This window comes from Lampetra fluviatilis, chromosome 15 (genome assembly GCF_964198595.1).
Source record: "Lampetra fluviatilis chromosome 15, kcLamFluv1.1, whole genome shotgun sequence".
Lineage (NCBI taxonomy): Eukaryota > Metazoa > Chordata > Hyperoartia > Petromyzontiformes > Petromyzontidae > Lampetra > Lampetra fluviatilis.
In genome coordinates, this window is record NC_136289.1 from 9,503,360 (window position 1) to 9,565,514 (window position 62,155).

At 44.2% G+C, this 62,155-nt stretch overlaps 3 protein-coding genes across 5 annotated transcripts; 1 reads left to right on the forward strand and 2 right to left on the reverse strand.

Annotated features, from left to right (window-relative positions):
- Positions 1-1,302: 1,302 nt before the first annotated feature.
- POLR1D (RNA polymerase I and III subunit D) lies at positions 1,303-8,422 on the reverse strand. Its single transcript, XM_078863170.1, has 5 exons — positions 8,352-8,422; positions 6,738-6,835; positions 5,601-5,677; positions 4,955-5,034; positions 1,303-4,366 (listed from the first exon to the last, which is right to left on the reverse strand). Exons 1-5 carry the CDS (start codon positions 8,391-8,393, stop codon positions 4,307-4,309), a joined length of 357 nt encoding a protein of 118 aa, XP_078719296.1. The 5' UTR covers positions 8,394-8,422; the 3' UTR covers positions 1,303-4,306.
- Positions 8,423-11,102: 2,680 nt separating this feature from the next.
- Positions 11,103-29,046, reverse strand: LOC144936198 (uncharacterized). 2 transcript variants are annotated; one of them, XM_078863171.1, is made up of 10 exons: positions 27,712-29,046; positions 26,343-26,491; positions 21,407-21,553; positions 20,098-20,316; positions 18,699-19,223; positions 17,248-17,409; positions 16,655-16,894; positions 15,614-15,754; positions 14,304-14,691; positions 11,103-13,420 (listed from the first exon to the last, which is right to left on the reverse strand). In XM_078863171.1, the coding sequence occupies exons 1-10, from the start codon at positions 28,728-28,730 to the stop codon at positions 13,357-13,359; spliced, it is 3,054 nt and encodes a 1,017-aa protein (XP_078719297.1). In that variant the 5' UTR covers positions 28,731-29,046; the 3' UTR covers positions 11,103-13,356. The 2 variants fall into 2 exon arrangements, with proteins under 2 accessions (XP_078719297.1, XP_078719298.1); XM_078863172.1 differs by lacking the exon at positions 15,614-15,754.
- A 7,681-nt stretch (positions 29,047-36,727) lies between these two features.
- LOC144936199 (folate receptor gamma-like) lies at positions 36,728-51,279 on the forward strand. 2 transcript variants are annotated; one of them, XM_078863174.1, is made up of 5 exons: positions 36,728-36,855; positions 41,839-42,044; positions 44,477-44,680; positions 47,042-47,177; positions 48,719-51,279. In XM_078863174.1, the coding sequence occupies exons 2-5, from the start codon at positions 41,910-41,912 to the stop codon at positions 49,006-49,008; spliced, it is 765 nt and encodes a 254-aa protein (XP_078719300.1). In that variant the 5' UTR covers positions 36,728-36,855; positions 41,839-41,909; the 3' UTR covers positions 49,009-51,279. The 2 variants fall into 2 exon arrangements, with proteins under 2 accessions (XP_078719300.1, XP_078719301.1); XM_078863175.1 differs by having other exon boundaries at positions 36,785-36,855; positions 41,848-42,044.
- The last annotated feature ends 10,876 nt before the right edge of the window (positions 51,280-62,155 follow it).

A 62,155-nucleotide genomic window follows, 5' to 3' on the forward strand; every position in this document is an offset into this window, starting at 1 on the left:
GGAGCGGCGGCGGGGGTGCATGCGGTGCCACGAAAATGATCGGGTTCCTCTGGTCAGTTACTCAGCCAGGGTGAAATTGGACACGTGGAGCGGTGGTGATCCAAGCTTGATTCGGCACGTTTGGTGGCTGCGGTGGGGTTGGCCGGAATAAAGCGGCGCAATCAGCACCGACAAACTGCAAGTTCACGTGCGTCCAAGGGGCATAAACACGCGTGACCAACTTGGGCAGATCCGAAACAGATTGTGGGGTTGAAATGCGGCCTCGCGAGTAATAATATCGGCTCGTCTTCGCCGACGAGCGAAGCACACGGTGTTGTACATGCACTCGTCTCCCCTTCATTTGAAACCACCGTGAAATGTAAACAGAAAGCAAAGCCAAAACAGGACCACACACGCACACCTTCAATGATTGTGTTGGGGTTTTTCGTTGTTGTTGTCGTTGTTTCTACGCACAAAAAGCAACTGCGAGATGCACGCTATGGGCGACCACAATCTGAAGGCGTCGAGGAGGATTGTGTTTCGCCCAGGCAGACAGGAAGGGCATAAGCCAAACATCTCTCGACATACACTTGGACGTTGAGACCGCGAGAGGGCCTGACTGAGAGCAGCACCTCACAGCGAGCGCACGCTTCAAAGCCTACGGGGTTATTTTGTATGCTTGATCGGAGCTCTTAAATGTACGATAAGCACTGAACATGAAATGCTCAGGGACGAAAGGCAAAACGTGAAAGTGTCAAACGACGCAAAAAAAAGAAATCACTTGTCGCTGCGTGCATTAATGGTCCATAAGTGTGCAGTGCATAAAAAGTATTTTCTTATTGAAAAAGTTATTCGACCTTAAAAAAATGTTTAAACTATTCAACAGTACTGCTCTTAAATTGGAAATGTATAAAATGGTTATAAAACCAAAATTAGGAAGTACAGTACCATACTTTAAAATGGTGCATTCGGACAGTTTTCCGGAGCAAAACTAAATATGCGTGCTCGTGTAAATTACACCAGGCTGAAAACATTGGTCATTACAAGATCCAGTAGAGATGATGATAAGTAAAAACTAACAAAAAATAATAACGTAGTTTAGCATTCCATTACACGACACAAATAAACAAACAAGAATCAACCCAAACAATAAGTGCCAAAAAAACCCACCCACCCCCACGGAAACACACCGCGCGCTACGCCAAAGAAAATTTGACCGGGCGTTTGTGATTGTGAACAAACGACGGCTTCCAAGGGCTTTCACGGACTGCTCGAGTCGCTCGGCCGAGCCAGTGTCCATGTGGACCCCATGTGCGATCGCACCTGCCATCATCGCTGGGGAAAAGCGCGCACCCACACCGCGGCTCCGGAGATGGAGCCGGCAGGGGCGCAGGAGGGAGGGCTGCGAGCAGGAGGCCACCACAAACAGCAGCTCTTTATAATATTCAACTTAAAATGCATGGGGGGGGGGGGAGGACAAGCAAGCGCGTGTAGTTCAAACAAAGGGTAGCCATTCATGGCGGGGGTCCCTTGCCCCCTTCCTGCACGCACTCACTCACACACCCACCCAACCAACCACCGTCCAAATGTTGGTTGGGGTGTTTTCCGTTCTTCTCCCCCCCCCTACTTCAGTTCTGCAGCAATCCTTACAAGGGTTACCCGCAATCACGGCTCGTGCAGTCACCGTTACGTTTGCAGATTGGTAAAAAAAAATGTATTTATCGGTGTGCGCGCTGTACGCGGCATGTTTTCATTTAAGTTCGTTTGGGCAACAACGCACCGTGACGGCCAAACACAAGGGCCCATTCAGCGACCGCACGGGAACGTGACGGTCGGGGTGTTTTTTTTATTGACTCCATGAAAACCAAGTCGAAACATCAAAACGTACGAAGAGGAATCTGCCAGCGCAGTAGGGCGCTGAAGATAAAACACTCTCTTACACCAAGAGGCTATTATTGCTTAAGCTCTTGACTCTTTGATACCTGTAAGATTGTAAAACACTTGGGAGAAACCGGCTGGCTATTTCCCGCACCTCCGATTAGCATGGTTGGCTATGTAAGATGCAAAAGAAGTTCAACATACGTACACTGCAGACTTCTCTGCTGCCTTATGCGAGCTCATCTGCAGCTCTGCCATTAACTTGCTGTGCTGAAATGCAGATAATTGGAGGCAGATGGCTACACGATACCTACCAGAAAGACGCATCCTATTGCCACATCGCAACGTTTTTACAAACTGCAGCACAGCTAAATTGTCTTAATTTAATTGGGCTTCATTAGCTACCTTAAATTGTTTGCAGCACGTTGAAACAAATTATGCAACACACGTTTTATCACTTAATGAACACCGGCGCACGTGGCTGCTGTTATCTGTACAATTTGAGGAAATATTTATTCAGGCCCAAAGTTGGCCGTCTAGTAGCAGAGAAAGACATGGGATCCCCCCCTCCCGACTGTCACAACCCATCAGCGTCCAACTACAGCACCCGCGTCAGCACTGACAGAACGTCCACACAAGACAAAAACAACCCTCAAAGGCGTTAGCCGGAGGCAAACTGTGACGCAATGCTTCATTAAGTGCAAGCCGGCCCCGTGGAACTTATCAATATTATTCCACGGTGGTGTACCGAGCAAGCTTTCTTGGCTTGACAAGCAGCAAGCTGATCAGCCAATAAAAGTAAGGCCTTCATTACGTTCACTCATGTTTTCCTTACAAATGAAACGCAGCTCCCCATGTGGTAATGCTTTTCGTCCACGTTAGCTAGAACGCTGCCATCTGCTCAAGACCCAAAGACCATCGTTGCTGGAGGGTGGCCAGATTGAGCATTTACCCACTGCAGCCCCCGCTGAGTTCCAGACATGGAGCAACACCGAGGCATCTCTCAACACTGGTCACCTTCATGTGTCCTTTTCAATCAAATGCAAATCACGTGTTTTCCAACTGTGCTTAAACTCATCTGAATTCCAGTCTCCATGTCATCTGCTAATAAAAAAAAGACAATCGCACGGTAAGAGACTCTGTGTTCTCACCTACAAGGTTCTTGGCGATTGGTTGGTAACTAAGGGATTAGGTTGTGGGTGGGGAGTAAAATGGTCTTATAAGTTGAACTAGACCACATGGGATCATTACTAGTGGAGGCCTACATCACAAAAAAGCAACTTGGCAACAAGACACAAATTAACAAATAAGTTTTGGCTGATTTAAGGTATTTATTTATTGCTGTTTACACTGCATCTAAGTTACAGGTTATTTCCTCGGGCTATAAGATGGGGCCCTGCTGCCATGCAGTGGCTGCTTGGACCTCACACAGACGCTCGCGGTCGCCACCCATGCAGACTTGGCAGCGCACCGGAGTGGTCTTGGTGTCATTAACCATCACATGCGGAGTTGTTTTTCTCACAATGAGCTGCACAGCAGCCATACTACATACCAGAATCATCCAAGAAAAATGGTTCGAATTAAATAAAGTCCTGCACCAGGACATTCATTCTTTGCAACTGCAGTCAGTGAAATGCTGAATGCCCATGGATAATGCATCAACATTTTTTAACAAAAGCTTTGCAGGTCAGTATTACAGCCTCAATGCTCACCCAGTTTATCAACATTTATTTGAAATTCTCTTGCGAAGTTGCAGCCAATGCTGCAAACAGAACACTCATAAGTAGCTGCGTTATGTAGCTTTAATTACCCCTAGAACATAAAAAAAACTAAGAGCACATTCAGCTTGTGTCCTGGCTTGGCTAAATAGGCCTTGAAGGTAAATTACGTGCTTACAAACATCACTCGTTTTCCCCATGATTTAAGGCCCCACAGTCACGCAACGCTAAAGTGCCAAAGGAAGGTTTTACAGAGCTTCATTCAGCGTTAGGTGACTGGGAAAAAGACATCAAAGATGTTAATTTGCTATCCTGGAACTGCATTAAAAAAATTGATGTGGTAATTTAACTGCATTTGCCATATCTGATGTGCATTGAAAACACTGTACTGCTACCCTTGGTCATTTTAATTTTGACATGTTTATAAGAGATATTTGTGCTTAACAGATTGTGAGTGAGATGTTACTGGTATAGAGGGGTCAACCAGCCTCAAACGGAGAAGACTTTATTTTGTAAATGTTTGGAATAAAACTGTTGGCGATGGTTAGCTTTGTACTTCACACAGCATCTGCTAAAATAAATATCTTTGCTCGTACTTTATTTTAGGAGAACATTTTAAAAGTGTCTTGCATAAAAAATTTATTTTGAACAATTCAACAACGTACGAAAAGTAGATGTGAACACAGAGCAACACTACATGTGACACAATAACAGCTTGATGTACATTATCATTACGAATCATCCATGGGGTCTGCAATGCCGTGACTTGCGTTGTAGGTTTTCACGCTCGCCTGTGGAGCACAGAAAACCCAGAGCATTTCCATACAGCTTGTAAAACACACACTGTGCCGAGGGTTTATTATTGCACCACACAGAATTATAAACATGATCATGTGTATGTTTGCACAATTTCCCTTTTTACCAAATTACCAGTACAGCCCCTTTGATAATTTACTTACTGGATTTAGGTTTTCCCGTGTCAATGTCAGTTATGGGGTTGTTTGACCATACCTCACCACCCTGGTTAGTGTGGGTGCTCAGGACTGATTCTGATATCACTCAACGATGTTAGCTGTGGCCAAGAATTGAACTCAGGTTACGGTGTTTGAATTGCAGTACTCGAAGCACTAAGCCACTGCTCCACCCCTTCCCACTATTTATTAAATGTAAATTGATATGAACATTTTAATTAAGAGTTCAGTATCGAAATTGTTTTTAACCATCCCCTATCGAGTAACATCATGTAATTATGGTCACAAATCTATTGCACATTAAGAAAATTATATCTTGTAAAACCGCAAATGGATTTTCACAACACGCATCACAAACTCCCAAGTATTTAAACTTCCATAAAGTACACTTACAAAGGCAGGCCTTACCTCAAACGTGGCAAGTATGTGCTCACAAACTGTCGTCAGTTCACACAAGCCCCTTCGGAACGTATCGACAGCTGGGATTCCTGCCAAGCACATAAGAGCACACTCACATTTCAGCGCAGCACTGTAATTCAACCACAACTGTGTGCCTGTGTGGTGCGTGCTTTCGTATCTGCCTTGACCATTATTACTGTGCGGTCTGCGGACATGAAATAACACGCTCCAATTATTTAGTTGCTGCAATTTTAATTTAATAGACAACATATTAAGCATCCACCCGCGATGTTAATGTTACCGTAAACGAGGGGTAAAACGATGCATGACATGTGATTGAAATTGATTCTAACTCACTATTCGTGCGTATAGGAAATATTTTTTTCAGATTTGTACTCCTTAAATTAATAGGTTTACATGACATCTGCTACCACTAGAGACTGATGAATTCGCTGGAGAAATGTTTTTCTTTAATCGAATTACAATCCCGAACCATGGCAATTAATCGCATCAACTCAGACACATGAAAGCAAACGGTGACAAAATGTGAAGGACAGTTAGTGCTCAGTGCTTGCACTGGCAGCATCCAAAATAGGCTTGCCTCCAAAACGTGAATGTCCATAGGACACAATTGCAAACACAATAAACGACTTACCTCGTGTCTGAATTCGAAAGTTGATTTTATCCTCCGACGGATGTGTCACGCTATAACCGCAGAAGTCCACGTCAGGGCTGGAAACAAATTAGATTTGTTTACTGTACTTCTGTGCTGGCTTGCACGACTGCAACTATGGCCTGAAATCTCCTCAAATATGTTGCTTATTTATCCGGACATCCATGTGTAACCAATTTATATATATATATTTTAAACATCTCTTTTTCATTATAACAATATGTACCAGTTCTATCTACGCAGATGCATCAATGTCCACAAATGTATGACTTCACATTAATAAATCACAAACGATGAAGATGGGTTAGGTTTAGGGATAACAGAAAGAAAAAAGCAAGGCACAACCACTGGCAATGCTCCAGGCATAAGAGTAGCGGAAGTTGGAGCATATTCAATCAAAAAGTCATATATCCTCACAACGTTTGTTGACAAATTAAACGACATTCGCGTCATTTCATTGTTTTCAGCCCTCTTGTCAATCCGCTGCTGAACGAAGACCTTCCCCGTGTCAATAACGGGGATGTTTAACCACACTCTGTCTCACTGATCAGTGCGAGTTGGTGACCAGTGGATGAAAGGGGGATCCAGAACTGCTTTAGCGAAAACTCCCCACCGATGTTAAAAGGTCGCAACGTTCAGAGCCCTAACCACGGAGCCGTGATCTCTCCCCACAAGTCGATATCTTACAGCGTAAACAAACACACACACCAAATGATGCCGCCTCTCTTCACGTGCCATATTTACACCACGCAAATGTGGATGATTTTGTCTCCAGGTTTGCAGAACAGTGCCAGCTTCACAGAACCACTACGTCAGCACACCAAATGGGCTGAGCTGTAACGAAACACACAAAAAAGAGTGGCTCTTTTTCGATTTAAAGCTTTCGTGACTGCAGGGATTCATCATCTTGGTTCTTTCGATAAAGTCACGTAGAAGGGAAATAATAAAAAATAAAGTTATTTTATTATATTATTTTATTATTTCCCTTCTACGTGACTTTACCGAAAGAACCAAGAAGAAGAGTGGCTCTGCAGCGTTGCCTTGCGCGAAAGCCGTTTTGAGAAACCCGGGCGCGTTCACCGCTCGCCCTCTGGTGGCGGCGGTGGTGGCGGTGCTCACTTCTTCATAACCATGTAGCGCAGCGGGTTGCCCAGAGTGTGGTCCTCGCCATTCAACACGAACGTGACGCACGTGTCGTCGTCCACATCCGAATGTATCTGCACACGGGGGTGAGTTACAGAGCACGCGTGTCACCTCTCCCTGTGACTGACGACAGCCATGCACAGTGAGCAGCTAACGCGCACCGAGGGGGGCAATTGCGATATAAAATCCAGCAACGCTGCATTAGCGGCCACACTATACCCATCACGTGTCCGGGACCTAGTGTGGATATCACAAGCCGAGTGGTAATGAGCCTGGGTATTGCTTGAATGGGAGGGTCCTTGGGAATCGGGAGATGCTGTGGACTTGGCTACGGGGTAGCCAGATGGCAGTAGAGCACTGCTTTGAGTGTTTTGCCGGTGTGGTACCCTCAGCAGAGGTCGCAACCGGGTACCCGATACCCGTACCCTACCCGATACCCGGCTACCCGTACCCGGCCGGGTACGGGTAGCCGTTTGCGACCCTGGTGCGGCCGGGTACGGGTAGGCCGTGAGTCACTGGTGAATAGCCGTTTGTCACTCATTTCGGGTAGGGTACTGGTAGGGAACGGGTACCCGGCCGGGTACGGGTACCCATTTGCGACCCTGGTGCGGCCGGGTACGGGTAAGGAATCAAAACCCGTTTGCGACCTCTGACCCTCAGAATTTCCAAACACGCGTTTATTGAATGGTCCAAATATTTCCATACGGGATCCTGCTGACTAAAAAAAATAATGTTCAGACGGAGACTTTTTTCAATGAATGTAAACAACTGCCTTAGGCAGAGCCCATACACGTGATGTAAATCTGAGTTAATCCACCCCGGCAGACGAGCTAAACTACTCGGCAAAACCACGTGTATTATCGTAGACCCGTGTTTATGTCGATGCGTGTGACCCCCGTTTGTATCTGTACATCTGCATCTTGTCTGTATCCGTGTCTTTGTAGTGCATGTATCTGCGTAACACTTTGTATGCGTGTTTGTCTCTTCGTATGCGTGTGTCCCCCCTATGTCTCGTGCTCCTTCCCCGTGGGTCTGCCTCTCCATCAACTCCTGATGCGGCCCGTGGTCCCTGGCAGCACTTGCCCCAAATCCGCGGGTGAAATCGCTTGTGGCCATGCGACTCGGACGCGCTGCAGTGGACGTGTGGCAATCCGTCTCGTCGCAATCGGTTTTTAACAGCAGCAAAAATGTACCGGTAATCGCTTCGTGTAAAACCGGTTTTGCCGCAATAAACGCAGCATTGCTATTTTTTCCATCAACTCTCTCGCGCTCTCTCTCTCTCCCAGTGTCTCTTTATCGGCGATGCCGCACACAACTTGAACCCGTTTCGTACGAGTCTCACGCCTTTCCATGCTGAACCATAAGAATCGCGACAGTTGCCATGGCGACACTTTTTTCAACCCACGTGTGCCAAGACGCGGCCATTTAAGTGCGCGCCGCTCACCCTGCGGCCCTCGTTATACAACGCTATATATTATAAACACGAGGGTTCAGCGGCGACGTTTACGAGGCGCGCTGTGTTCCAATTGCTTACGGTGTTTAGGTTGCGTTGAGAGCGAGAGAGAGAGAGCGCGACATTTGTGCCCTTACCGCTGAGAGGCACCGCGGCCTTCCCTCCACGCCACCCTCCATGCTAGCTCGCTCGCGCACGGGATTGTGGGGGCTCGCGCCGGTGACGTCACGGCACGCGGTGACGTGTTGATCTGCGATGACGTCATCTCGCCGGTTGACAGGTTTTTTTGGGGGGAGGGGGGGTTTGAAATGAGACTTTCTGTAAAGTGACGTAGGTAGAAAAATAATAGCTCACGGCGTTTCCATAGCAACACAAGCCGTCGTCCTCAGGTGAAACAATACAGCAGGCGGACTGCTGAGGCAAGAGGACATGTGAGGATATTTCCTGCGTGTGGATTAAGAGCCGTCCATAAATGACGTCACGCACCTAGGGGGGGGGGGGGTGGGGTCAGACATTTGTGACGATGTGTGACGAGGGGGGGGGGGTGTTTGAGATATGTGACGTCACATCAAAATGTGCAACTTTAAATATAGACAACACGTTCTACTTCATTAAATACTTTTTAATAAATATTTTCTATTACAACATCAGAGTGCAGCGCCACATTAAATACGCGCTACAATGACAATAGTTTAAAGCGATTTGAAGCATGTTTTATTCTATTTTTTGGGGGGGGGGCAGAGCTTTGTGACGTCATATTTGAGGGGGGGGGGGGTCTGACTTTTTGTGACGTGTGACGAAGGGGGGGGGGTAAATAATCGTCCAAACTCGCGTGACGTCATTTATGGACGGCCCCTTAATGGAATTACGCGGCTTTTTCCTTCCATAATTTGCAGCACACCGCGTCTGCGCGAAAACCACCACAGTGCGCCACATGTTCCGGGATCTGCGAGTCCCATCTTATCGACGCGGATTATTGGAGTTGCGTTGTAGTGCCAGCTGTCCACTTGCCAGAGAGCCCTTTATGTATGTTGAACTTCTTTCCCTTATGTCTCACTAGCTTCACTACCCGGCTTCGCCCGGGACTTGGATTCTTGTCTTGGATTAATACACGGATGGTGGGGGGGTGACGTCAGCAGGCACACTGTGTGACGCTGCCGCATGCGGGTGACGTGCAGATATGTGACGTCATCGCTCACTTGCCGTGCAAAATATAACCATTATTTCGCCCCTCCCCCCAAAAAAGTCTATTTTTATAATTTTTGCATGGTGTACAGTCTGGAAAGTACCCACATGCCAAATTTAAAGTTTGTTGCATGTCGGGAAGTACGCTAAACATTTTGAACAGACACACTTATTTACACATTTCCCTTTCATATATATAGATGAAGACCTTGCAGAATAAAATGACTTAAACGAGCAGCCTTGATAGGCTCTTATGTTACCTCTCACGGCATGGATACTAGAGTACCGTTGACGTTTACAAGGCTAGCCTGACTATACACAACTGCCACGCCTTGCACAGTATAGCCACACACTTGTATGCAGTGGCAAGTATCGACATGCAGTTAACATTCTTGCACTTTGAAATTTTTACCTACCTGTGTGGATACCACCCAATATACACGGTGCAGTGCTGTTAGTTACAGTGGTCATATGACAAACAAAAACTAAGCATACGTTGAGGTGTAGCAGTGGTTAACGCACTGCACTATGAATCCAGGAAACAGTAGCGACTGATATTCGAACCTATCCTGTCCTGCCTTCACTTCATCAACCTGTACTGACGAGCATGGAGAAGTCTCGTCGAATTGTAACGGAGGCCTTCTGGGAGAAGTGGATTGACAGAGGACTGTAAATTATTATACAGGTACTTCTACATTTCATGAATTGCATTGAATCATTTTAATTGCGGTCTAGTCAATAATTGCCCTTTCTGGCAATAAAACAGGCGTTATGATGTTCAAACACCAAATAGATATCTATTTCAAGACATCAAAGTCTACATTAATCACACATACTTGTGATAAAATATGCAAATAGGCTCTGATATTGTATGCATCGTCTTTGAAACTGATTGGCCTACACCAAAGACAGCCTTCTTGATGGCCTTGTCTCACCAGTGTTAGACCAGAGAACGCCAAAAGGCAATGCAAGTCTAATGACAGGGTGACACCTATCGGCCTGAAGGGGTAATTGCGGTTACGGGGGTATTATGTAATGCCTTATTATAAGGGGGGCGTATCTGGGTGAAAGGCGGAGTTAGTCCAGAGGCTCCAGGAACCTGCTCGAAGGTTCTGGAAGGGGGCGTGGCCAGAGGCGGGGCTTGGCCACGCCGGGGCGCATATCAGGGTTGCCGAACCAGAGGTTCGGGTGCTGTTGCGGGTCCTGGCTGCGTCGCTGCTTGTTGTCATCTCTTCGTCCCCGACCACGTGGCTGTTCTTCCTTAAGACCCTCTCAATCGCCATCGCTGCGCTAGTTGGACAGCTAGCGTAGCGTATGCCGGAGATGGGCTAATGTGTTAGGATCGCCTATGTGTAGCTGCGTTACGTAATGTATCGCCCAGTGTGCTCTTAATAAACAAGAAGCCTTCTTTCTACTCGATGTTTCTCGGAAGTCGCTCACGACACAAGTATCAAAGTATGAATAGCTCGAGTTGAGCAGTTACATCAATGGGACCTTTTTGCCAGTATCAAGACGTTGAAAAGAACTGACGCAAAATATATGGATCATATTGACATAAGTAAAACGGGATTGGGAAGGACACATTGCGAGAAGACATGGATGGCCGCAGCCTTCATACAGCAGTGGATAAAGCATTGCTGCTGCGGATATTAACATTAGGAATCAAGAGCATATAAATGGTCAGTTGAATAAATGTATTGTAAGTTTAAACTCAAAATGTTTATTAAACAAAGGACAACATAAACAACGAACAATACCCCCCAGGTTGGTCAAGCGATTTTGTCACGCCCAAAATAAAAAATATAAACATGAATCTCAAATGCATTTAATGTATTGTTCATAAAATGGCATATATAAATATCGCTAGATACGCCAACTTTTTCATTAAATGGCATTAACAATATCACCAGAACCATGATGAACCCGACAGCATTCAAAGCTCAGATTACGTTAACACAAAACACGTGCATAGACAATTCTCCCTGCCAGCCATGCTGCTCAAATAAACGAACTAAAATTTAGTTAAAGAGCATGACTACTGTTCAATAATTAAGGCAACATCTGAAATATTCCTTTGTAAAAATGCAAACTATGGTTTTTATCAGCAGGATACCTACTAGGCATGTTAGGATTCATCTCCCGAGTGGTTCAATACATCGTCACGATTCAGGCAGGGTTTGGGGTTTGATTCAAGAATGGTTCCTCCTTTGCTCCATTAGCCTAAAAGTAACATTACTCGTATCATTTACATATAATTTGCATACATTTCAATGGATTCAGACAAGTGCAATTTTATGCATGCATCATGGGCAAAATAACTCACTTTAATTGATATACTATATTGATGAATCATTGCATGCCAAGTTCCTACCAAGTCCACCATACCTCTGTATTTGATTGTCTTGGAAAGTGACCAAAGAACCTAAGACAAGCACAACTTTGGTGAACAATTGGCCTGAGAAAGTTCAGCAAGTCAAAAAAAATTGTACAGACGACCCTTCAAGGCTGCCATATAGTAAGTAGTAAGTGCTGCATTCGGGGCTTTTGGGTGCATTCATGCTATGCAATGTTTATCATTTGTAAAATATACGTACAAAACATATGCCACAAGTGCTTACAGCAGAACTTAAACATTCCCCTCTGTAACAGGATTTAGTAACAGTCTTTCTAAAGAAGTCAGTTAAGCATAACATTATGGCATGCAATGGGATTTGCTGGTACTGAATGCTATGTAGTGCAATATTAGTAGTATCATTGTGTAAACACCAGTGAAGGTTGTACCTTGTTGAAGCCACAGACCACTGCATTTAACACACAAAGTTCCAACGGTAGGGCTGCAAATTCATGAACATTAACATGACAAATATGATTATCCTCTTCGCAGAGCTGGTAAAAATTTTACTCTGTACCCATGTACTTGCAAAGCAAATGTTAACTAGCACAAATGATTGGGCAACCGTACCAGTGAGCCACTTAAAATCGTTTTTTCCTAGCTGTCTGTCTTATATGACAATCCGTAACCCTTCCATTTTCCTTCCAAATTACTCCAGTCCCATTTCAACAGCCACACAACACGTCCCCCATACCCTCAACAAACACATCCCACTTCTTCTACGAAAGCGTATCTGTAATGCCATCATTGGTTTATAACGGAAATATTAACCTATCCTCTACACATTTAACAACAAGACCTGCGTGCCCAGAATTTATTCGGGAACATTTATATATACTCCTGGCTTTAGTTTACAATAAATAGACCTGAATAATATTAATCGGGAGAAAAAAAACTAAGCTTATAAAATTGAAAAAATGTGACCTCTTTTCACAAGGTAGCTTATGTAAATTATACTTTGGATATGTGCATATATTAAATTACTAAACCTGCTACGATATCCAGTTCCATTAGTATATATAGTCAAAAAAACAATTACCACGTACACGCGAAGACTGAATAAAGGTTAGCGTACTGAGTTTAGGCACAATAAAGGTTAGCAAGTTACAAGAAGAAAACACAAAGTACAACAGCATTATTAAAATCCCTCCGAGTGCCACTTTGCAGGTGTGATTGCAAAATACACCGCACATACATTTAAAATCATTTTAAGCACGTGTGCAAAAGCACGCAAAGAAACTATGAAGGTCTTCTTTGCAAAGCAAGGTGATTAATAAATGAATGCTTAAGTAGTGTACGTGCATGTCAGTAAATTATGCACATCTACAGTGGTTCAAAAAAGTCAAAAACCTATCAACTTGAATAACATTTGTTTTTTATAAAACAAGTCAAAACCCAATTATGTATGGGCATCCACATATTTAAGAGGTATATAATCTGAATATGGTGGCTGTAATTTGAGAAAGGTATGATGAATGGCACTAGTTAACACTCATAATCTCACATGCAGACCTCCTATAAGTCAATAGATATCTGTATATGCTGGGATTGCTACATATCCTTCATTAGTAGTTGACTCTGCATGAAGCATCCTTTAACACCCCGAAAGACCTTTGCATTTGTAGGGACCTGTGGGGGAAAAAACAATGTCCAAAATTTACATATCAAATTAATGATGCTTGACATTACTTTTGTCAACATCTACAAATTGAAGCTCCGGACGTCTAATAGTTTTGAAAGATGGAAATGTAAATTACCAGCACGTGTAGCATTTACAAAATAGCAATTAAAAATGTTGACTTAAAACTTTCGTGACTGCAGGAATTCATATTCTTGGTTCTTTCGGTAAAGTCACGTAGATAGAAAACAAAAAATAAAAATAATAAAATAAAATTTAAATACATCATTAAAGTAAGAATAATAAAACACACAATAAAAATAGTAAAATTAAGTTTAAAAAATTAAATTAAAATATAAATTTTAACTGCATTGTATTATTTTTATCGCGTTTTTTATTATTATTAAATGTATTTATTTATTTAAAAAAAAATTTAGTTTTAGTTTTCTATCTACGTGACTTTACCGAAACTAAGAATATAGCAATTTAAAAGTCCCATGATTTGTAGCGAGTAAAAAGGGTTCTGCCATTAAGTCCATGAATGATAAAAAAAAAACCTTCACAACCAATGCATTTCGGAACTGTGTGTCACAACAAGTTTCCTATGTCACATCAAACTATGTTTATGATTTTTACAATTCATTGTAAACGCAAGACTCCAAGTAGCATGAGACATCGCAAGCAGCATAAAGCACTTGCACAGCTCCCTTGTTCCTCTATGTAAATTTTTGTTTGCAATGTAATAAAGGCCATTTTATTATAATTTGCATAAAGCTTAATTCTAATACCCACAATTCACCGCAAGTAACATGACCCACAGAATGGCTGTTCATCGATGCAACGTTAACTGTGCAATTAAACAGCATAACATTTAAGTACATGGTACATATTCACCTCTGAGTTGGCTGTGCCAGCTTGCTGCGAGGCACCGCAGTACACGGCTGGGTGTTAGGGCTGGTCTTGCTTGCCGCCGGCTTCGGCAGCGCACTCTTGCCCAACGAGCTGGTGCTTGCCGCCCGGGTGCCACCAATCCTGTCGCCGGCTCCTACTCCCGACGACGGGGACCCGCTCGGAACTACCAGGCGGGAACGGGGTTTCGGGGTTCCAGGCGAGGGCACTTTGTGCGTGGTGGTACAACCGGTTTGGCCGCCCTGAGTAGTGCCGGGACTGCTCGACTGGGAGGTCGTCCGATAGCTCGCTCCGGACGCGGCGGGAGGTGGCGTCGTTTTGCACGGCAGCCTCGACTGGGAAGTCGACGTCGGCAGACGCAGCCTCGACGAGCCTGTGAAAAAATTATTACGGCACAAAGATGTCACTTCAACAAAACGTCGTCCTTAACCCTTTCCGAGACATCTGCAAGTTGCAGGGTGGGTTCTAGTTCACCAATGAATCTCGAAACATGCAAGCGGCAAGCGGCCCAGCGTTAATTTAATTTAGAGAGGCATATCGTTGTTGTTTTTACAGGCAATGCACTCACCGCATATAACTGTAGGCACACGACCGCACTCTACGATAGCTGACGCCAAACTGTGCCACACGCCCTCCCCGCATGGCCTTGTGGGAGCCTCGGTACCGATAAAGTTACGTTATTTTTTCTTCCAGTTTCATTTTGACGATGTACACTTACGTCATCGGAACGGAATCGGAAGAAAAACCGATGACGTAAACGTATGTCATCGGAACGGGAAGGGGTAAAGCAGCAGAGTATGAAAGCTTATTACGATATTTTGCAACAATGTTCATTTGAGATACAACCCACAAAAATCAAATAGCTGTGTGCACTGGGCTGTCCCATGAGTTTGAATCTTTGTTAATGAGAAAATAAAGACTTTAACATCGGTCGGGGGTTCAAAAATAGCACCATGGTGATGTCACTGCACTGACAATAAAATGCATGACAGTGATATCACTCATGTTCCAAAATGACTTGCCTGACAGTAACTTTAAAGTGTTTTTATCTCTTTAAATAAGCCCCAAGTTTCTGTCAGACGTTTAAATTAAGGACACAGCCTGGGAACGTTTCTTCAACTACTATTAGGTACATTTTTTGGGTTGCATGTTCCTCCAGTTTCTAGGCAATGTTTTAAATTTAGAACTATCCGATTTCACAAACAGCTATCATTGTTTCATGAGAAACAATGCCAAATGTGTCATAACATGGGAGGATTCAACGTCAAAAGCTGCAAAACACGATGGGATGATACCTGTTTTGGTTTTACAGCGAAGAGACGCATCTGTAGCTGGATCCTGAAGATTGGACTCCAGGCTGAGGCTGTTTTTTACAACTGCAAGAGCCGGCCGCACGATAGTGCTGTTCAGGTTTGGCATGCTCACATGCGTATCATCTATAAGGTGACATAGAATGGGAAAGGACAAATATAAAAAAACTGAAAAAGAAAACTAATCTTATGCAGTTTTTGCATTAAATGAAAATCCTTTTTCTCTTTTGGGTTCAAATAATGTGTTGGCCTAGGCAGGCTCAAAGCTTTCAACAAGATACAAAAGTGACCTCTGAACTATCACCTTTTTAAAAGGTTCCCTACCCAAAGAAAAATGCAGTATAGCACATTTCATGTTTTCATGCCTGCAGGCATGTACATGTAACCTTTACATTGTATAACCCCACTTAAAATGCATCAACAAGCCAGAGCACTGTGCAACAGAGAGCAGACAAGTCAAGTTACCACACTCTTCCTTATGCAAAATAGCCAAAGCAGCTGCGATGGTGGGCAAACACAAGCCTATTTAAACTAACCAGATACCATATGGGCCAAAAAAGCAGTGTATAGAGCAGCACATTCGAAATTGGTGCCCAGGAGAATGCAGAGATTGCGTGTTGTGTCACGAGCTCCCTGGGTGGTTCAGAGATCAGAGCGTTGAGCTGGCACCGCTGAGATCCTGGGTTCGAATCCAAGCATCTGCCTGATCTCAAGTGTAATGAGTTGACAGTCTCCGCCTGGTCACCAAAGACTGTACAACCATCACGGTAAATTTGTTTCTATAATATTTTAGAGATTTGTTTGACTGCCATGCAACGAACATTAATCTATGTCGCAGGTCAGGTAGGAAGAAAGTTCTGCCTCATGCTGTGTAGAGCAAAGGTCACTTGAATGGCTCTCGCAAGTACTTTTCGAACAAAGATGTTCACTGCCATGGGCTCCAACATGGAGGGCTGCACCACTTTGTGAGATCTGAATGATACAATGATGGTAAAGACCAACATTTGAAGAGTGAGCATTGCATACTTGGGCTGGCATTGATTTGGCCGTGTCTAGGCGATCCCACTTTCGGCCTCTGTCCCTGCATGAGGCGCGACCGAGCAGGTGTGGTGGGACCGCTCGCTGCCCTTGGCTGCGGCGCCGGCTGCTTGTTCGTCGCAACAGTGCGGGGCCTCGTTTCCGCTGCGCGACCCACGTTCGTGTTCGCCAGCCGGACATTTTGGCCTGGGCTAGTGACCGCTGGCAGCCCATTGGAGGACGAAGGTGCTGGAAACACAAAACAATTACTATCTGAGAACGGTGTATTCACTGATGTCGTGATATTTAACAGAGTTCAAAATTGTAAGCATGCCCATACCTGGCTTTGGTTAATGGCACAGATACTATTAGGGGTTAAGATAAGGCCATGGGTTATAGCTAGGAATATGTTCAGGACAAGTAGTTTGATTTACAACTCGTATGCAGGTTAGTTTCTAGCTTCAGATTGTTTTAAGACCACTGTTTGATTAGGATTAAATGGAATGTGAAGGCATATTTACTATGCCACTGATATATATATGTAGTAGAGAATATATCACTTTTTAAAAGCATGTAAAGATGGTGCCAACGACCTCACGTACCCGTCGCCAGGCCTTTGGCTTGTCCCGCACCAGGCACATCTACTCGACGCTGCTGAGAGCCTTGGGGTACCGCTGTACCCCGCACCACCGCCTGGGGCTGAGAGAGACCGGAAGCCACCCTCCCTGGCTCCACCATTAAATGTCTGCTCCTCTGCTGCAAGCCTACAAACCATACACATGTAATAATGCAGATAAAAAATTTCAATAACGCTTTAATTGTACAAGATTGTATACAGGGTGGAACGATGCATCGATTTACATTCTTTAGCTCGCGATATATTAACTGTATAGAGTGCATAAAAGTTGATGTTTTTGCATGTGAATGTTATATGAATTGAACTCGCGTCATCATCTGCAGCCAAGAGGCACCAACATTCACCACAATCGAATCATGACCCTAAATTGCAATAATTATACATCATCCTGAGATGAAATTGTATTGTGTCTGGTGCATAGTATACAGGGGAGCATGACACAAGTGGTTCACGCACTGCAGTATGAACCGGGTAATCTGAAATGAATTCCTGGCCACAGCTAAACATCAATGGAAAGTGATATCTGAACCGGTTTTGGGCACTACATCTTAAGCAAATCCTCACTGACCAGCATGAAGTACGGTCAAATAACTAGCATGACAGGAGTGAGAGGCGGCCTTCATTCAGCAACGTATTGAAAAAGCACTGTAAATTATTATTATTTATACAATGCTTTTTTTTTTAAACGTGTTTTTTTCTTCAAATATTGCTTTCACGTCAATGTTGTACGTTTTTGATGCTGTACACTGTAGCATGAAGATGCATCCTGAACATGTATAAGTGAACACTTTAAAACATTATTCAACACTGCTTCCTTGATGCATACTATGCCAGTTGCCAGGAGATTGTTTATCCACTTTGACTGCAAGCACTCATTAATGTCAGCTGTGATTTTCAGGATTCAACTTGCCCCAGATAAATTAATGCAAACAATGCATACATGTACTTAAATCCAAGTTAAATACATGTTTGTAATGCACAGCTTGTTCTATGCATATATATTTTTTTCGCACTCCTAATATATGTATACTTTCTTTTTTGACAATTATATACATTCACGGTACAGTAAGTATACAATGAAAGGAAAAGGCACACCGTATTGCAATGCATCATTTTATTCGTGAAAGTGACTCACAAGGCTAGTGGCAAAAATTCCACATTTGGTCTGGGATCAGTCTCCATAAGGAAACAACTGCTTGACAATTAAAGGCTGCTAATTTTTCTCAACCCAGATATACGGTGGGTTGAGTGATCACTTGCTACAATATAAACTCATGGGCAACTGCTCTACTCTCTGATCTGTATTGCATGTTTCCATGATCTTTAGTTGTGAACATTCAAATTAGCCGCACTCGACCTTTGCGTTCTGTCAACATTACATCACTGGGTAAGCAAACCAAACTCGGCTTATGTTACCGTCTGTCCGGAGGCTTTGCGGTGCACGCAGACGTAAGGGCGGCTGAAGCCGGGACGCTTTGCTCGGGAGGTGGTCACTTGGGGATTCTCGCCGGCTTCCTCTCGAAGAATCGACATCGTCCGTGCAAGGTGAGAAAGGACCGCAGGTGTCCTCTTCCTCCTCCTGGTCGCTGAAGGGGGTGAGGTCGTGAAGAAGTGGTGCTCGGAGTCGCCCCGGCGAATCTGCGGGCCCCGACACAGACGAGCCGTCCCCGTCCTGACGCTCATCCGCCACACGAGGCCCACATGGCAGCGGCGGCGAAGCGGGCGGGTCTCCTGTTCGAGGATCGGCGGTCGCCTCCGACTGGAGGAAACCCTGGCACGAGGAAAGGTCTGCGGCAGTCTCTGCGAGCATGGTTGTCTCCAAACTGCAGATGCATGTTGTGTCAAAGCCGCACACCTGGATGCACTGCTTGAGAATGTCGGGAGAGTACATGGGCGGGGACATCTCATTGAGCGAGGACCCAAATTCTTGCTGTTGCAGCTCTGCAAGCAAAAGATAAGATGCATTTAATTCATAGTCAGATAGGAATCCAATGGGACCAGGTGTCTCTTTTTTAAGGGTCACCTGTGTTTAAAGAAATACAGCAACAACATGAAACAGATTGTAAGAAAATAATGCAGAAATACATAAAATACATATGGAACAGTTACAAATTAAAGATAATTAAACTTGTTTAAAAAACTACTGTTAACAAAAACAGGAAATTCCAATTAGTACAAAATAATATGCAAAAACACCATGTTAACATGTTTTCGAGGGTGGATGGAGGGCAGGTGTGACATAGCACGCATGACCCCGGCTGAACGCAGTGGGACGTGGGTCACGTGAGCCCTGTACACTTGACCACCCACATGCCAGCCAAAAAAACTTTGTATGACTTCCAAATAATGATGACATTACATATTTAACAAAAGAAAATGACTATCTCGCCTGTTTAATCAATTACACAGATTTAGAACTTAATGTTGTGACATGAAAAGACAAAGTTTCACTATATTTTTATGCACGACATGGGTAATTCAATGTTGCACACTTCCACGACAGCAAATCGATCAACGTGCCTTACTGTTTAAGTTCAGGGCACACCCTCCATACACGCCTGAATAAAACAAACATTTTTGTTCAAACCATTGAGCTCCAGATAATTTTATAACTTGAAATTTATATAGTTACACTGCCACACAATGATACTCTTGTGACATACCACAGGAATTTCAACATCTATTTTTCTAAAAAGGACATGCTTAAATTATCAAACAATAAGCCATCGACCATGTACATACTGGCCCAGTGGTAAAAGCGTTGACTGCTGGATAACAGTTGCTCAAAATAGACGTAGAATCTCAAAGTACTCACTCTGCTCCTTAAGCCAGATCATTAGTCGGAGTTCAGAGATGTTACTTGGGCGGGAATCCATACAAGAGTCATCACCATCCAGAATCTGGGTTCCGTTCATAAGCTGCATCATTTTCAAAGGTGTTTCATAGTCTGGCCCCTTTGAGCTTTTAATCTCAGGGCTTCCGAATGTATTTAGCGGAGTGCTGTACCGCCTTGTCACATGGTCCAAGTCACAATCTGTGAAAGAAAAAGATAATGTCAGCTCCACTGAAAGCCATTTTGCCATAAATAAAACGTACCTGAAGCGTTGTTTTATATTTTTATTATTTTATTATTTCCCTTCTACGTGACTTACCGAAAGAACCAAGAATATACCCGAAGCAGTCTATATTCTTTAGTGATAACCAAGTGGAGAAGAAAATATCTCAAAGATAAGCATATTGCAAAGTTGAGCTACAAGCAGAATCGAGGTTAAAAACAAGATGACAAGGTGTTCTCACACGTTTCATTGCGATGTGATTATTTACGTTGTTTATTATCCTCAGCTGCTCGCACTGTCTGGAACTCCCTTTCTTTATCTCCTGTACCTCCGACTCCATAACTATTATAGTTCAAACTATAGGTCTTCATTTCCTCGACAAGCTATCACTCATCAGTTTTATCAGCTGCTTTCCCATTTGTACTGTTTAAGACTTTTATACCAATAAATATGTATGCAAAATGCAAACCATTCACTCCTGTCACCAAATGAGCGATTAATATTGCCTGATATTCTTGAATATACTTACTTTCTTATTCAAATGTAACCTTTACAAACCTATACATTACATTTAAACAGTAAATGCATAGGCCACAATTACAAACTGCATTGTGACTTATAATAAACACTGGAATAGCAACAATAAATCAGCCAACCTCTGGTTGGAGTGACGGCATCATGCATCACCACCAGGTGCGGTGGTGCAAACTTAATCTGGAACTTTAGATTTATAAAACTTCGAAACCTGCTATACTGCAAGGTGGCCATGGAACAGCAATACCATCTCAGACACGTACAATTCCTCAGGGTAATCAATTTCCTTCTGTATGAACATAAATGCTAAAAAAAACATTTAGCAAAACACCCCAAAGTAGAACCCTCCTGAGAAGCATTATGAGCCTCATTGCAGCTTTCCTGGATAAATAACATTCTTATTGAAACTCAAGATCGATCTAAATGCAGACTGCAAAGACAAGCAGCTGCATCCCACAGTGTTCTCTGAAACTCGACGCCACTTTAGCCTCAGTCAATACTGCAAAGCCATCAGCACACGTATGACCCCATTACCATCCACAGCGGCTCGCCGATGTCGCCCCAGTTGCGGCGCGGAAGATGGCAAGGTGAGGTTAGCTCCTTTGGGGCTCTCGCCCCCGCAGCCCACCATGGTGTACTGCCGATTACAGCCGCTCACTCGGTGCATCCTATTTCTGCTCCCTGCAAAACATGGTCAGGAAACAAAACAACACCGTTACGGCCGTGAAACCCACGTGTCGTTCCATTGCTTATCCGGCGTGTTCCCAATAAGTGCACGCCTTACGCCATCGGGCAAAAATGTTTTTAACCAAAATACCCAAGGCGGCACACGTTGGGGACAATTTACATCCTTTTGTTTACGTTTCTCAACGGACAGCTGGACTGCTCCATTTTGTATAAATATACAGAGCAAAGCCCGAGGGAAGAAAGAGGAAAAAAAACGTAGGCACGCGAGCGTAAATTATACAGCAGGCAAAAACGTGTTATGGAACTTTCAGCATCGCTCGCTTCTCTTGCAAGCACAGGAAACACACCGTGAAATTATAGGAAAAGCACAACCAACTTAAAAACAACACGCAACTTATTTGTTATAATCTATCATTCTGGCACCAATTCTTTTCACTATTAATCTAAATTGTGCATGTAGTGTATTAGCTACAACAAAAACCACACATATAAAGCACAATTCAAGTTGGGGGGGGGTGGGGCTGGAGGGGGGTGAAAAAAAACATTGCCTAAAAATCCCTGAACTCGCAAACTGATCGTGCCGGTTCCTGTCTGAGCGCTTTGTGATATGGCTGTAGGGTTTTGAAATGCAGGTGTATGGGCTTGGCAGGTAGCCTGCGATTTAGCTAAATCCCCTGCAGGAAATCTATGAGTGTCCCGTCGTGGATGAATCCGAGTTGGGCGTATCGCGTGTCACTCCCCTTTTGTACGTGTGTCGTACAGTAGACACAAACTGGTCGAACCAAAAGACACGATTACAAACAATACATTATGTATAGCCATTTGTAAACACCAGGTTTAGTACTTAAGACTCCACTGGACACATTTGTATTGTTTGACTAATCACACACGATGTGTAGGATTCCATGTACGTAGCTGTGAAAGCCTCAAGGTGTATCAAGACTTGTGGATTTTCAGGAGAGTCCTGCATTGAAATATTTGGCCTATTCCTTTATGAGAAGCGTTTTAGCATGTCAGAACAAACCAGAGTACCCAAAGAAAACCCACACAACTAAGGGAATGAAGCTGAAAGATTTACACCAACAGGTGCACAAACATATCTCTACTGCCATCTTATCACACAGCTCAGCAGGTTTTAGAGTTTACAAAATCTATAGGATGCACTGACCCCTGCTTCCAATGTACTGGATAAGGGTCATGCACCACCCTGCACACCCGGTAAATATTTCAGATAATAGGATTTTCAAATAATGTTGCACGCACTGACACCAAGGCAATATTTATAAGGAGTAGGTTTTTTTTGGGCAATATTATATCACGTAATAGTTTGTAGTGTCTATGTGGCTTCAGACACTTATTAGCCATTATAGAAATTACAATCTTGGTGTGCACTCGCACACAAAGCTTGTTGACAAGAATTTACATTAGATAATGCTCATCATCTCAGCAGCTCTTCGACAGACTACTCTATTGGATTCCAGTTCTGAGCAAATCCACACATCCGTCCGGAGAATGCCACTGGCGAGCTACTGGAGAAGATTTGCGCCAACCTAAGTCTTCCGCTGACATCAAACATCTTTTGCCCGCCTACTCTCCGTCTGTCATCACGGCACCCACTGTGGGCCAATATGCCATGCAAGGATGTGTCAGCAGAGTCATTGTGGTGTGAGGAGTGGCTCATCATCAACAAGGAACCAATTCCCCGTGGTGGACGACGCTACGGTCCGCCCACCGTGACTGGGCCCTGCTCAACAGGTTCTGAACTGGCCAAGGCCTGTGTGCATCAAGCCTGCACAGGTGGGGCCGATACGACAACCTGAACTGCAGCTGTGGTACAAGACAAGAGGATGACGCATTGTTTAAGAACTGTCCGCTAACCAAGCTTAGCGGGTTTGAGGACACTGCATTCTGCAAATGATGCATCTGTGGCCTGGCTCGGCACAAATGCGCACGCGAAATTAATATGAATGACCACCAAACTTGTCAGAGCCTGCCCAAGCTCGTAGCCATAGCTCAGACAAGTAAAAAAAGATGCAGCTCTACAATTGCTTGCTCATGCCACTTCTGGGGAAAGGGCCTCCACTAGAGGGAGCTCTCGGGAGCCCCTCAAGAGGGGATTTGGCGTACTCTTTCACACTGGCCAGACATCTTGGAAAAGGTGGCAGTACCCACTTTACCCCACCACACGTGACCTGCCGATTGACTGGTGTACTCATTTTTGCACTGCCATCTCCTGGTCAACATGAAGCCCAAGCCTACAACACCTGGTATTTCCAGGGAGTCTCCAATTCAAGTACTAATCAGGCTGAACTCTGATTAGTTTCCACGTTTTGACATGATCGGGTGCATTCAGGGTGATTTCAGGGTGATTTCACCATACACGAAAGTGGATCAAATTGAATGCATTCAGCTTCAGTTGCTGCATGCACGAGGTAGATGTTGATTTCATGGAAATATTAACGCTGCATGCCAGAACTTCAAAGCTGTGCAAGATGCTATGTACCCACATCTGCCAATAACTGAAAAGTTGGCATTAACATATCTTCATAAACATACAAGGTTATTACTAGGGCTACCGCGATATAATAGTTCATTGTACATGATAATATCCATAATAATTCTATTTTCTGTTTAGTTAAATATTGCTAAATCCTGATTACCGTTGCTCATCGTGTTTCTTAAATATTCTGCGATTGAAAAAATATTAAATCACAAAATAAACTATTCAAATTGTAAATAACAGATATCCATTTAATGACCACCTTGTAAAATGTTTTCTGGAGTCATTGACAGCATGGCAGTTAACGTGATATCGTCATCTCCATAATTTAATTAACTACTCAACTGTTCCTTGCATGGCTGACGGCACTGCCCTGTAAGCATTATAGATTGTAAGTTTCCAACGTTTAGAAGACTTATGGCAGGTTGTACTGAACTGCAGTTAAATAACATAAGTAATTCATATGTGTCCTGGAAATGCAGAAAAGCATACATATTATCGAATAAAAAGTTAAATTACAATTACAAAGTAGTGGGATATTGATACGGCAATAATCATTATGAAATTTTATATCATATCTGTCATATCGGGAAAAACGTTATTGCTGTATCGTGCAAGCATATTTATGACTTTCAATCACGCAATGCCACAAAGTGGCATGCATAACTGCTGTCACTGACCTTCCACAGTTTAGGCCAAGCTGTACATAAAAGGAACACTGTGGAACTGCCTACAGGACAGCAAGAACATGGGACGGGGCCACGGACCTAATCGGTCAAGGCACAATGGGGCTCTACTGCGCTTCCACTATGGCTGCCAAATTCCAGAAACTGCTCGCATCCCGTGGCCCCTTTTGACCATTTGGCTGAAACAAGAGTTTTGTGTCGCGTGTTTGTGCCAGCACAAAACACTGCCTTTTATGATCATGCTATAGCAGTGATGGCCACAATATCTATTCACCAGTGTTCCCTTCTGTGCCACACTGGCAGTTTCGTACCATATAAAAGGCACTGTATATTGTGGGTGAAATGTAAAATAAGGTGAAATTGCGGGAGAAACAAATGGGAAATTGTGTGATGTGTATATAATGTGTGCAAACATACAGCCATGTTGTATGGTTGAGAGTCCTTTGTCAATCCACTGCTGGAAGAAAGGTCATCCTACGCCGTGTCAGTTACGTGGGTTATGTGACCAAATTTCCCCACGTAGGTGAGTGCGAATGGTGAAGGGAAGGCCCAGTACTATTTCAGGTATCCCTTTCCACTGATGTCAGCTTTGGCTGGAAATCAAATCTAGGTTCCCGGGCTTGTAGCACAATGCACTAACCACTGCATCACCACGCTACCCACCCCACAGTCCTGCTACCGTTTTAAACTATCATATATCCTGCAATTCCCCTTATGTGGCTAAGAGTGGGTCCCAAATGTGCTAAACGAATCTCAAAACCATACAGCACACTAAAGTGGTATCCCAGTGCTGATATCAAAATTCACATTGATTCTTGGCCATATTTGCAACAGGACATTTCACTTGATTGACATGCTTAAGAGATTGATAATGACATTATGCAAGAAAACGATATGCTCGTATCATCTGTCAATACGCTTTTCCTTAAAGCTAAGAACACCGACTATAGGGGAAGAGCAGAGTAAGCAGGGATAAAAATCTTATGAGTGCTGCGGGTAGAGGTGGCGGAGTAAATTTGATCACAGGCAGGTACCCCTGAAGATTATTTGAGTCATGGCAGATTAAACCGACATCTATAGTCCGTCTTTAATCACCAGCCAAGCCTGTAGACTAGATTCTTGGCGCACTACCCTCCGTATCCACTTGCTCATAGCTGCAGGTGCCCTCTTAAATTATTTGAGCAATGGCACTTGCCACCTTAATTTAGGGGTTATAAAAAGAATGTTATTTTTAATTTAGTCTATTTATAATCACCAGACAACCCAGAAGACTTACATATTCACGTCGCAGCAGCTCCTGCATCTTCTTGCTCTTTAAATCTGCAAGTGATCCCTATAATAACTTCAGCCACGGTTCTGCGACCTTAAACCTAGAGGCTATGAAATGTATTTTTGTAATATACGTACAGCCAAGTCTTCTTCTTAATCTTCTGCTATTAATCCATATGAAAGAAGAATATATAGCCGAGTCTGTATGATGGTGTGATATGAATCTTAAGACTAAAGACTCATACCACACGACCATAGGCATCTCCTTGCCCTTAGTTCGAGGGTTGCTCGCTTTGCGGGCCAAGTGGGTAAGTGCTGCACCCCATACCAAGCATTGTGCTGCTGAGGCGCGACATGAGGGAGCGGCGAGCCGCCTCCATCTCGGGGCTCGGGTTGTCCAGGACTTGACGGCTCCACTCGTACCAGCTCGGCGTCGTCCCGTCAGAGGTGCTGCATTGGCGAGAAGACGTGTACAGCCTGCGGGCAGGAAGGAGCGCACCCCAGGGGAAGGGGGGGAAAGAAATCAATGAGCTTGGGGTGGGATTGTGGTGGGCGCTGGAAGGTTATCTGGAGACATAAAAACTAAACAGTTTATTCTTTCCCTGGCAGCATTAAACAAACCTGCTAATGCATTCTGCAAACTCAAAAAGGCCTGAAAGGATGACGGATGGGAGAGTGCCAACGGCTAAGTGGATAAGAAAAAAAGAATAGCTATTGATGTAAAAAGTGCACTAATGACCCCAGATTAGTGCAGGTTGAAGGAAATTACTTGATAAACTTTGCATCATTGATGGTACTGATATTACTTAATGATAGCACCAAGGCTTAAATATACTGGCTCACTTAACCTAAAATTATCTGTGTGGAAAATGGGCTCTGTTAATACTTAACAGTTGCTTTAATAGTCACATTCCCGAGTAAGGAAAACAGCTATACCTAAGCAGCTTGCTTAGACATGTTTTCATTATTATTAAACTGCTACACGTGTTATTGTTAGCCTGAAAATGTACCGCGTAAAAGTTGAGTCGGATAATTTCGCAGCAGCGAAGCGGACGGGAGACAGGCATGGATCAGCAAAGTGCAGGCAAACCAAGAAATGTAAATCTGATAAAGATGAAACCTCGTTCTAAATCCATGATTCACAGACGTTCTGAGTGGAGGTAACATTACAGAAAGTACAGTAAAAAATAAACATGCATAACAATACAGTATAGTATTCTTGATTCTTTCGGTAAAGTCACGTGGAAGAGAAATAATAAAATAATATAAATATAAAACAATAAAAATTCTCACGTTTCGACTGCAACACAAGCAATCATCATCAGATTTCACACCAGTCGAAACGTCGTGAGAATTTTTATTTTATATTATTTTATTATTTCCCTTCTACGTGACTTTACCGAAAGAAACAATAATACGAATCCCTGCAGTCACGAAAGCTTTAAATCGAAACTATACTGTATTTCGATTTAAAGCTTTCGTGACTGCAGGGATTCATATTCTTGGTTCTTTCGGTAAAGTCACGTAGAAGATACAGTATAGTGTTACAGTGTAACTTTAAAATGAAAAGTACTGGATAAAGTCACGTAGAAGATACAGTATAGTGTTACACAGTGTAACTTTCAAACGAAAAGTACTGGATGACCATGTTGTTACACGAGTGAAGCAGCCAGAAGAGACGAGCAATTTGCACTTGCCAGCTCTCATCTTGCCAGCGTGCGCACTCTTCAAGATCAACTAAGGCCACGGTATTCAGGGTTCCGTCTCGGTGTCCTCCCGGCCCCACCAAGGTCTCCTCCACTCGAACTGAACTTGGTGGCTGTGGGTCTGCGAAAGTGGCGTGGCCATCCGACGAGACGGCATGGACTTGCCGGTGAGAAGAAACCTGGAGGTCTGAGGACACACGAAGATCAGTGGGAACGGATTGATGGCGCAAAGACACGTGGGGGTGCGAGGGCATGGGATGAAGGTCCAAGGACATGGGATGCAGATTCGGGGACACTTGGCGATCTGAGGGCACATGGAGATCCGGCGAAATGGGATGAAGATCCGAAGACAACTGCAGATCCGAGGCCACCTGAAAGTTTGAAGACACGGGATAATGGTCCGAAGGCCCAAATTGTTGTTGTTGCTGTTGCTGACGGTGTCGACGGTGGTGACGTTGGTGGTGATGACGGTGGTGGAGACGTCCCGATCCTGCATCAGGCATCACGGTGGTCTGGAGGTCTGAAGTGGGACTTTGGAGGCCCGAGGACATCGGCGACGTGGGCGACGTGGGTGACAGTGGCTGAAAGTCCGCGCAACCACGGCACGGCGGCCCTAGCAACGGAGAAGTTAATCCGGCGGCGGCGGGGTCCATCCAACCTCTGTGCTCTTCAGCATTTGGTTGTCGCTGCTGGTGGATGAGCTGGAAGTCGAGGAGTTGGCGGTGATCGTCGCTCATCTGCCGCCTTTTCGCGCCCGTCCTTCTCGCCCGGCGCAGCTGCTCGTTCTGCCGCTCGAGTTTCTTTACGAGCTCCTGGAGCTGAGCTACTTCGGGCGAGTCTCCTCTGCGCTGCGCAGATGCCGCAAGCCGCTGCCGACGGCCGCCGTGACCGTCGTCACCGTCGTCACCGCCAACATCACCGTCGACGCTGTTGCCGTTCACCACCATCACCGTCGTCATCGTCGAGGCATCCTCCGTCTCCTCCCCCGTCATCACCACCACGTCCACCATGGCGAGCAAACTAAAAACCGCCTGGTCCACCCAGTGCGCGGTCGACTAGCGCGCTCGGGTTAGTTAGGAATCACGCAGAGCGAAGTGCTCGTCCGTATTTGTGTGCGTACAGAAAAATGCCAGTTGCGGCGAGAGAAATTGGCGCGGCGACAATGTGCGGCGGTCGTAGAAAACTTTTTATCGCACAGACCGACTCCGAAGCCGCCGCCGAAGCAGCGCCTCATCCTCCACCCTAAATCAGTGGCGCGCCTCGAGCCTTGACGTCAGCGCGCGCCGTGACGCTCGTGCGCGGTGACGTCACGACGCACACGTCGCCCCCAACATACAGCGACACGCCCCCAACGCGCAGCGACACGCCCCCAACACACAGCGAAACGCCCCCAACGCACAGCGACACGCCCCCCAACACACAGGGACACGCCCCAACGCACAGCGACACGCCCCCAACGCACAGCGACACGCCCCCAACGCACAGCGACACGCCCCCAACACAGCGACACGCCCCCCCGTGTTGTTGCCGGTTGCTAGGCGACGCGGAACGCTGCTGGGGTTGATTTAATTTTTCCGCTTGCAACATCAATGACGATTTCGATTCACAATTTCTCGCACAGATGTGACGGATGTACGTACTGGTGTTGTCCGACCAAATATTTGTTTTATTGGGTCGGACAACAATTTCACAGCATTCGTCGATGACATCGTGGTCTAAAAAGAACAAAAATACATATGATAAGCGACGTTTCGGGCAACGGCCCTTGTAGCATGTTGATGTTTTTTTGTTAACTGCGTGTGCGCCACTGCCAACGCAGCAGCACAAAATGCTTGTCAATAACCCTCCACCACCCGACACAGATTGTCAAGTTCACACAAATTATTATTCAAACGTGCCAATCAATGTACAGTATTGATCAAATCCTGACCAATAACACTTCTCACCGGTGGCTTAAGACTTTCGTGACAAATTTGTTTGCAAAGTGACAATCCAATTGTTGGGTGATGCGAGGGTTAATGTCAAGAACGTTGTCATAAAACTATCGCGTGGCTTAACCCAGCAAATATTAATCGTATTGGTTACGAAAAGCCACGTTTGATGTTGTACAGTACTCTCTGGCTCTTCACAAAATTCATTGTCATCAACAACCATGTACGATCCACTGCTGGGTGAATGCCTTCCCGTGCTCCGGCCACCTCTCTCGATGTTGCGATGTAACATTCCACCTTGCACCGTCACATGAGCTGTTTTCATCGCTCCATCTACTAGGTCACGAGCTCTCAGACGATTTCAATTCCTTGGCTGCAACTCTTATTTTTCTTGGCCATCTGCCATCATAGCCGTGACATGTCCTGCCCAAGCCCACTTTTTAAAAGTTTGACTTGTAATTGACGTCCCCATGCCCTCTAATCCACGTGTTTTTCCTCTTTTTGTCTCTAGATGAAATTCCAGGAAACAGATCTATGCTACTTTACGCCCTGTTCAGTCTTGTTGCTAACGATGGTGTTTCTGAGTATATCTCATAGCAGGCAGTATGCACTGATTTTGGTATTCTGATTCCTCTTTTTGGCTCTCGATGTAATTCCAGGAAGCACACACACGCGCACACACACACGCACATACGCGCACACACGCACATACACGTACACACGCACACACACACACACGTACACACACATGCACGCACGCACACGCACACACACGTAATTGAAGTTGTGTTGCTACGCTTCCAGTTCGCCGTGAATAACGATCCGAAGCCCAATAGCGCCCATTCATCACGCCGCTCGAGTGGGCCGGACACGCACGCACGCACACACACGCACACAGTCACACATATACCCACACGCACGCACACACGCACACACACGCGCATACACACGCACACGCACGCACGCACACACACGCACACACACGCACGCACACAGTCACACATATACATACACACACGCACGCACACACGCACACACACGCGCATACACACGCACACACACGCGCATACACACGCACACACACGCACGCAAACACACACGCACACACACACGCACCTCTCACCTGCAAGGCAGCGGTCGCCGCTTCTCCTCCCACATCTCTCGTCGCGGCAGCTGTAACGATGGTGCAAGTTTGTTTTTTATCATCAATTCCTCCTCCACCCCTCCCCGCCACTGTTCACCCACCAGAATAAATGAGTTCGCCCATAGTCAGTCGATCAAAAAGTTTCGCCGTGAGGCGCCGGAAGCGACGGCCATCTTCTTTAATTCACAGATCGCAGGGGGAGCGGGCGGCCATCTTGTCGGACGGACGGACGGACGGACAAACGGACGCAGACGGACGGACGGACGATATAATCTATTGGTGGTCTGGTCCACTTCGTTCCTACCAGTAACAGGACCCTGCGGGGTGGGCTGGTAGGAACGAATAACCAAAGAATATAAACATAATGTATTATTACACTTGTTAAGCCAGGAAAGCCCCACTGAGTCAAAAGGTTTTTGTAGGGTCCTGCCAAGTGTTTGCAGTAGGGGGCGATGTTGATACACGGACGGACGGACGGACGATATAATCTATTGGTGGTCTGGTCCACTTCGTTCCTACCAGTATAACCATGTTTCCTATTCACATCTCATGGGTAGTACGCACTGATTTCGGTATTATAATGCCTTGTGTGCTCATGTGGGCACATCGGAATGTAACTTCTCATTGTAAAATTCAGCTTTCCAAAAGGACTCTAACCTGCCCTTGTCTGCTTATTTATGTCATTATTCTTACTTCGGTCCACCAGCAATAGCTGGTGGACAGAAGTTTTGTTACTCTGGAAGACAATTCAAATAGTGTAGAGAATTGTTCCGTGAATATTTTTGTATATGCCCTTTGCTTCGCTCGTATTTATTACATTTATCTGGAGCCCAACTGTAAAGTAGTGCATTGTCCATCAGATCATTAATATTTGTTTAAGAATGTCAAATCTGGACCAATTTCACCTTCATAGTCTCATCAGTAGAGGTTTGCCTGTTAAATCAATGCTGCTTGGTTATTATGTACAGTACAACCATTTGGCAATTCACTGCTGGATGAAGATCTCCCCACGCTGGGGTTGTTTGACCATACTTCACCACGCTTGTCAGTGCAATGTTGGTGAAAAAGGTGGGGGAGGGGGGGTGTGGTTGTCCCAGTCCAGATCAAATATCACTCGCCACAAATGCAAGCCATGGCAGTGTGAAATGAACTCTAACACAATGGGGCCCGCGGTGCCTTGTACCAGTAAAGCCCCCTGCTGGGTTGCTTTGTAATAACAGGAAACAATCATGAGATAGGAGAGACTTAACGATTTGAATAAAGCTGTCAAATGTGTATTTATTATTTATTCGGTGATGCCACTGCGTTGGCAGCGGTACAGAAACACAAAAAACAAACCAACTCAACACATTCGTCAATAACACTGTGGCCTTAAAATGGAAAAAAATGTAAATGACCCTTCTGCATAGCACGTCCTCTGAATAGTCATGTAAATGGCCTCCTCTACTTACGAACACTCGACTTATTGACTTTTAGAGATACGAACAAACCTGTCCGTATGCCCAGTTTACCTGTTCGGATGGAGAGTCGTAAGTTCAATTGCAGCGCAATCGATGGAGGGAGTGGCATCTACATCTGTGTAACAGGAAGAACCAGTGACATCTACATCTACAGGAGATTATACAAATTTAAAGCCATTCCCCGTGTTTAGTGTACATGCCGTACAACATGTTTGGAATCGACAGGCGTAAAGTTAGACTTACGAACAAATCCACTTGTGGATAGACCTCTGGAACTTATAAGGTGATAACTCAAGACCAGGGTTGTCTAATTTGCAAGGGATCTGGGTGCTCACACGAAGCAGTGCTGCTGATCTATAAAGATGATGAAACTGGTACACGGCTGAAAGTCACGCGATCACTACTAATATATGTACGTGACTGAATAGATAGCAGCTGCTGGAGATGATGAAGTGATGAAGATACTGATGCCAATTGACAGTAATAATGACGATGATACATACACATCATGATAATGACTCGTGATACAGTCATGATAATGACAGATCCACATGAAATAAAACTTTGATTAGCTTTCATGATGGTGGTGGTGATGATGATTATGAATAACTAGACGTGCCAAAATAACAGGACGCATGGCTTGGTCAGCAAGTCGAGACATGCCTCCGAGATATTCAGGTGGCATATTGGTGACTAACATCTTGACGCATTGCCATGTTAATTTCATATCCTTGGGCTATAACGTACAGTATTTGCCAACACTATAGACAGGTAAGTTGGTGTTATGTATACATTCCAAATTCTCAACTGGGTTACATATAGCAACATGACTCCCTATTCGCAGACAATATCCCTCTGTAGAACATAGCATCCTCATGATAACCCTGCGCTATAAAAACGGTAGGAATACCCCATGTCTTCTTGGTTCTTTCGGTAAAGTCACGTAGAAGGGAAGTAATCAAATAATAGAAATAAAATATAATAAAATAATTCTCACGTGAAAGTCTAGTGAAATAGATTAATCTCTTTGATTAGCTTTCACGTGAGAATTATTTTATTATGTTTTATTTTTATTATTTTATTACTTCCCTTCTACGTGACTTTACCGAAAGAACCAATAAGATGAATCCCTGCAGTCACGAAAGCTTTAAATCGAAAAATACCCAATGTGGTAAATTATTATTGCGACCACTCATCGATTGCAAGACTATTGTGTAATGGGTGCCAGAGTGGCGCATTAGTAACAGTTGTGTCTCAACAGCAAAAAGTACTTAAGTTTCATTCCCGCCTTTCTGCGTGGAGTGTGTATGCTCTCCCCCTGTTCTACATGGGTTTCCTCCTGGTTCTCTGGTTTCCTTCCAATGCTCAAGCATTTCTCGCAAACATACTTACTTGAGATTATACATAGTAATATCCCCCTCTACTGAAAAAAACTTGGCAGGACCCTCCTGAGAAAAAGCCTTGAGATTAAGTTAGGCCTTCCTGGACAGACAAGCATAATAACGGTAAAGCCACCAAACATTCCAGTTTTGTCAGGACAGTCCCGGTTTCATTACGAGGTTCTCGGTGTCCTAAAAAAGTCAGAATTTTGACTCTGGTTTAAATGTCTGGCATGACTCAAGAGAAGGCCAAATAAGGTTCTGGTGGTTGAATGGGCATGGCTATATGCAAAAGTTGGCTGATGAGATGTAGAGGGGGCTGCTAGCTCACACGTATCCTGGTGGAGCTCAACAGAAACGTTGGAATATTTACTCTCAGTCATCACTGGCAGGGAGATTTCCCGTGAAACTTTTCTTTTTACAGCGGTGGATGGGGTCATGCAGAGATGTCTGACATTCCATGGTCACTGTATACCTAGAGCGTGGAGGTTTTTTTTTAAGTGGGTTAATGATTAAAACGAAAATACATGTCCAACTATTATGTAACATGCACATTCACCGTTAAAACAACTGATATAGTAGTTAGATAATACATCGGTATATAACGTACGTGAATACAGGAATAATAAAGAAAGGCTAAGGCACATATTTGAAACTTTCAATAGCATTGATTGTGTAGCCTATACAAGAATAGTTGTGAAACAGGAAAATCACAGCAACAGCATCCTCATAAAAAGCGAGAATAAAAACGGACATTTTTGCATTTCCCTGGAGTCCTGTAGTTTCATCCAGATGGTGTACTTCTAACTTAGCAAAGGCACAAGCATTGCTGTATATATATGCAAAGTTTCGAGTTAGCACGTGGAGCTGTAGTCTTGTTTACTGTTCTGAGAAAGTGGTGGACATTCCACATTCCCAAGATGGGGACCAGTCCATACATAGGGTATGTGTGTGTGTGTGTGTTTTTAACGTTATCAATCCCCCGCAGAATGGCCTCTCCACCTCTGTGTCCGTCATATGGGTTGTCTGAGTATACTTAGCAAAACTGTCAACCCATTCTCAGTGCCCTACCTTATTACAGACCAATACAGACCTTATTGATCACCTCGTGCCCCTGATAAATCTCAACGTTCATCTTACAAAGTTCCATCAGAAGGGAGAAACACAAAAACAATGTTTTTTTAACTAAATTCCTCTATACAAGAATACGGGTAACCGGTATGACTTAGGAAGGACGTACCGTACCGTATTAATTTGATTTACATGCAGCAAACAATTTACATGGCACTATTACGACTATATTCTTGGTTATTTCGGTAAAGTCACGTAGCAGGGAAATAATAAAATAATATAAAACATATAAATTCTCACGATGTTTCGACTGCAACACAAGCAATCATCATCAGGTGTGAAATCCCCAGCATGTGTGAAATCAACAGCAAGAAAATTTTCTTCTGATGATGATTGCTTGTGTTGCAGTCGAAACGTCGTGAGAATTTTTATTGTTTTATATTTATATTATTTTATTATTTCCCTTCTACGTGACTTTACCGAAAGAACCAAGAATATGAATCCCTGCAGTCACGAAAGCTTTAAATCACTATTACGACTGTTCACATCTCTCGACATGCAATGCTTAAGAGCAGCCAGCGAGTGGCGTGCGTTTGCTGGAAATCGGCGTGAGACCTGCAGAGGGATGGGATGATTCATAATCAACGTTTTTGGGTTAGATCGCGTTATTTATAAATGTGTCGTAACCCTCCACCACCCGCCACAGCCAATCAGCAAAAAAGTGTCACGTTGACAAAAGACAAATAGTTCACTGCTTTAGCCCACCGGTGTGTTGAAGTGTGAAACCACAACATTTTCAATTTTTGAGTCGTACGACGTTTCGCTGGTAATTGCATCCAGCATCATCGGGCAATTCGCCAGAATGGTGAGGCTCTGCTCTCGCGATCTAACCCAAAAACGTTGATTATGAATAATATTGGTCGCGAAAGCCTACGTGTTAAACGTATGGGATGATGTACTGACATATCAAACGGAAAAACCCACCCTTCCCCCAAAGAAGAACCCACCCTTCCCCCCCAATTTCTTTTTATATCTCACACGTGAAATTTCGTGATAGAAAATAATCTGTTACGTTGTGCCTGCGTGAGTCTCGCGGTTTGATGCGTGAGACGTGACAGGCGTGTGTCCTGTGTGCGACACCCGATGTTGTAACGGGTGCACGGGAACGCCGGACGTGCAATGAGTGAGAGCGACCACCGAGTGGCGTGAGTTCAGATCATTTATTCGGCATAGCCCTGTGAGCCATGCGGCTCTTGAATTGGGTGCAACTGCAACAAACAAAAAATACATTAACAAGAAACATCTTAAAGTGACTTCGCGCAATAGAAACATCCAGGAAAAAAACAGCGAAGACTTCCAGAAAAGATCGCTACCATCAGCGCGAGGCCACCAAACTGGGGGGGGGGGGCGTGTATGATGAGGAATGATGTAATGATGTTATACTGAATACACAAATATCCCTGCCCAACGTCCCCCCCACTGAATTTTCACACACTACACACGCGAAACTAACTGCACGATGTTACGTTGTGCCAGTTCTAGATTTGAAGCTCTCGTGACTGCAAGGATACATACTCTTAGGTTTTTTCGGTAAAGTCACCATGTAGGTAAATTTTTTTTAATAAAAGTAATAATAGAAATAAAATAATAAAAAAATCAAAAATCACGACGTTTCGGGGGCAACACAAGTCTCCGTCATCAGGTGGGACCGTCACAGCTAGATTTGCTGTGATACAGCAAATCTAGCTGTGATACAGCAAATCTAGCTGTGACGGTCCCACCTGATGACGGAGACTTGTGTTGCCTGCGAAACGTCGTGATTTTTATTATTTTATTTCTATTACATTAATTAATTTTATTTTTATTTTTTACTTACGTGACTTTACCCAAAAAAAACCTAAGAGTACGTTGTGCCAGCATGAGATAGCTTGTGTGTGTGTGTCTCACGGCCGCTAGCGTGAGACGTGACAGGCGCGACTTTGCTGCACCACAACGAGGCGGCTTTGCTCTCAGCACGTGCTCTGGGAACGCGTCCTTTTGCATCAGGCGTGACCCGGAAGCGCGAGCGACCACGTGGGGGCAGCGTGCGTCTGGACACGGACCACGTGGGTGGTGGTGGTGCTGCCGCTGCTGCTCAACAACCTCAACGTGTACGGGCAATAAACATACACAGCGGTGCATACCGTACATACACACAGTACGTAGATTACATATACATTGTGCATGCGGTACATACAGTTTATACAGTAATGCAGTACGCACCGTACATACACACAGCACATAGATTACATGTACATTGTGCATGCAGTACATACAGATTACACAGTACATACAGTAATGCAGTACACACAGTACATATATTACATAGTACATGCAGTACATACAGATTACATATACACATCACATATATAATGTACATACACGCAGTACACACGGTTCATACACATTACATATATACAGTACATACAGTTCACAGTTAACATTGCGCACATTTCATACAGTACGTACAGTATCCACAGTACATACAGTACATACAGTACACGTGCATGTGCCATAGACTCTCAGGAAATAGACGTTCTAATAGACACGTATGTATGCGGTGTACACTACGCATAAGCATATACTCTGCTCTGTATATTTAGATAATACGTGTATGCTATGTATGTGCCGTTTACAGCTCAGCGTCACGTAAGTACTGAATTGTATGTATTGACCTGTAGCATTTGTGGAGACTTTGCGTGTGTGTGTTATAGTGTACAGTACTGTACACCAAAGAAGCGTGGAAGATTGCAGTGGCGTGCGTGTGTATAGTGCATGGAAGTGCGCGGTTGCTTGCGATGTTCGCATGGGCTACAATGCAACAGTTGTCATGTCCAGTAAAGCTAGCAGTATCTACATCCGTTATGTCCATATAAAAAAAAGTAATGATTGTGTAAGGGGCCGTCCATAAATGACGTCACGCACCTAGGGGGGGGGGGGTGTCAGGCATTTGTGACTTGAGAAATGTGACGTCACATCAAAATGCGCAACTTTAAATATATACAGAATTGTTATAACAACACTAATTGTTATAACAACACTCCTACAACATCAGAGTGCAGCGCCACATTATAAATACGCACTACAATGACAATAGTTTAAAGCGATTTGAAGCATGTTTTATTTTCAAGATGGAAATATGGTTTTGGGGGGGGGGGGGGGCAGAGCTTTGTGACGTCATATTTGAGGGGGGGGTCTGACTTTTTGTGACGAGGGGGGGGGGGTCGAAAATCGTCCAAAATCGCGTGACGTCATTTATGGACGGCCCCTTATGAGCTTTACCAAGCCCGTGGTTCTCCGCACGCAGAGGAATGCAGCAGTACCCACATCCGTTATGTCTAGACAAAATAAACCCCCACTAAGATGAATGATTGTGTAATACGATTGTGGTTCGTTGTTGTCGTCGTCGTCGTCGTCGTATTAGTACATGGGCGGTATATTAAGCGAAGCGAGTTGAATTGACCGGACTGATGGAATTAGAGGCCGTCCATAAATAACGTCACAAGATTTTGGCCGATTTTTTACCCCCCCCCCCCTCCTCGTCACAGTGTTACAAAAAGTCAGACCCCCCCTCAAATATGACGTCACAAAGCTCTGCCCCCCCCCCCCCAAAAACAATATTTTTTTGAAAATAGAACATGCTTCAAATCCCTTTAAACTATTGTCATTGTAGTGCGTATTTAATGTGGCGCTGCACTCTGATTTTGTAGGAGAAAACATTTATTAAAAAGGAGGCGTTGGAAAGCTGAAATTTAGCATAAAATGCACTTGAAAATATTCAACGTCTAACTAAAACTGCGGATGTTCAGATTTTAATTCTCTTATAATTATAAAATATTAAAAGTAATTATAACTTTAAAAAATACTTGAAACTTTGTAGTAGAACGAAGCAAAATGGAGAGTACAATTATAACAATCACATTCATTTCACAGAATGAAAAGCCCTGGTAGAATCATTAGAATAAAAACGTTTAATAACAATCTTTTTGTTCTTACAAAATTGATGCTTCTCCATTCTTCCATGGAGAAGCAAAATGCTCCTTCATGGAATAAATAAAAGGTGGCCTCAGTCAATTTAAATAATCAAATAGTTAATAATGAAAATGAATAAAAATTAGTGTTATAACAATTCTTTTCAATTAATATTTATTTAAAGTTGTGCATTTTGATGTGACGTCACATTTCTCAAACCCCCCCCCCTCCCTCGTTCGTCACACATCGTCACAAATGTCTGACCCCCCTCCCCCCCCCCTAGGTGCGTGACGTCATTTATGGACGGCCCTTTAACGCACGTGGGCATTTGCTGTGCATCGTTAGCTGTCGCCCACGCGTTTCTAATAGTTGATGACTGAGCAATGATGGTACCATACCTTGGGGGGGGGGGGGGGGGCATAGCAGTGCAGTACAACATTGGATGTCGCTGCCCGCAATGTAGCCTACAGCGATGCGACTTTGTTGGGACCCATTTGTAATACATTCTGGCCTACATATCTTATCAAAACCGATTACGTAAATACCGTATCAAAACTGATAAGATATGTACGTCTTAAAAACCGATAAGATATTGAAAGTTGATTGACGCCCAGCGAGACGGAATGGCTTATTGTGCACAAGGGAAGCGAGATTTGTAAGTTTATTGCAGTTCAATCCAGTGGCCCATCTTGCACCCCGCGCAGTTGGCGTTCTGCTGCTATCGCTTGTTAATCATTGATCCTTTGATATCCTTTGAAGGCTAAATGTCACGACAGGGTTGTTAAATCTCGCATATATATATTTGAGCGACTCATCGATTTGTTACGGTATGCGGGATGAGTGCCAGAAAACGCAGGACGGCCAGAACTGCCGAAGGCGGATGGTCACCATGGGGGTGGGTTGGCTGTTTGTCTGGACATTAGTAAAACCTCCCCCCCCCAAAAAAAACTGGAAATCAACAAAAGCTCCCATTGTGCAATTTTTGGACCCGGCAAAGCACCGCGTGGGTGTTTCATTCAAAGTTTAAATCAACATTTGGCGAGGTCAGCGGATCGAAAGCCATGACAGATCCATGACTGCTTCGCTTGAGCTGCGAGCAAGCAGGGCACAACAAACATCCAACCAAGCACCCATCCAGGATGAAACCTGCTTAGCTTCCAAAATCTGATGGGATCGGGCACGTACCAGGTGATTTGGTTACAGACTGATGGTTTCAGGTGTGTTTCATAAGGTATTTAAAACGTAACAGGTTTAAAACACCACCTTAGCTGCTGCTCTTGACTGAATGGTTCGATTTTCTAATACACAGATCAAGTTTATGAACACAGCTCCAGCTACACACAGAAATACATTTACGGCGCTTTGGGATCCTTGGATGAAACTCCCATTAATAATGTTAATTATTAATTATTATTAAAACTCTGACCATGAGTTTGAAGTGCTTCTGAGACATCTTTACAACCTCCTTTTGTCAATCCACTGCTGGATAAATGCCTCCCGACGCCTGCGTCAGACGTGAGCGTTGCGTGATCGCGCTCGCATCTCCACGCTCATCAGTGCGGCTGTTTATTCCGCGAAGGTTTCGATTTTAGTACAGACCTCGAAATAGTTTCGTGCAATAGCAGCTCGTGACTTGGGTTGGTCGGGGTCCAGGTTGCCTCAAGGGTCTGCTGTTTTACAAGCATAGCACCATTCATTGTTCTTTAATTTCTCAACAGTATCACGTTCAATTTAATGGCACCATCTCCACGTGATGTCTGACCCTCAAAGGAATGGATTAGACGCTAACCAGAGTCACAAGCTTTTCGCCAACCTTGGTGGTCAACGCCGGTGACGTCGCACAAAAAACGAATTCAGCCATTCTCAATCCGCCGTTGGATGAAGGCCAAGACACATCGGTACATATTGTGGATTTTTGTTTTTAACAGACTCCACCAGGCTGGTCCGTGAGGGTTTACGAATGAATGAGTGGTAGGATAACGGGACAAGGATCGGTTCTGATATTACGAGTCACTGATGTTGACCGTGGCTGAGTATTGAACGAGGGTCACGCAGTTCATAGGGCAGCACGTGAACCACCGCACCATTGCTCCACCCCGTGACTTATTAATCTTTAATCACATTGGTATTGTTTAAGCCTATTAAATACCCTCCTAAAGGTTCATCCACAGCTTTTCTGGAATGTGCTAGGGTCTTTGTCCTTGATTGTAAAAGTTGTCTACCTCAGCGGTTCTTTAATCTATCCACGTTAATCATGGGGTAGTCATAATAATAATTTACAGCCATTTGTTCACGCAAAGCCTTCTCAAGCCACATGAGGCATGGAAGTTGCTTTGTCCATAGGTCTGCGCACTGGTCAGTGTAGGTTGGTGGAGGAGGGAGGGGGGAGGCAGAACTGGTTTGGATATAATCGGCCACTAATGTTAGCCGTGGTTCTGAATTAAACTAAGGTCTCTGAATTCCAGCAAATGCTTATTACAATCACTTTTATTTTAACCAGGTGAGTTCTCAATGAGGCTACATGAGCTTTTACAACGGTGAGCCGAGGAAAAAAAAAAGTGATGAAATATAAAAAAAAATTAATTCATGTAAAGGGACAGCCTAGCATTTCAAAAACTTAACACAAAATAAATAAAAGGGTAAAAGATGAGGCAGGAAGATGAAAAGATATTGGCCGAAAAGTGGGACGGAAGAGTTGAAAGTACTTATAATTAGTAACTTTTTCACAAATTATTTTAGCTTGTTGACAATCACATTTAATAAAGTCACAGGTGCAAGTTTTTTTTTTTATGGGATGGTTTAAAAGTAAATAAGCCCCAAAATATTTGAAACTCTTTTAACGGCAAAAATCATTGTGGGTAACTTTACAATATGCATAGCGCTTCACAGTTTCATTTAAAGTTATACCAATCCAGTTGAGCTTGGCAGTTAAATGACAGGCAATTCAAATTTCAACATTTTGTGAATATTCAAACCTTTAGTGCCTTGCTATAGACAAGAAATATTTAAATATATAAAGCACTTCTGAGCAGTTTATGGGTAACCTGGTTACCATCGTGTGATCTTTGCTCTTGATGTATTGATCGGAAACCCTATAAAAAGCCCACCTGCGTTTGTTTCAGGGCCAACAGATTCTTCAGCCAGTGTGCGCAGCTGCTCGGTGGAGGGGCATCGGGGAGAGACAGGACCAGTCATGCCACAGACTAAGTTGGTGTTCCTCCTGGCCATGTGGGCATCGAATGCCATGGCCAGCGAGCTGCTGAACATTTGCATGGACGCCAAGCACCACAAGACCAAGCCGGGTCCCGAGGGGTTACTTTACGGACAGGTGAGTTTTGTTCGTCGCCGCGTCGTGTGATGCTTCCGTGCCTTTTCGCGGCTGAACGTGCGTGCGTCTCCTTTTATGCTGCAGTGTAACGATATGGTGCATCTTTGATTGAAATCGATTTGCACGCTCGCGTTACGTGCATCGAAAAGCACGCACATGTCAGAATCGATTAGTTATCATTTGCAATTGGAAGGGGGGAAGGGGTGTCCACTGTTAACCTGGTTACCTGAGTTCAAGTCCTGGCCACGGTTTACATCAGTGGCGAGTTATCTCTCAATTTATCCTGGTAAACCTTCACCAACCGGCACTGGCCTGTGCGAAGTATTACTATTAAAGACTATTAATTATTTTTTATATTACTAGGTATGGCCCACTGAGTTATATACAGTAGCTCTTTTTCAGAAGCGATCTGGCCACAAATGTGCATCAAATTGCGTGTGAGAATTAACATGGATTTATGCAAGTCATATTCTGAAGTTATATTTAGGCTAACGGTGTGATTTTTTTAATATAATTTCGACAGAAATGCACAAAAAGAAATACAAGTCATATGGGTAAAAATTTGAGAAGTTCTTCTTGTTTCGAATTGTGAATCTGAATTGTGACAATTCATTGTGAAAATTCAATTCTCTCTGTGTGCGTGTATTCTGTGTGTGTTTGTGTGTTAATTCAGTGAGTTGTTGTTAATCTGAATCATGCTAAGTCACTGAAACACAACTTAGAATACGGTAGTGACGGCTCAAATCACAGGCGCGGATAAAATGAATTGCTACATGCCTAAAATGTAGTACACTTAATGCGGTATATGTTGACAAAAAGCATTTACCATTGAAAGTGCAATATGTGTTACAATTGCAGTGTAGTTTCGAGTTTTGTTTAACTAGATGAGAACTCAAGAGATCAGGAAAGTATCATTTGAAAAGTCACCTGGGTCACCAAGTACAGCAATGTAGCAAATACAAACCTAAACAACAAAAAAAGCGACGCGTCACGTGAGAATTTGAAAATACTGCACGAACATAAATCAATGTTAAATATGCAGTTTCATCTCAAGTACATACTTCTGTTCAGACTCTTGATTATCTCAGACACAGCTGTGTCTCAGCTCCTAGTCGGGGACACTTGGATAGTATCTCATTTGTCTACATTGTACAAATATTTATCCGCTCTCAATCTTTCGTGCAATATTGACCCACTTCATCTGAAACGTATCTCATCCAAATTAGACGAGTTTGCTTGAACATTAAAAAGTCGATCAAAGGTCACGAGTCTAAAAGGTTGGTCTTAGAGACTTTGTGGAATTCAGTGCGATAGAGAGTTCGCGTGACTATTAACCCTGGTTAATACACTGCTATTAGTGAGAATAATATGCAGTTAATGCTCAAAATAGATCGATGTCAATGGACCAGATTTTTATTTAAGCATTAATCCTTTAGCACATTGTACATGGACCACCCCTTGTCAGTCCGCTGCTGGATGAGGACCTCCCCTCAATCTGCAGGTAGTGGGGGTTACTTTGGCCATACTTCACCACACTGGTCAGTGCGGGTTGGTGAAGGTGGAGTTCGGGACTGGATGTAGATTTTCTTTCATCGAAGTGAGATAGAAAGACAAGGGGGTGTAGCGATACAGGACAAGATGTATTTTGTTGTCCATTGTTTAGCCTTGTGGGGCTCGATTGCGACAATTAAAGAGTGGGCAACCATGTGTATATTTTAAAGTCTTTCACGTAAATAGTAAATACATCCCATCCACTGACGTTTTTTTTTCCCTTCATGTATCCTTGCTCCTCTCAAGTATTTCTTTTCTGTGTGTATATATTTAAGTGTGTGTGTTATCCCGGCAACCCGAGTTCGATTCCCGCTCACGGCCAACACCAATGTCGATTATCTGAACTGGTCGTGGGCCTCCCCTAGGTCGACTCAGCCTCAAGTGAGTACCTGGTGCGGTGTGTAAACATCGCCACTGGGGAGACAAAGGCGGTCGGGCGTGGTGCTGGCCACCCACCTCCTCGTGTACCGTGCTGGCCTTCATATGTACTCGCTAACAGCACTTGCCCCAACAGTCTGTTAAGGCTATTTGGGGGATCTTTGGTATCTTTTGTGTTAACCTATAGGGGAGTGGTAGTGTGTCAGTTAGCTGGGAGTGCTACGAACCACGCGACCCGAGTTCGATTCCTGATTTTGGCTACCAACAGCAGTGAAGGTTATCCGAACCGGTCTTAGGTCGACTCAGCCTCAAATGAGTACGTGGTGTGGTGTATAAACATCGCCACTGGGGAGACAAACGTGGTCGAGCGTGGCGTTGGTAACCCACCCTGTCGTGTACCGTGCCGGCATTTATAGGTGCTCGCTAACTGCACCTGCTCCAAATGTTGGTTAAGGCCACGAGGATGATCTTTGTCTTTGTGTGTGTAAATGTGAAACCCAAAGTGTGCACCATGGAAGGACAACGCATGTTGCAACGCCAACACTACAGAACAAGCTCATGAGGATCAATCGTACCTGTACAACTTCAACTGGAATCACTGCTGGTCTCTGGGTCAGCCTAAATTGTCGGATGCATGCAAGAAGCACTTTGTGCAGGACACCTGTTTGTACGAGTGCTCGCCAAATCTGGGACCCTGGATCAAGAAGGTACTTCACTGATCTAACGTCTTATTATTTCCTCTGGCGAAAAGTTAATCAGCAAAGTATATATGTTCGTGTCAAGGTTGTGAAGGTGGTGGATGGCTTCAGGAGTAGCCGGGATGATTACACTGGTCAACACACTTTTTCTGGCATAAGGTATTCCAACGGTTTTATGGTAATTTGGCATCAGTGTTTAGTCTATCACATCAGGTTTATGAGATATCAAATATTGCATTTTCAATAAAAAATTGCAGAACTAAAATATTAAATAAATGTGGATATCTACATAAAATGATATTATAAATACACTATCCTAAAAATACAGCACCATATTTTAACACTAAAGCAGTCACTGACTCGCAACAACTTGCAATCATAAGTGACCGAGTTAATTTCGGGTAAAATCAATAAAAACGGGGTAATGCCGATAGCATAAAGATGAGATGTAATAGTGCAAGTCTGAGATCAGATTTGGAATCAGCACCCTGAAATTAGTCTAAAACAACTGCAAAAGTCCAGGCCAGAAAAAATGTGTTTTTTGTTGACCAGTGTTATCTGAGATTCTCCTGTGTTCCACAGTTGGAGATTGGTGACCAGTGTCCACTGTGGGCCATTTTTACATGCCCTTTGTGTAGGAGATAGCTGCATCTGCCATGCGTCCTTGAAGCGTATTGATGGTTAAACTTGCAATTGCACTATCTGCATTCTAAATTTAAAATAAATTAACCCGTAAAAACAAAGTTTTTCACTATAAATCCTTTATATGCGTGGCGGCTAGAGTCCTCTCGTCCTCTGGCTTGAGATGGCTGCCACCTATGGGTCAGATGATTGTTTGCCACCATTAAGCAATTGGTAATTACATATAATTTTTTTTCCTAAAAAGTGTAAAATTTTGGAAAAAAAATATCACGAAAATTAATTGTCACGCACAACGAGTCTGTGTGCAAAATGTCAGCTCGATTGGATCACGGGAAGTGGGTAAAAAAACGACCGAAAGATTTGCACGGTCGTAAGCAAGCAAGCAAGCAAGTGAACTTCATATAAAGGATTTAAAAATCAGTGTCGGAGACCTGACACGAGGAGAAGTCAAATTTGCACCACATGCAAAGAGCAATAGTCCAACATTGAACAAGAGATTGTGGAATTCCAAAGCATGGTCAGCAAAATGTAACCACATTTGTAATTTTCACTGGCTTCGAATATCCATTAGGGTGGCACGATGGCGCACCGTAACACAGCCACACTAAGTAAATAGTAAGTAAAGCTTAGTTTTACGTAGCGCAATTCACACAAGGCTTCACAGCGCTTTACAACGGAATCCCAGTAAACACCCTTGACACTAAAACTAAGAGAAAAATAACCCTACACAAACGGAAAACAAAAGAGAAAATAAATGTGTTTTTAGACGAGCCCTAAAAACCTCGACTGACGGAGCATCCCTAACGGTCTGGGGCAAGGCGTTCCACAAACAAGGCGCCTGACTACTGAATGCTCTATCATCCATTGAACGCAGATTTGTCTGAGGTGTACACTCAGGTGCCCGGAAGTTGGTAGATCGAAGTTGCCGCACAGGGGCATACGATTTCAGCGGATCATCGAGATATAATGGCGCGAACCCTTTCAGGGTATTGAAAGCCAATACAAGAACTTTAAATTCGATCCTGTTTTTTACTGGAAGCCAACACAGGGAACGAATAATGCGTGTGATGTGCTCATATTGTTTTAAATGTGCTAGATACATTTTATGGTCATGGAACAGCTCTTGGTTTCACATATGCATTGTTCTCTAATTTATACTACAAATACCATGTATTAGATGCTGGTGCGGAATCCACAAAGTCGGCTATTAACACAATTATAAAAAACATGTGCTTCGTGGTCATTGATATCATTTGTTATCACCGCTCGAACGCGTGAAATTGTGAGTAAACTGGGTTCTTAAGTGTTGTGAGTTGATTGCATCAGCCTGGTTACCAATGACTGCAAAATAAATAAACATAACATTTAGTTCTGCAATAAATTTGGATACATTTTAACACTGACAATAAAAAATATTGGGTTAACTCGTGACAAACATGACTCTTGTTGGGTGGCGAGGGAAACTGCTGCCCCTTACTGTGCAGAATAGAGATCACTTGACGGGATCTCAACGTTAGTTCTATATTATCCGCTTCCATGAGACTTTCTTTAACGCGAAAGGTGGCACTGCATTGCGAGAGATTCTGTGTCTCATGATGCAACTCTGAAACTGCAATCGGGATAATATTGTGGAAAAATACATATTTGTTAAAAGAGTATGGAAACACATGGCTCCGTAATTAAACTAATTGTTTGTTATGTTTGTATCTTTGGCCTTATGGGCAACAGACTGACAGCAGCTGGAGAAAGGAGAGAATCATAAATGTTCCACTCTGCAAAAGTGACTGCCATAGTTGGTGGAATGACTGTCGAAATGATTACACCTGCAAAGAAAACTGGCACAGCGGATGGGAATGGATAAATGGTAAGCGACTCGTAAAACACCACGAACTCTCAATGCCACTTAGTAATATCCCCCCCATTGCACAATATATCCACAGACAACCGCAGCGTGGTCGAATATTGACTTCATTTTGGTGAGGTGACGCTCGGTGGTTAACGCACTGCACCGGACCGATTGGAATTCGATTCCCGGGGCGGTGAGTGATAGCTCCTCTACCTCTGAATGCGTCGTGTTCGCACCACTGGGAATCCTGGGTTTGAATTGGCACTTCCGCCTTGGTCAAACCAGCTTCTCAAGTGGAGCGAGTTGATGATCTCAGCCAGAGGTCGCAAACGGGTTTTGATTCCTTACCCGTACCTGGCCGCACCAGGGTCGCAAATGGGTACCCGTACCCGTACCCGGCCGGGTACGGGTACCCGTTCCCTACCCGTACCCGTACCCTACCCGAAATGAGTGACAAACGGTGACTCACCAGTGACTCACGGCCTACCCGTACCCGTACCCGGCCGCACCAGGGTCGCAAACGGCTAACCGTACCCGGCCGGGTACGGGTAGCCGGGTATCGGGTAGGGTACGGGTATCAGGTACCCGGTTGCGACCTCTGATTTCAGCCCTGTGACTTCACGAAAAAAAACTTTATGAAATTTGGTGTGTTACTCAATTTGGCAAAGTCCAGCTTTGAAATTAAAATGTTGACGTTTTGGCGGTACACTAGTGGAGCACAACACAACGGTCCTTATAAAACATTTCATCAATAAACATTTGAACTGGCATTCGTCTTCCGGCTGCTTCGACATCACGAGAACTGATTTTGACGCACCACCCTGCAATATTTTCTATCAGGGGTTGCGAATCACGGGAACATAAATGATTATTGAGTAACATGTGTTTTTATACTGTGCACCGGTGTACCGCCAATACGTTTAAATGTCAGTTTTACTGTCATGTAATACACAGTCATATTGCTGAGTGCGTGGACAAAACACACACACTTTGTGGAGTTGATGGAACATATGCTGTGAAAAATCTATTCCGTTGGCCGTGCTCTGACACATGGGTGCGTGGCTCTCTAAAATTCAAAATGGACTCGCATGACACGAGGCCGAGAATACAATTTGAGTAAATTTGGAAAAGTGACAATTAAAAACAATTCTAGATTTGAAGTTTTCGTGACTGTAAGGGTCCATACTCTTTGGTTTTTTCGGGAAAGTCACGTAGGTAAAAAAGAAAATAAATTAAAACACGACGTTTCGGAGGCAACACAAGCTTCCGTCTTCAGGTGGAACCGTCACAGCAAAATTACTGTATCAAGTGAAGAGAGCTCTAAGAGACACGAGATTATATACAGGTTAAGCGGGGGGGAGGATCCAGGATGGGCTGTGGGAGGGGGGGCTAAGTTAAGCCGCTTTTTGTTATGCTGCAGGGGGTTAGGGGGACGGAGAGAGCGCCATCGTAGATCAATATATTTCCCATGCTGTGCTCTGCAATCATTATTAAATGACACAATTGTATATTTGCCTTCCAATATCTTACCTTTCAATTATTGTCATTCCCCCTGGCAGGTACCAACCTTTGCCCACCTGACTCCCAGTGCAAGCAGTTCCGTGTGATCTTCCCCACACCGAAGGACCTGTGCGAGCGCATCTGGAGCAGCTCCTATAAGTACACGGAGGACGATCGTGGGAGTGGTCGCTGCATCCAGATGTGGTTCACCGACAAAAACCCTAACGTGGAGGTGGCTCGTCATTACGCCAGCCAAATGGGAAACGCCGGCCGTGGTCGCGCAAACATCGCCGTGACGCTCTCACTCACTCTCGTTGCCACCCTGGTGCACCGGGCCGCCCCGCTGTGATTTCAAGGGTGTGCGAATTAAAAATGTAACTTTTCGATTTGAAGCTTTCGTGACTGCAGGGATTCATCTTCTTGGTTCTTTCGGTAAAGTCGCGTAGAAGGGAAATAATAAAAATAAAACATTAAATAATTCTCACGACGTTTCGGCCACAACGCAAGCAGCCGCCCTCGGGTGAAAAACAGGTTTGAACAGGTCTGAACAGGTCTGTCGGAAAGACAGCGTCTTTCCGACAGACCTGTTCTTCACCTGAGGACGGCTGCTTGCGTTGTGGCCGAAACGTCGTGAGAATAATTTTATGTTTTATTTTTATTATTTTATTATTTCCCTTCTACGTGACTTTACCGAAAGAACCAAGAAGATAAAAATTTCACATTTAAACAAATTCGGGTTTGGTAAAAGATGAGAAAGATTGCGACCTCCCCCACGTCGTGTTTTTTCGTGTTGTTGCTGCTGCGCATTCTACGGCGTGGTGTCTGATGTTTCGCTGCGCGTGGTGGGTGGTGGGAGCTTTGTCAGGAGCTGAATAGTGCAGGAAGTGAAATCAATTCGATGTCGGGCATCGCGCCTAACAAAGACGATGCGGAACAACCCACAAACAGTGGAGAGCTACAATACGGTATCTCCTCGTTATCCGCAAGGGATACGTTCCGGAGATGCTCGTGATTAGCAAATTTTGCGGATAATGATACCTTAAATAAATAGATGAAAATAATCTCATCACTATATCACTTTATCTCATCACTTTCTCTCTCTCGGTGTAGTCGTGTAGAGTTCCGGATAAGGTTCACGGATAGCTCAAATCACGGATAGTATGTTCGTGAATAACGGGGGGGAAACTGTACAGCATACCCGCAAAAACCTATGCAGTCGCAAGAGAAAGATCAAATTATGTGCTGGTTGTGCTCAGTGCGTTATTGAATGCAATCAATGGGTGTTAATCATACATTCGCTCCTCCGATTAGCACGGGGTTGACTACGTACGGTGCGAAAGAAGTTCAGCATACAGTCTGTTCTACGACGCGGTAGTTGCGTTCCTGCAGAACACCCGCATTATATTATATTGTAAAGCACAGTACGCGAGAACACGTGACGTATGCAGACTGAACAAAGACTGAGGCACGTGGGTAGCATGAGAAGATGCCGAGGCTACGTAGTCCTGATTGCGTTATATCAAATTCGCGTTATGTCAAATTCGCGTTATATCAAATTCGCGTTATGTGAACACGCGGCGTTATAGAAGAGACTCCACATAGATACTTTGTGTTTGGCTACAGTTTGTAATTTGCTGAAGCGTGATTTGATTTTCAGTATTATAAAAATAGAGGTTAAGCATGTAGATTCATAATTTCATGACACGTTAATGTCTCGGATGGCGTAACCTAACGTTTTATTTTATGGTTTTGGTGAAGTTAAAATAGCAGGCAGATTCATTCACTCGCCTAAAAGATTACTGCAATAGTACCGCCGTTTGGCACTGATGTAATTGGATTTACACGGATATGTGTCCAGTGAATAGTGTTATATGAAAGTGCCTGTAGATATAAATCTACAAAACAACGTAATTCTTTAGTTTGTATTAAACAGAGATGAATTTGTTGAACAAATGTAGCATTCTTCGATGAAGCAATGAAACTGGAATACTTTGTAAAAGTGTATTGTGTCAAGGTTTGTAAAGGGTACAGTGAGACAAAAAGCGGTATATCGAGTGGAGACACTAAAATCGTCGATGGAATCATTTGTACGAATGTAGTTGTGTCGCATTCGCTACTTTTCTGCCGTCATCCACCGCACCGCACTGATGGTCACGATTGGTCGTTTTTCCTCGGGTTTCGTCGATTGTTTTCTGAAAAAGTAACCAGTGGTTTGTTTAATCCACCAATGAGTATTCGTTTTTTTTGTAAAATTCCGCATGTATTGCGATTTATTTTTATTATAATATGTAATCGCACGTACGTTCAATTGTTCATCCATACTGTAGGTAAACGTGTTCACGTGACGACCCTTGCAGTCATTAGAGGCCACTACCGTTCACCATCATGGCAACACATTTGAATTGACACCAAATTGTTGCAAATCATCGAATAATGCGATGGGGTGGGGGGGGGACGCGGAATGGTTAGATACCAAGTATTTATCGTCGAGTTACAATACTTTATAATAATTCACAGCCTCACAACTGAACAAAAACTGTCTTTCTTGAGGTCCTTGCTTGTTATACATTACCCGTGCCAATACGTTAATTAGTGACAGCGTCTCTTTTCTTCAATGCAATAAAATGATCAAAGGTGAAATCATTCCTCGTGTGCAATTTGTGTGGAATATATACAGTACTGTATCTTTACACACACATACCCTGCAGCACTTTATCATAACTGATAATCCGTGTCAACAGCAAGAGCACGTTCTTGAATAATGTTTGCAGTGTGTATTGCCATGGTTGGGAGCCGAATGCCGCTGTTTCGTTTGCAATCTACTTCCGGGGATGTTGCAATTCTATTCAATATTTTTGGATTCATCAACAAATTATAGCTGGGAATCGATCAAAATGTCCAATTATATTCCAAACAATTATTTTAAAGAAACAAACATTCCTCTTGTGAACACCCAAAACGGAGGTGGACAATATACAATTACATTTTATAAAGAGGACTTCAATGTTCGTCGAAATGAAAATTGGAATACAATTGTAAAAAAATCGAGTGGATTTTTTTAATTATAGGCCTCAAAGCTACAGCACCTTTCGTCATCAGCTATGAAAAATCCACTTATTTGTATCGGCCCCACCTAGCCATTGCCATCTCTAAGTGGTATTTAATACAACGATCTCTGTAAGCGTCTGAACACGAGCTGATTTCATAACTGTCAGGGAGTATATCTTTGCCTGCCACTCCGTTATTAGTCTCGGCCACTGGCCATCACATCTGCAAGCGACGTGTCCTGCCAAAGCCAATGCGATATCCTACCAGTCGATACGATGTCTATGACTTGCGTATCTGGTTCGTGCGTTCATCTGTCCCTCATTGCAATTCCAAGCACACGCCACTCCATGGTTATGAAATGTGTATAAAAAGATTATACTGGTAGGAACCTCCTGGTTACACCAGCCCACAGGGGATTATTGTGTCCGTCCGTCCGTCGTGCAGGGAGGGGCTGGGTGGGGAGGGAGGGGCTGGGTGGGGAGGGTGGGGCTAGGTGGGGGGTGGGAGGGTTGGGGCTGGGTGGGGGGGTGGGAGGGGTGGGGCTGGGTGGGGAGGGGCTGGTCACCCCGTGGTGCCCTTATAAAACTCAACGTTTAACCTACTCACGCCGGCTTGTGCCCGCCCTCACAGTCGGGCATATTTGCGGAATACACCACGCCGCCGTTGACCCTGGCCATTGACCGAGCAACCCAACGTTCCTACCAGCTCCCTCCGCAGGAATGTGTTAGATAACCGAGTATTGTAATGGGCAATTCAGAGGCCAACCAACAGGAACACACGCTGCGTTTAGAAAACACGAATTCGCCCAATAATGATTGATGAAGATACGAAGGCAAATTTGTCTGCAATTCTTCAAATCAATGATGTCTCCCTTTATGGACAGAATGATTGCAAATACTTGATATCTCGAATAATAAATTTGGCAAACAGAAATTGGAGAATAACACGAAAATGATTGGAAATACAAGCAAATTGGAGTATGTATACAGCAACAGGGATGTTAATTTATAAAGCACAAATCTCTTGCAGTTTTGGTTACTGACAGAACAAACCAGTAACATTCGACACATTGGTCAATCATGTACATATGTATCACCGCATATGTTCAACCGACAATATTGTTTTGTAGAGATTATGTTGTAGCACAGTATGACCTCTAGATGGCATCCGACACATTCGTATGAGAGGCCTGGACCGAACCGCAAACTCACCACGAGTGGGACATCATTATTGCAAGAGCACACAGCAGATTCCAAAGTGAAGTCAACAGTGGACGTTCTGCAGATAAACTCGTCCTCGTCTTTGGAGTGTGGAATTTCCGACACTTGGCTCAGGGCTGTAAACAAGATAAGAGTTGCCTCGTGCTCACTTAAGCATTTGAGACCACTTTAATTTTTAAATCCTTTATATTAAGTTCGCTTGCTTGCTTAGGGCCGTGCAAATCTTTCGGTCGTTTTTTAACCCACTTCCCGTGATCCAATCGAGCTGATATTTTCCACGCAGATTCGTTGTGCGTGACAATTAATGTTCGTGAAAAGATTTTCCAACATTTTACACTTTTTAGGACAAAAATATTTTATTGAATTACCAATTGCTTAATGGTGCAATGCAATCATCTGACCCATAGGTGGCAGCCATCTCAAGCCAGAGGACGAGGGGACTCTAGCCGCCACGCATATAAAGGATTTATAGTGAAAAACTTTGTTTTTACGGGTTATACTTATTACGGAGTGCATTCATAGCGTCAACTATTTGCTCCAATAAATCCTGAGTCTCAAGACTTTTTCAGGAGGGTCCTACTGCAATTGGAGGGTTTGGGCAATTGCACGAATGAAGTGTTTGGATTCGGAAGGACCCATACACACAAAAGGGAGACACTAATTACCGCCATCTCCCGTGGGCCATCTCGCAGCCCTACGGCCACGACACGTGGCAAGCCCCCGGTGGTCACTCATCCCAAGCACAGTACTCCCCAGAATAAACCTCGCTCAGCTTATGAGATCTGGAAAGTATTTCGGGCGCGATTCGGTCGACGACAAACACTGACGGTGCAAAGTCGCACACCTGATGTCAGCTACGATCAAAAAAATACCACGGACTTTTGTGCCAAACGTGGAAATGACCCAGGATCCACTCTGCACAAGACAAGCAGCTGGCCTTGCACTATGAATTGAATGAACAAAAATGCAATATCGACAGCCATTTGTCAAACCACGGTTAATGTCAGTGGTGAGTGATATATCCGAATGGGTCCTGAATCCGAGCTTTACCAGGCCACACTGACCAGCATCCCAGTAAACATGCCCAACGTTGAGGCAACGTTGGGCATGTGGTTGGAACCGATGGACCAACGTAAGCCCAACGTTCCATGTTTACTTTGGACGGTGACGGACGGTTAAAAAGCCGCCACGACAAACATGACGTGGGGAGTCCATCTTCCAGCAGAGGCTTGACAAAGGGCTGTGAATTGTCATTACTGTACAAGTGTACAGCATGATATCTGAATCACCATTGAGAAAAGTGCCACAATTACTATAATTAAAAAGCCCCCCATTATTGAGTAAAGTGTGGGAATTAAGGACCCCCAACGCTACTTGTGAAGCGTTAGTTCAAGTTCGGCAAATGGTAGATGCTTGCTGTGTGGAAAAATCATTCACAAAACACTTCTCATTAAGACTGTGATTTCACTCGTCAACACTTTGAGCTGCACGTCTTTGAAAAAGGTACTAATTTGATCGACCCTGGATGGGCGCCGTAATGGCGAGATGTTAACTGCCTCGCCTGGTATACAAGAGGTCGTGGGTTCCATCCAAACCCTGTCACCTGTATATGTTCTCCCCGTGGTCGCATGGATTTTTTTCTCCGGGTCCTCCCGTTCTTCCCTCCACATTTAGAAACATGCGTTTAGAGTATTTGGCTGCTATAAATTTCCACATGATAAGCCACTTCGTTAAGATATCATTTGTGGCCAGGTCGCTTCTGGAAAAGAGCAAAATAGCCCAGTGGGCCTTACCCAGTAAAATAAAAAAAATAGTTTATAGTTTAACTTAGATTTAACTCAGGCCCTCTATTTTCGACACGGGCACAATAACTACTGTGCTACATGTACAGTAAGTAGTCTTTATTTAATCGATGTAACCATTAAGAAATCCGATGCAGGCAATACCGCAAGAGACTGTCTGGGATCATGACATCTCCTTGTTAAATTATTAATCTTACCCCTGCTTTTTTATGCTCTGCCACAGTCGCATACGATGTAACGAAAGTGCCTAACGTGATCAATTGTTTATGTCCAAGTCGGAGGATGGTCTCATTGGTTTCCTCTTTTCAAAGCATTGTTAGCAGCATTACCCACCTGGTCCGCTTATTTACCACGGTCTTATTGTGAAAACAGTCGTTAAAGATGGATTGAATACTTTATCAAACACCTCACCCTCTCTCAAACACCTCCTCCACTCTCAATGACCTCATCCCCTCTCAAGCACACCTTCCTTTCAACGCCGCCAGTGCCGTCTCAAATACCACTCCTCTCAAACACATCCTCTTTTCTAATACACCCCCTCTCCTGCCAAAACACCTCACACACTCTCTAACACCTCCTCTCAAACACCTCCTGATCGGCTTGCTCTGGATACATTACAACACGTCCGTCCCCCCCCACAACACTCTGCTTCTACTCAGCAAGAGAGATGAAAATTGTACTCTTTGACGCCGTTACTTGTGAAAACATGAGACATCCGCCCGAGAAGATTATTCCATTACGCTTTCTCGCCTTAACTATGGATGTGAGCCCCTAGGCACACACTCTCCAATGCTTTGATCGTCAGCATTGAGGCAACACACACACACACTGCATTATTCTTGCAATCGTTGGAATAATACAGTGGCAGCGACTTACATCCATTAAGTCTGACCAACAAACGACTCAATCGAGAGTTTCCAAAATATTGGCTCACACAATTTAACGAGTGTGGAGGTTTTTATTTGAATAATTGCCCTGCGGATGTCATTTGCTTCTTCATCAGAGCTCTCGTCAACCAGACAAGGGGAGCGGAGGCTGCGATCCACCTCAGTGTTCCAATCTCCTTAAAAAGTGATGAAAAAATAAGAATAGGCTTTAACCTTACTCTCAATACAACAGGAGGTGTTAAGCAGAGGTGGGACAAAGTCATTGTTATGCAAGTCCAAGTCGAGTCGCAAGTCATCAAATTCATGACTCGAGTCTGACTCGAGTCCAAGTCACATGACTCGAGTCCACATCTCATAGGTGGGACAAAGTCATTGTTATGCAAGTCCAAGTCGAGTCGCAAGTCATCAAATTCATGACTCGAGTCTGACTCGAGTCCAAGTCACATGACTCGAGTCCACATCTCATAGGTGGGACAAAGTCATTGTTATGCAAGTCCAAGTCGAGTCGCAAGTCATCAAATTCATGACTCGAGTCTGACTCGAGTCCAAGTCACATGACTCGAGTCCACATCTCATAGGTGGGACAAAGTCATTGTTATGCAAGTCCAAGTCGAGTCGCAAGTCATCAAATTCATGACTCGAGTCTGACTCGAGTCCAAGTCACATGACTCGAGTCCACATCTCATAGGTGGGACAAAGTCATTGTTATGCAAGTCCAAGTCGAGTCGCAAGTCATCAAATTCATGACTCGAGTCTGACTCGAGTCCAAGTCACATGACTCGAGTCCACATCTCATAGGTGGGACAAAGTCATTGTTATGCAAGTCCAAGTCGAGTCGCAAGTCATCAAATTCATGACTCGAGTCTGACTCGAGTCCAAGTCACATGACTCGAGTCCACATCTCAGAGGTGGGACAAAGTCATTGTTATGCAAGTCCAAGTCGAGTCGCAAGTCATCAAATTCATGACTCGAGTCTGACTCGAGTCCAAGTCACATGACTCGAGTCCACATCTCAGAGGTGGGACAAAGTCATTGTTATGCAAGTCCAAGTCGAGTCGCAAGTCATCAAATTCATGACTCGAGTCTGACTCGAGTCCAAGTCACATGACTCGAGTCCACACCTCTGGTGTTAAGACGCTCAACCACTAAACAGATGCATGTTACAAGGGCACCAGGTGTGCATGAGCCACAGATACTTGTGGCAAACCATGCAAACAAACATGCTCTGATATTAGAAACATTGTCTTTGAAACTGATTGGCATTTACTGCTCTAACACTGGCGAGACAAAGCCATGAAGAAGGCTGTCTCATTCCATGGAACATTCGAATCGAAAAACATTGCTTCTTACATACACCACTCGATGGTCAAAATGTGAGCTTAGATAATCAACATTCACGAATTGACGCGTGATAATTCCATGCAATAAATACCGTATTGCAACATTTTTTTGGGGGGAAAGTATTTGAATGAAAAATATTAAACATTCATCATAATGCACAATGTATGCGGTCAGGTCAAGGGCATTGTCCAATGGCATTTGTCTTTCTGCATATTTACTGTTAGTCATCTGTCATTATAACATTTACACGAACGGAAGATAATGTGGCCTTAGGCTGCCATAGCCTTTTAAAGTCCACATAAAGCGCACACAATAAGGTGATATAAATGTAAAATCCCTCTGTCAACCCACTCACTGCTGTCTGGAGGTATCTTAATGCCTTGTCAGTCATCGGGCGTCACGGTGGGGAGATGTCACCTCGCTTGCATGGTTGTAAAAGATGACGTGGGCTCGATTTCAACCCCGGCGCCTGTATATTTGGAGTTTGCGTTTCTCTCTCTCTCCTTTTTTTACGATCAGAGGAAACAAGAAGATGCTCGGTGTAGTCGGCACTTTGCTTCGTTCATCATTTAGGTTTTGTATGCTTTGCTTTATGTAACCTCTGCCCCCCCCCCTCTCTCTCCGTGGTTGCGTGGGTTTTTCTCCGAGTCCTCCGATTTTTTCCCTCCACATTTAGCAGCATGCGTTTAGAGTATTTGGCTGTTATACAGTTTCACGATATAGGTCACTTCGTTGAGCTATCATTTGTGGACAGTTCGCTTCTGAAAAAGAACGAGAAAGCTCAGTGGGTTTTCCCTGGTAAGATAAAAAAAATAGTTTAGTTTTGTTGTTGTTTGAGGGGGGAGAAGGGTAGAACTGGTTCTGGTTATCCCTCGCAACTGATGATGGAGTCGTGTGGATGGTTCCAGGTTCACGTCTCTCCCCCTTCCCGCACCGCCTCCACATTAAAACAGCCTCGAGTCATCTCGTGGATGATTACGTGGTCACGTCAGTTGTATCGGAGCATCACAACGTGGTAATTGTTTTGCTCCCCCCGATTCCTCTTATCTGCGTTGTATTTTTGCAATGGGCCTGCAATTTGTTTCCAATCGCGAATCATCGCTAGTGGCGCCGCGTTGACAAAGTGGCGCGCACATGTGACCCAAGATTGATCGATGGCTGCAAAAGCTCTTCTCCGATGCACGATCCTCATACCATTCTATTTCGATAATTGTACGAACAAAGGGACTTTCAAAGACATTGAATTTATCTGTCGATCCTTACGCAAATATTCAAGAACACTGACTGCAATGTAAAGACTATTTCTGAAATGTGTATTATTGAACGCATATTTAGAGTATTTAAATGCTATTTTAATGCCAGATAATCTGTTATTGATAGATGGAAACTAAATGACGCGTAAATTACAACAGAATATTGCAAATATATAAGGCTAATTTTAATGACAGAATAAATATAGTAGTTTAGATTTGCTTAAACATATTTTTTATTCATGAATTATGTCAGGAGGCTCTTGCTACATTGGGGATGTTTTGGAGGAAACTGGAGCACACATGAGGGCACTGCCATCTCCTGGTCACCTGCACTTCTGACCTTCTTTCACACCGTACGTAGCCAACCGTGTTAATTAGAGGTGCGGGGGAAGGGCAACAAACTAAACACAAAAAAATAGTTCTAAAGACATGAGTTTGCAATCTTGATTTAAAAGTAAAAGGCTCCAGTGGCTTCCTAACATCGGAAGGAAGAGCGTTCCAGACGGCCACAGAAGCGCATCTGAAAGCGTGCGGTGCAGTGGCCGCCTTTGCTCGATGGCCAGCCAAAAACCTCTGCGAGGGTGGTGGTTACCCATCCAAATACTAACCAGGCTCAACTTTGCTTAGCTTCTGAAATATGATCAGATCTCAGGCATTTAGGGTGCACTTGTGATAAGAAAAATGTTTTACCTTAAAAGAAAATTATAATGTTTTTGGCTGGTTATGAAAAATATATATGTTCATGTTCATTTACCATACGCATTGGCAGTGTACGGATCTGGAATGCGACCGAACTGAAATTCCCGACTGACTGCTTCACACTTGCACTGCCCCTTCAAGTGTTTATCTACCAAAACGGGGCATTATTCAGGTATGGGGTTGGTCACATGTTAAAGGACACTCATTGAAATTCCGATTCCCATCTGCCTGCATCTGTTAACGGCCGCTGCAGTCGGTGACGTTTGAGAATACTCTACTCAGCTTTTTTTCCCCCAAAATCAAATTGTATATCATCAAAAAGACCTGCAAACACAGTCGCTTCATCCACCATTAATGTGGCTATTTGACTGAAGTGCAAATCGATATATATGTAAAAAAAGCACACATCTACGTATAAACCAAGTTAGGCGTTTCGCGCGTTACTTTTCACCTGCAGCCGTCGTTTTGTGCGTCTCCAACTGCGAGACATCCGGACCTTTCCTTATTTTTTCCCTTTCAGCGGTGACTCCGAAGCCGAGCCGGTTTTGGTAGCAGAACGCGCGGCGCGGCAGATTTCTCCCTCCGACCGACCGCCTCAATCCACGGCATTATTAGCACATTGCTCCCATCGCTCGCCTGCCATCGATCGACAGTAGGGGCATTGAAGAAAATCCATCCAGCGCTCCCCCCCCCCCCCCCCGAGATTAAAACCTTTCACCTGCAGTGCTTTAAAGTGCGCTGGGTATAATACATTGATTTGTTTACGTGCGGATTCCTTTGTGCGCGCGCGTTCATCCAGTTCCAAATAAGTTGATGCGCCAGAAAACGTGGCGTGGTAAAATAAAAAAAGAAAATGGTAATCGGCCCTTATTCCCCCCCCCCACCACTCTTTAACATTTTACTTCGGCATTTTTTTTCAAATTGTGTTCCATTGCGCTCATCGGTGTCATGTCACAATGATGAAGTGGTGTGCAACTTGGTATGCTCGGGGACATCACGGCACTGTGCTTCCTTTGAGGTCTATTAATTGTCATCTCATACGCACTAGGAGTGTTGTTACTTTCTCTCTCTCTCTTGTCCTGCTACTGTGGTGTTTAATCGCGGGTGGTTGTCGAGATTCCCAGGATCGCAGTGGTGCTCACTCACTTGCTTCGACACGATGATACCAGCCCTCTGAGCCACCCACACAACTGCTTCTTGGGACTGTTAATGAGAAACCGCCAAACTTTAGGGACCTTTAAAATGTAAATCACAAAAACTTAACCGAACCTTCATTTTAATGGAAGGTCAAATGTTGCTTTGCGTGGGAGTAAGATATTGAACTTTTTCTCACACTGCACAGTAAACATACTGTATATGTCTCCGTACATATTAACACAAAATCACCCCCCCACACACACCAAACACACAACACTCGATTTCGAGGTTAAAGCACGTGATAGCCCTGAGTCAGAGGAAAATCCGGAGAAAATCATATCCATTCATCATAGAATGCGCTGGAGGGGTTTTGCAGGCACGACCTCTTGCCCTTTACCTGTAAACACCGCGAGTTAAATCACTCGCGGAGGGACACCACAGAGGGTGGCGAGACCTTTTCAATGGAGGGAGGGCAGCTGCCCACTGGCTTTGAAGGCTCAAGCTGAAACAAGGCCACAACGATGGATTTTGTTAGCGGATTCACAGTTCAGAGATTCTGCTTCTCTGAATCCTGCACAAGTTCAAGCGAATATAATACTGTTGTTTTGTTAACGGAGTTGAGATTCATTTTCTTGGTTCTTTCGGTAAAGTCACGTAGATAGAAAACAAAAATCACAAATAAAAGCAAAAAAACCCACGACGTTTCGATCGCAACACAAGCGGTCTTCATCAGGTGAAAGAAGACCGCTTGTGTTGTGCTCGAAACGTCGTGGGTTTTTTGCTTTTAATTTTGCTTTTTATTTTCTATCTACGTGACTTTCCCGAAAGAACCAAGAATATGAATTCCTGCAGTCACGAAAGTTTTAAGTCTGGGAGTTGGGATTCTTGTTGTGTTTTCATCCATTTTGTTTTGAAACGATAATGATTATCATAATGTAAATAATGAATATAGATTCGGTAGGGAGTGATGGTGCAGTGATTTGCGCACTATGAACCTGGCGATTGGAATAAAATTTCCAGCTATGGCAAACATCAGTGGTGAGTGATGCCTAAATAGGCCCTTGGGCACTCCCTTCCCCAACCCCCCACTGACCAGCGTGGTGAAGTATGGCCCAAAAACCCCCAATACATGGGGGCTCCAACTAGTGTGTATTGTCAAAGAGATGTAAATTCTAATTGTTTATGATTCTTGCGATTTATGTATATAGGGCTGGGTTCACACGGCATTGCTTAACGCGTATAACGGGACTAAATGGTGCCTTAAGCCTCGTTTAAGTGACGTCACGAGGGTTTACAGCTAACGTGACACACAGACACACAGATCGCCAGATGTCACAATGGATTGTGAATTGTTCGTCTCGTGACATGATGCTGCTAACATAATTGGGATAGAAATTGGTGGCAAGACGCAGACATGACACGCTACGTTTTCAAGGGATTCACTAAAAAAGGTCAACACAGACGGGTTCAAGGACTCGCTTGTGGTACTGCCATCTCCTGGCATCTTCAAAGCCTCGTGGTTTTGAGACGGGTCACAGGCAGGGGGGGGGGGGGGGGTGAAGAGGGCTGAGCACCCCTTGTTGAAGGCTCTGCCCCCTTGCACATGATAGACTTTTTTGACATGACATTGCAAATCTTAAATGACTCATTACAACGCTAAATTAGTATTATTGTTATCGCCAAGTCAAAATATGTTGGTACAAAATGAGCACTGTGCCGATGGTGGTCATGCACGTGGCCTGTAATCCAGAACTGTGGAGGGGGGAAGTTGGTGGATCGCGCAAATGTTGCGAGACTCCGCTCCCGTGGGCGGCGAGGTGCCGTACTCCGGCTTGCAAAGTTGAAGGCGGTACAGCAACAATGTCGACTTCCATCTGTTCCATCTGTATGGGGATAGAGCGTTTCTCCCTCGCATGTGTGTGTTTTCTCCGGATGCTCCCGTTTTCCTCCCGCATGTAAACGCACATCAATTGGCCGATAACACCTTGACATATATGTAGAGGATCGCAGAGCTTGAACAATTGTTGGCGCCGGCTCATCGCGTGGCTGCCTTCCTGCTTGTCTGCGATTCCTCCTGGCGTTCTTTCTCTCGACGTGATTTGAGCGAAT

What these genes read in the sequence shown, in the direction of transcription:
- LOC144936199 (XM_078863174.1), top strand. Translation starts at nt 41,910, where the DNA reads ATGCCACAGACTAAGTTGGTGTTCCTCCTGGCCATGTGGGCATCGAAT. An exon ending in AGGGGTTACTTTACGGACAG is followed by an intron (nt 42,045 to 44,476) that starts GTGAGTTTTGTT and finishes TGAAACCCAAAG; the next exon opens with TGTGCACCATGGAAGGACAA. An exon ending in CGGATGGGAATGGATAAATG is followed by an intron (nt 47,178 to 48,718) that starts GTAAGCGACTCG and finishes TCCCCCTGGCAG; the next exon opens with GTACCAACCTTTGCCCACCT.
- LOC144936198 (XM_078863171.1), bottom strand. Translation starts at nt 28,730, where the DNA reads ATGGTGGACGTGGTGGTGATGACGGGGGAGGAGACGGAGGATGCCTCG. An exon ending in GCAAAGCCTCCGGACAGACG is followed by an intron (nt 17,410 to 18,698) that starts GTAACATAAGCC and finishes TATGGTTTGTAG; the next exon opens with GCTTGCAGCAGAGGAGCAGA. An exon ending in AGCCAAAGGCCTGGCGACGG is followed by an intron (nt 16,895 to 17,247) that starts GTACGTGAGGTC and finishes TTGTGTTTCCAG; the next exon opens with CACCTTCGTCCTCCAATGGG.
- POLR1D (XM_078863170.1), bottom strand. Translation starts at nt 8,393, where the DNA reads ATGGAGGGTGGCGTGGAGGGAAGGCCGCGGTGCCTCTCAGCG. An exon ending in CTTTCGAATTCAGACACGAG is followed by an intron (nt 5,035 to 5,600) that starts GTAAGTCGTTTA and finishes TGTGCTTGGCAG; the next exon opens with GAATCCCAGCTGTCGATACG. An exon ending in ACATACTTGCCACGTTTGAG is followed by an intron (nt 4,367 to 4,954) that starts GTAAGGCCTGCC and finishes TGTGCTCCACAG; the next exon opens with GCGAGCGTGAAAACCTACAA.